Here is a 72,089-nt window from a genome sequence, read left to right as displayed (position 1 = left end):
ATATTTGATTATTACTAAATTCTATTTTTTTTCCAGTTAAGTTATTTAACACTGTGAAGAAGCAGTGGGAATAAATGTAATACATAATTTCAAGGAATTTAAGATGAGAAAAGGAAACACCATGTTCACATAATGGACCAGCAGTCAGACAGTTATTTACACGTGTGCCAAGGCACATGATCATCTCTAATCTGGTAGATATTCCATTACAAGTTATCTAGTAAGCATAATTAGTGTTCATGGAATTCCCAGAGATAACTGCATTCATTAGCAGCTGAGGTGAGGTGAAACATGAATGTTTTCTTAAAGTTTTCTTTGGGAAAGTTCGAATTACACAAAGCAATCTCAAACAAAGTAAAATGACTTAGATATCTCATTCATAGCAGGATGGGTCAGATCACAAAATGGTTGTCTTTACTCATTTCCTTTTCTTGTTCACATTTCATATATTAGAAACTTTTTGTTGCTACTTGCCTATTTGACTGGGACAGAAAACCAGACATAACTGAGGGGATTTATAAGGAAACCTGTAAGTGTCAAGTGCAAAAACAAGAGTAAACAGTAGCAAAAATTCCAAAAGTATATAAACCTGATATTAAAAATAAACTGAAATAAGGATGCTAGATCCTCAAAATATTAAGTGTAAATAAATTATAATCTCAGCTTCAGGTTAACTGGTATTTCAAGAAAGAACTTGAAGTGCTTGCCCGTAAATAGCAGTTGATAAATTAATTAAATTCATAGAACCCAGATTACATATGACTTGAAACTATTTCTCTATTTTTTGTCAAAATAAACTACCTCACTTTGTTATGATTTTATTTTCATTGCAAGATTACTGAGAACCTATTATAGAATGGAAAATTGTAATTTTATTACTGAAATTAAATTGCAGTTAATCTCAGTTATTGTTCCTCATTTGAATTTTATCTTATGGTGGTTGAGAAAATTAGATGGAATGATTTATGTAAGGCACAGTGCACAGTACCTGACATACAGTTGATCCATAGAAAAATGTCTGATTATTAATTCCTCTAGGATTTGTCCATGCAACTATTATTACAGTTATTACATGTATATGCTTCATTTAGTTAAGGTGGAAAGAGATTTTTTTAAGTACACCTGAAACCTATATAATTTTATTACCCCAATAAATCCAATTAAAAAGTGATGAAGCTTAACATCACCTATGATACATATTAATATTACCTCTTTGGTATGATGCACTAAAAAGGACATATCAACTCCAGTCTGTGGTATCCTTCCCAATAATGTATAACCAATCTAGTCACGAGAAAACATCATAAAAAACCCTACAAAATAGTTGAAGAGTAGTCTTCAAAAGTGTGAAGGTGGTGAAAGACAAGGCAAAGCCTGGCTTATCACAGATTAGAAAAGATAAAGAGGACATGATGACTAAATTCAATGTGGGGTTCTAGGCCATGAAAAGGAAAAATGACACGATTTGACTGTGGTCTATGTGGTAGTTAATAGTATTGTCTTGGTGTTACTTTCTTGATTTCAGGAATTTACTTTGGTTATAGAAGGTGGTAACATTACAGAAAGCTACCTGAAAAGCAAATGATAATTATTTGTATTATTTTTGCAACTTTTCTGGAAGTCTAATTTGTGAAATTATTCCAAAATAAAAAGATTAAAAAGAAAACATATTCTGAAAGTTTAAGGCAATGAGCAAGGAAGTTATAGGAGATGATCTAGCAACAGATAGGGCTAGAAAATATGTCAAAGAGAAGCCCATAGTTATTGTACAGTTGTGTCAGCTTTCTTATGATTGTCAAGGATTGGTGAAAAGTTAGATGACAGGGGGTCACAGAACATCCAAAGTCTCAGATGAGAGATGGCAACAGAGAATTTAAAAAATAAAATGAAAAGAACAGAATAGGGAGTATGAAACCAAACTTTGGTGATCTGTCAGTTACACTTGACAGTTGACCACTTCCCTCTTACTGCTCATACATCAAGAGATTCTGGAAATATTTTTGTCATATCATGCTATCCTTGAACAATTTTCCATAGAGGCATCATAATGGAGCCTGTGATAGGACAACCTTTTTTTTTAGCTTGACATACAAAGTTTTCCCTTAATGGGTTTTTCCTTAATATGGCTGATTTCCTTAAGAAAAAGAATTTTGCTTCCTAATAAGTTATCTAACATTCAACTTTTAAAAGATTTTATTAGCAGATAGTTGGCCACTAATTTTCTCCTAAAAGCACTAAATAATGAAAGTCCATAAAACTTATGTCCCACACAGCAATATTTTCACTGATATATCTCCTAGAGCAAGAGATATAAAGGAAAGGATAAACAAAGAGGACTACATCAAATTAAAAAGCTTCTGCACAGCTAAATAAAACATTATCAAGATGAAAAGAAAACCATTTGCCAATGATACATTGGACAAGGGTTTGATCTCCAAAATATATAAAGAACTCATATGACTCAACACCAGGAAGACAAACAATCCAATTTAAAAAGGGGCAAAGGACCTGAACAGACACTTCTCCAAGGAGGACACACAGAGGACCCATAGTCATATTAAAGGATGCTTAACATCACTGCCATCAGGGAGATGCAAATTAAAATCACAATGAGATATCACCTCACATGGGTCAGAGTGGCCACCATCAACAAATCATCAAACAACAAGTGCTGGCAAGATTGTGAAGAAAAAGGAACCCTAGTGCACTGTTGGTGGGAATGCAGACTGGTGCAGTCACTGTGGAAAACAGTATGGAATTTCCTCAGAAAATTAAAAATGGAACTGCCTTTTGACCCAGTGATTCCACCACTGGGTTTATACCCAAAGAATCCTGAAACACCAATTAAGAAGAATCTATGCACCCCTATGTTCATGGCAGTGTTATTTACAATAGCCAAGGGCTGGAAACAGCCTAAGTGACCATCTGTAGATGAGTGGATCAAAGAACTGTGGTACATTTACACAGTGGAATACTATGAAGCAGAAAGAAAGAAGGAACTCCTGCCTTTTGCAACAACATGGATGGAACTGGAGAGTATTATGCTTAGTGAAATAAGTGAGGTGGTGAAAGACAAATACCATATGATATCACCCAATATGGGAAACTAATGAACAAAACAAACAAATGAGCAAAATAGAACCAGAGGCATGGAAACAAGGAACAGACTGGAAGTGACCAGAGGGGAGAGGGAGAAGGGGAGAAAGAAGGGGAGGGGCCTAATCAAGGAACAAATATAAAGGGCCCATGGATATGAACAACAGGGTGGGGACTGACTGTGGGAGCAGGGTGATGGGTGAGGCACAGGAGAGTAATGGGTGAAGAATTGGGACAACTGTATTTGGACAACGGTAAAATAAAATACATGAGAGAAAAAATATTTATCAGATTTTTTTTCTAATTACTAAACTTACCTTACTCCTGAGCAGCAGTATTTTTTGTTTGAGAATATTCATTGTATTTTCCTACTCAGCTTTCTTTTTTTTCTATCCAGGATTTCATTAAATTTGAATCAAAACTAAGAGTGGATTTTATAGTGGCATGTAGTGGTATTGACATAGTGAAAAGTTTATAGATTTAGTGACCAGAAGAACATCAAGTTTCTAATCAAAATCTCAAACTGGGAAGAAGTGTTTTGTGACGATAACATAGCATTGTAAAGCTAATTTCCAAAAACTGTCATTACAAAAAAATTCATGTGGCTGATTAGTCTAAATTCTGCAATAAAATTACTAACGTCATTCAGCATTTTCAACATTTTTTCCCTAAAAGTTTCGTATTGACCTACTGGCTCAAAATGCATGCGTTGACCTAATAACTTAAAGCTAGTGGAAAGAATGATCATATAAAAGCGTTAATTTCTACTAAGCATAAGTTAATAGATAATAAGAAGTGCCAAGAGAGGCACCAGGTGGTTCATAAGACCGTCAGGTAAAACAAATGAGATTTTATAAGGCTTACAGATACAATTTGTGTGTATGTATCAAGGGATAACAGAAGTGTTGATTTGAGTGGCTTATTAAATAGGCATGTTTAGCTCAGCAACATTTCTCATCACTTGGCTTTTTAATCTGCCAAGAAACAGGTACCATTTGCACTTGTGAACTGTATGTAATTATAGTGATTCAGGTTTCAGCTTGTAATGAATCTTCCATCACAGGCTGCTCACTTGGTCTTTAATTTCTGTTCCTCTAAGTGAAGAGAAATTGAAGAGAATTCTACTTTGACCCTGGCTGAAGAGTAGAACACATATGTCTATAAAAATATTTAGTATGTGCATTTATAAAAATTCTTACTTTTATTTGCCCTAGGTTTTATATTTTTGGTGATTGAGAGAGTAAGCTGTGCATGCCATCCAAAATAAATGGACAAAGATAGTTTACTTCTTCCAAATTATTTTTGTACTGATTGTGAAAATACAAAATGGAAACAAATCTGTATTTAACTTTAAACAGCTAGGACTCACTAAGGAAATGTAAAATAGGAAATGTATGCCTGATTATGCTGCATATTCCTTTTAGGTTTTTTCCTCCTCTCTTACTCCCAGCAAATTAGACTATAGTCTCAACTCTGTATTTTGCTTCCAGTTACCTGAATATTGGTAGTTAATATTTGACAAAACTCTAGATCTCAAAGTTTTCCATCCTCTATATTTTACAGCTGATATCATTGAGTTTCAGAAATGTTAAGGAAACTATGCCATCCCAGTGATTTAGTTATTACAACTCTTTATCTTGTCTTGACTAGTAATCTACTCAGTCTGATCCTGCTCTTTCTTAAGGCTGCTCTAATATCTGCTAATACAGAAAAGATTTAAGTGTTAATGATATTTTGCCTTACTAGGGTCATTTAAATAAAAAAAAAAATACAAGAACAAACCTCTATTTAAGGCATCTTAATTCAAAGGAATGAATCTCTTCAGAAAGATGACAGACTAAGTGGTAACACTTTTGTGTATGAGAATTGTGTGTGTGTGTGTGTGTGTGTGTGTGTGTGTGTGTGTGTGTGTGTATTCCTGACCCAATTCCTGGTATTTCTTCCTAAGAGATGTAGCTTTCCAAGTGTTATACTCCTTGACTCTCTGCTTTTTCATTACCCACCTGGGGAGGTGGGAGTGATTTACTCTGATAGATAAATTTGGAGAGAATGAATTAGACTTGCTCAGATTGGTCCCAACCTTTTTGTCTTGGGAAACAGCCACCTGAATGGAGCAAGATTATACTTGACAAATGTATATACATGTCTTGATCCAGTATAACGTGGTTCTCACACTAAACTTGCCACTGAATTCAATTTTTTAAATAATAAAATTGATGTCTTCAGTTTCAACTGCTACTGTTTGTCAGTTTGATAGGTGAAGGATGATACTTCATTATGCTTTCTAGGTTCCTTTTTTATTACTCAAAAATATAATATTTATTAAAATATATTGCCTGTTTGTGTTCTTATGTGAATTGCTTTGTTATGCTCTTTTCCAATTTTTATCTCCAGTCGGTCTTTTAAAAGTACTTTGAAAAAGTGTTTGATGATGGGGCGGGGAACAAAAACAAATGGACACTAAGAAAGAGATAGCTACTTACCAAGGTATGAGTAAAGTGGACAGACGCAACAGAATTAGATGTGAGGTGGTTCAAATACTAGAGATTTACATGAAGGGTTTAATCCATCAGTGCTGTAGAGCAAAAATTTTTAACATTGATCCATCCAATATACTGAGCCTCACCCTTCTATTTATGTGTGTGTGTGTGTGTGTGTGTGAGAGAGAGAGAGAGAGAGAGAGAGAGAGAGAGAGAGAGAGAGAGAGAGAGAGAGGCACTCATGCTTTTGGAGTATGAGGTGATCCTTGTTCCCCTAACTTCCTCATTTCTTCCCCTTTATGTAGTCAATATGCAACCAAAAAGAACTTTAGGAGTGCAGAGAACTCAGAAATAGTCCATTGCGGTAGAAGGACCTGTTGCTTGTAAATTAGCTCCTGAACAGTCAGTTTTATAATCACTTCACCCTCAGACAATGGCTCTTGTGGACATCCTTTCCTTGGGCCTGATCATTATTCATATAACATTAGGTATACTCATTTTGGAATACCAAAGATGAGTGATTAGTGATCACCATTTCATTATATTTTGAGAATTGTCAATATAGAAAGTTTTCTCATAGATACTATAAAGTCCTTAGGATCTGGTCTTTATAAAAGTATTATTGGTATTTTATACAATATTTATTAAAAGTTTAGATGAGTAACTTTCTAGCTAAAACCCATTCAGCTAACAGTGATTCAAGCTTACATCTTTTTTTCTTAGTTATAATTATTCCATCCTATCCTTGAAAGCCTAAAGGAAAAAGATTGAAGGAGCTATAACTTTATTGAAATATGAAACATTCATATGGACTTCTAGCCTTTCTTAAAGACACAGAAAAAAAATCATGGGTTCTGATTGCTGGCTTCAGCATCTTTGACATTTTAAAATAAAAAATTCTATTTATAAAGATTCCAGAAATGTGGAGACTTACATTTTAAAGGAAATTCTACTCTTTAGGCACTGTAGCTATTTTTAGCCAAGAGAAGGAAAAAAAATGTTTAACTGAAAGCACTTAGTGATAATGCTGTGATAGGAGCCAAAACATTTCCAAAACATTTCCAGTTGACATTATGCAAAGAAAAAGAACTTTATTGCAAAACACTTGGAGCTCTGTTTTCCAAAAATGGATGGCTAATGGGTATTTTTGTTCTCTCTCTGTTGGACTAATGAATAAAGGCATCCTGATAAGTCACTGTAAGTCAGTGGGGTTCATGCCAGAATGTAATGCCAGAGCTAAACTCTTTCTTAAGGAACAGTAGATTCTTATGGACACCATTACAGCATATTTTACAGGAAAACTACCTTTCCTCTGGAATATATACTGTATGTCCTATTCTCTGCATTTTGGCTCACTACAACAATTTCTTTTAGAAATTATCAATTTCAGTAAAGCTGACCATGGAAATTTCTTTGGCATCATTCTCTTTCTTCTTAAAAATATTTTTGTTGGTTTGTTTAAGTGTAGTTGGTACGCAATCTTATATTTGTTAGATTAGTTTCAAGTGTACAACACAGTGATTCCAACATCCCTATAATATCGCCCCACAAATTCCAGCAATCATCTATTATCATATAAACTTATCACAATATTACTGACTATATTCTCCTCCCCCCTTCCATCCATCTCCCAGCCCTTCTCTTCTGGTAATCATCCTTTTAGTCTCTGTTTCTATGAGTCTAATTTTGTTTTGTTTTATTTCTAGGTTCCACATAAGTAAAACCATATGATATTTGTCATTCTCTACCTGACTTATTTCACTTAGCATAACACCCTCTAGATTTATCCATGTTGTTGCAAATGGTGGTTTCATTTTTTGTTGCTGCATAATATTCATTGACTGTACAGAGTGGGGCAAAATTAGATTTACAGTTGTTTGTATGTATGGAAAATAATACAATAATTAATAAATAATAATACAAGAATAAATTCTGTTTCATGTACTCAAACTGTAAACCTACTTTTGTCCAACCCTGTTAATAGCTCACATCTTCTTTATCCATCCTTCTATCACTGAACACCTAGGTTGTTTCTGTATTTTGGAAATTGCAAATAATAGTGCAATGAGCATAGGGAATGTGTAGATCTCTTCAAATTAGTGTTCATATTTTCTTTGGGTGAATAAGGGGTCTTTCTCTCTTTCTTATATCTACTCCTCTTCTTCTTTCCTTCTCTTTCTGGTTACCTCCTTTCTTCATTCTTTTTGTCTGCAGAAAGTACATGCTAGAGCCAATCAGTCAGATCTGATGTCAAATTTTGTTTTGGTCACATATAAAGAATGTAGTCAGAAAAAAGTTATTTATTTCTAAAACTCTCTATGTTTTTGTCCTCATATGGAAAATGGAGATAGTATACACACTATATGAACTGAATTAATTGAGATTATGTAGAACACCTAACACATGGATTAATATATAGAAGTGCCTGACACAGTTTCTTCACTTTTTTTCTTCCCAGTCATCTCAGTTCCCTATAGTATCTGAGGTAGCTATCAATAGGGAAAAGTTAGGAGTTTCCAGACTAGTGATTTAATATTTACAAAAACTATATGTTTCATACAATTATAGGTACCTAAGCAGCATACAGAGCAAGAATTATGGACAGGTTGATCCACTACCACTTTGCAAGCACCAACAGAAATGCTTTTATTGATATAAGTGCTACCCTCAACTTCCAAGTAGGCAGCTAAGCTTTGGACCTATCACTACACCCAAGAACTGTGATAAATGCAAATCCTGAATAACAACGAACTTTGAAATGGAGCCGAGTCTCATTTTAGAAAATATTACAAAGGAATAAGATCGTTCCTCCAGAGTTCAGAGTAAAAGAGAAGATACTGGATGTGTCTGTAATGTAGATAAATGGGCTTAGAAGTCTGTCCAAGCTTTTTTCTTGGATTAAAAAGTTCAGAATTCTAACTGCATAAATTCCAGGTTCATCTCTTTCAAATAGCAAATCCTTAGAACTTAAAGGAACATGGTTATAAGTCATCGTTTCACACTGATTAACCCAGAAAAAAAATTTAAAGTCAAGTTTTCCCTGTTTCAGTCATTTCTGTTAAGTTGATAATTCTCTTATTTATCCATAAAAAAAAAAAAACATACAGAACTTTTTAAATGCAGATACCTGAGTCCCACCCTTAAAATCTGTAGCTCTGGAATGTAGTTTAGGACTGCATTTTTACACTGCATTTTAGACAGTCCTAATATATGTAGTCTGTGGACTTGACTGAAAAACTCTGTCCTACACTCTGCCTTACATATGTTACATGACTGCTATTTGAGGGCTACAAAGCAGTAGAGTCTAGTGAGATAGCTGCAATTTCTTGTGCTAAGAGAAAGAAATCCAAATAAGAAACATAAATTGTTCTTCTTCCTGAGAGAACAGGAGGCAATAAAAATACGAATGTCTTTGTTGCATGGAAGCTTCTGAGAGCCCATAAAGGGTGAGCAATCCTTGCTGAGCAGCTGGATCATCGTCATCTTCTCTGGCTTTTATGGAAGAAGATGAGTCACTTTCCTGAAAACAGTGTCTTCAAGAGAGTTTCTGTACAGGATGCAAAGTTCTTTCTTTGCATGCTTTAAAATACATAATTAACTATTTAGAATGAGGAGGAGTGTTAAAATATGTAATGAGAATGAGTGCAATTCTTTCTTGGGATGGTTATCTGATTTCTAATTGCACCCTCCTCCCTTACAGTACCTTTATTCAGAAAGCGGTTGGTTGGGGATGAGAAAAAAGTTGCTCAGTAACATTGGAGGGAACTACTTAGTGCTTGAAAAAAAGAGAGAGAGAACAGTTCCAACACTACTCATGCTCTAAAACATTTGTATGATCCTGAAGCAGGCCATAGTACAGAGCTGAAACCCATGATACACTGCTGAAAGGAAAAAAGAAAGATGAAAAGTTAAGTGGGACTTTGGTGTGAGAGCTTTCATTGCCTGGATATGCCCGTGGAAGCAAAGTTGAATGAAGGGAGCTGTTTTTATTTGGAGGATACCTTTCATTTGGTTTTCTGAGAAGATTCTATGTGATCCTGGCTGAATCCTACAAGCCACTTCAAATAACATCTTCTTTTCCATTTTGCTGTTACATGTAATAAACTTGTTCAAATAACCTTTTCAAGTAGATGCCTGGCTATGTTTTCTTTCTCATGCCCCAGCTTCTATAAATTTATTTTCTAACTCAAAAATTTTAAATCCACATTAGTTACATGCTACAAAAGTAAATATATATATTTCAAGACAGGTCGTTAAGCAGTATCTTTTATACCAGTTTTCTCTATTTTTCATTATCTTCCTGGTTCTTGATTTATACAGTGCTATTTTGGGAAAATTAATGTGCTCTAGGATTAACAGCAATTTCCTTTGTAAACCAAGCCTGTTAAAAAACATATTTCCAGGAGCTCAGTATAACCGCAGCCAGCAAGTCTGAGCTTTTGCTTCCTGCATGAAGAGAATTCTAGGCTGTTATATTCAAGGACTGTTTTATTAGCCACAGAAGAAACAGCCAAAAGTAGAGATTCCTGGAACAATTGTAAATTAGTCATTGAATATAGAATACCATTTTCAAATGACTTTCAATTATTAAACAGACTTGATAAGCACAAAGACAACTCAATTCTAGTGTGTTCTTAGCCATGTAAAGATATTCATAGGTTTAAAATTTAATGTTTTCTTTTCATTTATAGTGAATTTGTTGTTGGCAAAAAATGCATGAGTCTAGAGATAGAGAATTAAGTCTTTTGTTCCCTACATAATGCATCTAGTAGAAATGGCTAGCTATTTAGGATTTACTGGTGCTGCTCTGTCAGTCCACATTAGACATGATTTGGAAGTGCTACCAGAAGCAAGTATGTATTAAACTTCACAAAACATATTGAACCACATTGTGTCAGGATCTTGTTTAAGGAAAGAGAGCTAGAAATTTGGTTAAAAATTCTTGCAACAATGTAAGGATTTAATACCTCAGCACCTTTTCTCAACTATAATATCTCACTTTTTTGTGCTTTAGGTTAAGGCTCATTTTCCTGCTTAATGACTCTATTTACCCCTTCTATATGGGTCTAGTCCTTGACATGTGCTGATTCCTTTAAGAAACCATAGACAGGTTTTTCCTGCTGTGTCTTTCCTGGAGGAGGAATCTTACAGTGTAAATGTAGGAAAATTCCATACTATCTGAGACCCAGAATGGTGTTATTGTTTGCCTAATGTGTCATCCTTTGTTTATGAGAAGGCAGAGACTTAAATTCAGATCTTAGGGAAAAGAAGTGAGGGAAAACTCAGCCAAAGTTTGTAATATGTGACATACACTAACTTGTTGAATTCATATTTAATATTTGACCTTTCCATTAGTTTCTTCTGTAAAGGAAGCAGGAAATATTTATGCATTCAGAGTTAGGCAAACTTGGGTTCAAATTCTGTTTCACCACTTAATAGCTAACTGATTTGGGAGAACCAATAAACCTCACAAAGCCTTATTATCATCATTTATAAAATGGGAATAATAATATTAAAGTTCATAAGGATCTGCCATGGCATTTATAAAAAGGTTGGCAGAGTGCTTGCCCAATGGTAAACTTAGTGAGGATCCATCTGTAAAACCTCTCTCCACCAGATATTATTGATCTTTCCTTTTGGCAACATCACTTTGTTTGTCACTATATTTCCCTGACCACCCAAATGATATTCACAGGACAATTTCTATCATTAGACATCAGAATTCTCAACTGAGGATTACTTTGGCCAATACTGTTAGAAAGGGAGAGAGAAATAGCATTATGTATTTATAAAGTAGAATTTTAAATGATATAATAAAAAATCTACTTGCTTATATTTAGGAGACAATTGGTGATTCTTTTTTGTTCTTAAGTAATGAATTGTTTTATGTTTAATTGCTATTTTGAGAAAGGTATTCCTCCAAATGGGCATTAGGGAAATAGGACAGATTTTAATTAAACCATTTAGCACACACTAAATAACCCCACCAGGAAGCATGATGAAGGGATGCTTAATTGGTTTAGAAAGACAGCAATGGGAGAACTTCAAACTCAAAGTTATATGCAGAAATAATTCTACATCTATCTCCTAAGCAACAGTAAGGGAAACTATTGGAAATTTAAAAAGGCAAGGCAAGTAAATTAAAAAATAGGTTGACTTTCATCCAATTTCCCCCCACCCCCAACCAAACAAAAATAAAATCTCCAGGATGTGCATGTATGTCCTATTTTGTGGATAAGTTTACATAAGAGCTGCTTTATTCCTAAAACTGACAGCATGCTTCTTCCTAATACTTTGCATTGTGTATTTTATATGTTTATCATTCTCTCATTCTTTTCATTCTCTCCTCTATCTAATCTCATAATTAACACTTCTCTAAATGTCATGGCCAGTATGTGGGCCCATAAATACAGAGTGACAAACCTGGTGTGTATATCTACTAAGCATCTATTTGTCATCATCAGGCAATGTGAAGGGTCAGAAGATTAGGTGGACTGGTCAGAGAATGGGGCAGCCTTAGGAACAATGGCAAGGCAAAGAATGAGACAAATAGGAAAATGGCTATGTGAAGTCAGCGTGGCCTCAAGAGATCAAGTAAAAGAGCAATAGAATTGAGAGAGGTGGGCAAAATCTAATTCAGTTCCATTTAACCAGCAGATAGAAAGTGCCCATTACATGCCAGGATTTGTGATAGATTGTACCTTTGAGTAATCCTTGGAAGACAAAGGTAAAATATGCCTATAGTTGTTCTTTTAAGAGATATTATAGACTACCAGAGGAGACATGTGTGCAATGAAAAGTCCTTCGATAGAATTGTAAGGGAGGCACATAAGATGACCACTTATTGTACTGCTCTTCGATTTTTACTTTTATGATTGTTGTTATTTGGGGGATAACAAAAACTTTACCACATTATTCTCTTATTTTATTTCAGCTGTTCTAGCAAGACTGTTCTCAATGTAGGCCTTTCTGAGAACAATTTCTGAGGTCTGAGTACTGTCATTTTGATTTCTATTTTTCATATATTTTAATTGATTTTATAGCTTCCCTATTTTTTTTTCCATTCACCTGGAACTTATTAGTATGCATATGATAATTCAACTAAATTCCAACAATCATATGAGCACAATCAGAATGCCAGTCACTGTACAGTGAGCATCTTAATACGCTTTTCCAGGTTACACAGACTGTAATGGTGGAAAAATATTGCATTCCAATGGTTTGAATACCTAAACCCTAATTGAGACTTTTAACATGAATAGTACATGCTAGAAGCTGTTAACCAATAGGTTATCTTAATCAATTTTCCTGGAGTCATTTAAACAGATGTCTATGTGCTTTGCCTCATAAATGAGTTTGATACTCAGCAAAAGACAGAAGCAAATTAATGTACAGTGGAATCTTGCCTGTCTAGTCTGTATATCTGGAAACATTAATACACTTTATAATTAAAGGTGAAAAAGCATTGAAATTTTAAATGGGTAATTCATGAATTTTATATATTGGAGATATATAGCTTCAGTATGTTTGGTTAAGGTAAAACATTGTTTTGTTGAATTTATTGGGGTGACATTGGTTAATAAAATTATATGACTATCAAGTGTACAATTCTATAACACAATCATTTGTGTATTGTATTGCATGTTCCCCACCCAAGGTCAGGTCTCTAATGCCACTTCTCCTTTCTTTATCTTCTACCTCCCCCAACCCCCTTTGCCCTCTGGTAATTACCATACTGTTGTCCGTGTCAACAAAGTTTCTGTTTTATTTTGTTTTTACTTAATCTCTTCACCTCTTTCACCCAGCACCCCAACATTCCTCCCAACTGGCAATTGTCAAAATGTTCTCTGTATCTATGAGTCTGTTTCCATTCTTATCATTTATTAATTTTTTGTTTTTTAGATTAAATTATTGAAAGATATGTACATATTGCTATTTTATTGTTCTTCTTTTTTTTTTTTTAGCCTTTATTTTCCTATTTATTTTCTTAAATAAGACCCTTAAACATTTCAACATTCATGTAATAGTAGTTTGGTGGTGATGAACTCCTTTAGCTTTCTTTTCTTTTTTTTTGCCTGGGAAGCTCTTTATCTGTCCTTCAATTCTAAATGACAGCTTTGATAGCTTTGATGGCTAGAGTAATCTTTGTTGTAGGTCCTTGCTTTTTATCACTTGGACTATTTCTTGCAATCCTTTCTGGCTTGCAAAGTACATGTTGAGAAATCAGCTGACAGTCTAATGGGAGTTTCCTTGACAGTAAATAACTGCTTTTCTCTTGCTGTTTTTAAAATTCTTTGCCTTTAACCTTTTGCATTTTAATTAGGATGTGTCTTTTTTATTTAACATATTCCTTTATTCCTTTTTTAAATTATTTTTTATTCTTATTTCATTACAGTTGTCTCAATTTTCCCGTTTGCCCTCCTTCACCTATCCCTCCCCCTGCTTCCACCATCAATTCTTATGTTTGTGCGTCATTCATATATGTTCTTTGTCTAGTTCCTTCCCCTTCTTTCTTCTTTCCACCATTATCCCCCTCACTTCTCCCCTCTGGTCACTTTCAGTCTGATCCATGTTTCCTTGCCTGTGGTACTATTTTGTTCATTAGCTTATTTTGTTTATTAGACCCCTGTTATAGGTGAGATCATATGGTATTTTTCTTTCACCACTATATTATATCTGGTCATGCTTTATCTTCATAGTTTCACCTTTACTTCTTGCCTCCCTCCCTTCTTTCCTATCTTCCTTCCTTCCTTCCTACCAAATATATTTTAAGTTTCTTTTATATGCCAGACACTAGGTGAATGAAATGTGGATTTGATCGCCTCAGAACTCACGATAGTGGGAGTTGATATGTAAACACTGAAGTAAAGTACCAAAATTTTAAGAGTTTGACTCAGAAACTAAAGTATTAGCCACAGACTAAAAAGGAAGAGTCTATGTCAAGTTATACTCCTTTTTATCAAATACTGTGTTAAATATTCTAGCTTTAATGATACCAAAATGAGTAAGGTGATCCTACCCACAAGGAATACACACATGCAGTGGAAAGAAGAAAGTATTAATACAAGATGCTATAATAGAGGGTATGGATAAAATATATCTCAAGTCCATCATATAAATTTTCTGTTAATGCTGTAACAAATGACCATAAGTGTATTATCTCCAAACAATGTATATTTATTATTTCATGGTCTATAGTTCAGAACTTTGACATTGATCTCACTGAGTTAAGATCAAGGCATGGTCAGGGCTGTGTTCCCTTATGAAGGCTATAGAGGAAAATGTTTTCTTACCTCATTTGGCTTCTAGAACTACGCACACTTCTTGGCTTATTGCCACCTTTTACCGTGTTCAAATCCATAAACATTTTATTTTTCTGTGCTCTTCTATTGGAGTCATAGTTCCTTCTGACTTTCTTGTTCTGCCTTCCTCTTCCACTTTTAAGAGCCCCTGGAATTACATTAGGCCCATCTGGAAAATCAAAGTAATCATTCTTAATTCCATCTGCAATAAAAATTGCCTTTTGCTGTATAACCCAAAATAGCCACAGTTCTAGAAGTTAGAATTTTGACAACTCTGAATTCACAGTGCTATCAAAATGTTCATAGTAGCACTATTTACAATAGCCAAGTGCTGGAAACAGCCTAAGTGCCCATCTGTAGATGAGTGGATCAAAAAATTGTAGTATATTTACATAATGGAGTACTATGTAGCAGAAAGAAAGAAGGAACTCCTGCCATTTGTGACAACATGGATGGAACTAGAGAGTATTATGCTTAGTGAAATAAGCCAGGTGGAGAAAGAAAAATACCATATGATCTCACCTAATACAAGAAACTAATGAACAAAACAAACAAGCAAAATAGAACCAGAGGCATGTAAACAAGAAACAGACTGACAGTGACCGGGGGCGGGGCGGGGGAGGAAAAGGGGGAAAGATGGGGGAGGATCTAGTCAAGGAACTAGTATAAATGACCCATGGACATGGACAACAGGGTGGGATTGACTGTGGGAGATAGGAAAGGTGGGTGGAGCAGGAAAGAGCAATGGGGGAAGATATGGGACAATGATAATAGAAAAACAATAAAAAATGCAATAGAAAATCAGATTAAGTGCACTCATGTATATAAAATACTGTGCAAAATATAAAAGCTAATGCTAATGTGTGGTGTTATGGCAGCAGTTTGCTGTGGTATGACTATATAGGAATATAAAGTTAGGTCACATTTCCTTTCTCCACTACTTCTGGGTCTCTAGTTACTATGTTTGACTTGCCTATTTCCATGACTTTGTTATTTTGGTACAAAAAGATGACACTTTGGTAGTTCAAAGTCATGTTTTTACTGCTGTGTAAGGAAAATGGAACAATCAAATATTTTATTCTGCTCTGGGGAGTGGGGGGAGGGAGAGAAGGGGGACAAGTAAGGGAAGGATTTATTCAAAGAACTTGTATAAATGACTCATTGACATGGACAACGGGGAGGGATATGATTGTGGGAGAAGGGGTGGGCTGGGTGGGGGAGAGAAATGGGGGGAAAACGGGACAACTGTAATTGAAAAACCAAAAAAAAAAATAGTAATAATACAACAATAAAAAATATTTTCTTCTGCTCTGGGCATATTAATTCTGACATGTTGATCTATTTGCATTCTCTGATTTTTATAGGTCTTAGAATTACTATGGGTAGAAACTTTACTCTCTCCACAGTTTTAATTCAGAAAAATTAAGACATGTCTGATAGGCTAAGAGTAAGGAGGTATGACTGATATTAAGATTCAGGTTTAAGTGAGGGCAATGCCTGTTCCATTTTCTTCCCAACTGCACAACTCCCATAAATAAAATCACCATAATTATATATTTTTTCACCTGTTGATCCATCTAGAGAAATATATCTCAGAAGGTATACTAAAAAGAAGATCCTGATCATAACATAAGCTATATTTTAACCCACTCAGATAGGTCCTAAGTTTACTGGATAGTACAAACCTGGATCATAGGGGAGGGACCATGCTAAACATTGCTGGACTATTATCATCCTCCTCTTAATTTATGGTTGAAATATATGCATATATATACATATATACATTTCTGAAGGTTCAATCAACTACCCATTATATGGTAAATGAGAAGTTATATATGTATTTAACAAAGGCCAAAAATTTAAGAAAGAAAGAAAATAAAGGATGGCAGTTTTTGACCATAGGGTGACTAGAGTTAGGCTTTCAGAAATTGAAACTGCAACAACTTCTAGGATAAATTGAAATGACCAGTGGCACATGGAAAATTATTAAAGGGCTTCTAATTCTATACTTCTACAATGTCATGGTTGACATTCTGTATATGTGACTTGTGCATGAGTATAAGATTGATGATTCTGTTCCTAAAGATGTGTCTTCCTCCCCACTGAGACTGAATGAAAACTTGCATATAATAACCATGCCTTTCAAATTTGCTCATTAACTAAACATAGGATTGATTTTTTGAGTTATTGAAAACTAGGGCAAACTAACAGGAGAGCTGTAATAAAACCTTCCAACCACAACAGAATTATGATAGAATGGACCTTAAGAGATAGAGGAAGATGATCCCTTTTGTCTACTGGTTATAAAGTTAGATTAGCCTTAGATAAAGTCCAATTTTGTGTATCATTCAGGGTGGAAACTTAGTGTAAGGAGAAATAACAATGGTTGATGAAAATGTGAATTAAATTCTCAGCTTCATTTATTACTAGACCTATGACTTTGAACAAGTTTATTTATCTCTCTGAACTTTGGTTTCCTAAATAAACCAGTAGAATATTTGGGTGACACCAGTAGAAGAGCTCTGTAAGTGCTTTGAGAAATAATATTTAAGAAACTCTGGATATTCTTGAACCAGAAAAAAACATTTGTGAAGTTTGAGTTATTCTAATTATATTTGTAAGGGTTATATGCCAAAGACCACTTACTGTGGCGATACGTCTTTTCTGTTCATGGTATTGGAGAGCCTGGTACACAGGATCCAAAGAGGAGTTTAACAATAAGGCACCTTATTGCTATCCTAATATTTGTTCAGCTCTCCCCACCTCCAAGAGATTATGATGTGATTTTTACCCTGAGCTTTTGCCAGAATATCTGGTAGTTGTTTCTGTTGAAAAGAACTTCTGGTCTAAGAATCCAACCAGGTTATTCAAGTACAAGTGTGCTGTTGCAGTACTGGTATATTTGAATAAGTTCTGCATTCATGATGGATGTTTGTATCCAACTCCTAGAATCTATTAGAAATCAATTATGCTTAAATCCAGCTTTAAAACGATACTCTAAAACTGTTCATCTGTTTCTCCTCTTTTGTTGAAAATGATCTTGGTAGAATGCAAAGCCCCTTTAACTTGTAAAATATATTATTATACTTTGCTTTGAGTAATGTGCAAGTTAATGTCCCTCCCATTCCAATCATAACTATCCCTCAGCCAGCTCTAAAAGATCCTTTAATGATTATTTTCTTTGCTTAATGCCTTTTTTTCATCTGTAGTTATATAGGTGGAGCTGAAATGCCTTGCCTATGCAGTATCATATGTTTTAGAGATTCTTGGGGAATTAAAAATAAAAAGCATTTGCAAAAATGTTGAAAGCAAAATGGATATATTAACAGAGTACTAACAAATAAATTAAAAGTGCAATGAAATAAAATTGAATTTCAAATTCAAAGGGCTTATCTCAGGAAAAACATAAGCTGTTCTAAACTTTCACTATATGTAATACTCCACAATTAACAAAAAACTCAATGTGCTAGTGGTTTAAAAATATTCCTTTTAGGCTTATAGTTTCCACTATAAACATCTTTTGGAGTGCTTCAATATATAAACACCACAACAATTCATTTAAAATAGTATTTTTTAAGTTCCCTAAGTGACTTGGACAGCCAAACCCTTTTTTAAAGGAATTTCTTAGTATGATAATTAGGCAATGGTTCAATTCATTCCAAATGTCTAGTAAAAGTCCTCCTAACTATTAATTCTATCTTTTTTAAAGTATATTTTATTGATTATATTGTTACAATAGTTCCAATTTTTTTCTCCTTTGCTTCCCTCTGCCCAGCACCTCCCCCAGCAATCCCCTAATTATATCTTAATAAAAGCTTCCAGGTGAATCAAAAATTTCAAAGTAATATACTTTTTCTGGTCTTATAAAGAGAAGCTAACTTAAAGAGAGCAAACCTACCAGGAAAATGAAGTTCTGTTCTCAGTCTCCTTTGTGCTTAGGTTTGTGCTGGAGAAAGGGTGAAAATGACAAGCCCAGTGGGTACCTGCTGTGCGCCTCATGGTCTTCGTTGCTTGCTTTTTCATCCCAGAACCTTACATTACTAAATATCATGGTATCATGTTGCTCTCACTCAGCTCAGTAATCACACTCTAAGTTCAAGTTCAGGGACTCTTTTTATTCTCTCAGAATCAACAAAGGTATTTATATAACATATCAAGTACTTATCTGTTTGACACAAATAAATATGTCTATAAGCACATATGTGTATACACACGTATGTATATGGGTATTGTATCATAAAGAATTTGTCTACTCTTAGTCGCAGATTCCTAGGATAGAGATTCTAAATCCTTAAAATTTCCTGAGTGATAGGAGTATCTTTGTTGTTCAGGATGAGCCCCTGGGATGACTACAGAGTTTATACATATGAGATGATTTATGGGAGACTCATATAGCTTGTGCTACCAAGTTGACTCAGGATGGGGTCATGCCAGAAAGACAAATCTTGCAACTATAGGATTGGGGCTTTGAACCACTTGTTGTCAGTCCAACCACTGGGACAAAGAGGGGGTCTAGAGATTGAGTTCAATCATGTGGTCAAAGACTCAGCTAATGGTGCCTAAATAATAAACATCCAATATAATCTCTGGAAACTGGGACTCAGAGGAGTTCTTTGCTTGGTGAACATATTGATACGCAATGTGAGTGACGTGTTCTGATTCCATGGGAGAGGACCCTAAGAAATCCCCCAAACCTCTCTTTATGTGTGTCTCCTTTGGCTGGTGCTGATTTATATCATTCATAATAAAATGGTGGTCATAAGTATAGCACTTTCCTGAGTTCTGTGAGTCATTCTAGTGACTTATCAAACCAAAGAGAATTGTGGGAACCCCTACATATGTAGCAAGTTTGTCAGAAATAGGAGGTGAGGACTCCTGAACTTGCAGATGACATTTGAACTGAGAGCACTCTTGTTGGAGACTGTACCCTTAAGTTGTGGAATCTACACTAATTTTAGACTGTTAGTCCTAGAATTGAATTGTGGTATTATGGAATTTGTGAGAGAGAGAGAGAGAGAGAGAGAGAGAGAGAGAGAGAGAGAGAGAGAGAGAGAGAGAGTTACAACAAAGATTCTGAAGTCTTAACTTTTGGAACAAAGAGTTACACCTTTACTAGAAAGTGCTTATATTGTATTGCCCAATTCTAGGAAAGAGTCAACCCAGAGCTGGCTCTTTAATCCCCTAGGAGGGCTGTCCTTTTGGGGTGTGGGGGAAGCCTTTTAAAAGTCTAATGAAGGTACAAAATAGCAAGTGACTACATTCACTGGCAGAGGACTAGACTTTTGGGGAAAACAAGAAGAGTTAAATTTGATTTTTTGTTCTTTTTCCTATGTCCTCTTCCATTTTGTTACTTAGAATTCTTATTTTTCCTTATCTTTTCTCTATATAATTTCCTTTTCAATAGCATGGACATTATATACTCATTTCCACCAATAAATAATAACTAACAGATCTTTCTGTGTTTTCCTTCATTTCCTTACCAATATGTTAAAAAGGCCCCGCTTTGTATTCTGACCCAATGAACCTCATTCTAATGACATGGGTGGACCAAACAGGCCTGCCTCCTCTCAACCTTGTGTCTTTTGTTCTCTTTATAAAAGTGGCAAGCACTTGAGTGTCAGACACTCCTTTAATGTTTCTCAAATACTAACCTTTTATACCATAAAAAAAATGAGGTAGGTACTATTTTTTCCCATTTTGTAAATAATTACATGAGATACAATGAGTTAAAAAGATTTGCTCAAGACCACTCAGCTAGTAAGTGGTAGGAGCAAGAGTTCAACCAAAGCAGTTCAATTTTGGAGCCCACACTTAATAATTAGAGTTATGCTCCCTCACATAAAATGCCTCTTACTGTGTGGAGGAGTGTGTTCTTATTCTTTCCTGGAATGAGTAGCTCATTAAATATGCAAGCACATTCCTCCTATTTCCATGGTCTTATTTCTCACAGTTTCCACATGCACTCTCTTTCCACCAAGATTGAATTATTTGCTATTTCCCAAATACTTAATACATTCTGCAACTTCCCACTCGCTTTTTCCTTTGCTTGAAGAGCCCTTCTCATTTTCTCCACATCACTTACTCCTACTCATTCTTCAACTCAGCTTTCCCTGATGCCCAGTCTGGGGAAGAAGCTATTTCCCTTCGGCCCCCCCAGCCAGCCTCTATTCAGTATCTTCGTGCTTGTTTTGTGGCACTTACATCAACCTACTTTATTATTATTTTCCTCAGAAGACTAAAATTATTGATGGAGGTCTTTTGTTTTATATATCTCTATCTCTAGATCTGGCCTAGCACAAATTCTAGAACATATAACCATTCACTGAAGTTTGTAAACTAAATGAACAAATTAATTTTACTAGATAATGATATTTGCAACATTTCTGAAACCTAAGTTGGTAAACAATGCGTTATCAGTTTGTCATAACCTGAGTTTTGAGGAATATCTCTGGGAAAGCTGAGAACATAACTGTACTAATAGTGGATTTACTTGGTATGTGCTTACATCATTGCATCTAAAAGTTTATCCTAATCTCAGACAATGGGTTGAAGTTAGAGTTTTTAAAAAATAGGCAATAATCTCACTTGTTTACCCCTTCTCAACTTCATCTAACCTTCATGGACTTTAAGTTCCCTGAGTGAAACAGTTAAAATTCTCACATTATTGATACTTCGAATACACATAATTCAACCCCCATACACATATGCATACACACTATGAGTATATATCATAGTGTACGTGTGTGTGTGTGTGTGTTTAAAATTTCCCCACACCTTTACATGGGCTCTAATAGAATGTTCTATCACTTTAAATTATTTTATTAATATCATAACAAAATTATCATAAACTGTTATTTTTAAGGCTTTTATTTTTTACCCCATCAATTTTAATGCATATTATTCAGAAGGTTTTTTATGAATTCATCTTGGATTTAGAAATTTAGTGAAAAAAGCAAAAGGAATGGTTGTATATATGATTGTGAAGGAATAATTTCATTTATGAAGATGATTTATCTTTCTGCATATCTTAAGATCTCTGAGGGCATAGGACCCTATTACAGAATGAAAGGCTCTACTATCTGGTATGAGTGAAATATTCCAATAATGAAAGAAAATTCATGATAATATTAAATCTATATAACTAAAGGACACTGTCCAGGAAAAGTCAACTTGATGGATTCTTTGGAAGCATATCAGCCCCTATTTTGTGGTGGATCCAGTCACTTTTCTCCTAAGAGATGACTGTAGCAGTTGTTAAGTATCTTTTTTCTCCATGAATTTTTAAAGAGTGCCTAAAATCAGTAACTCAGTTTATGGAGATCCTATGGCTGACCTCTGTAAGTTACAGCACTCAAGATATTCTTGTCCTGGCATACTGTCATCCTGAAGAGAGGCCCAGGTTTTCTCCAGGACATTTATCATAGAGCTAGTGATTAACATTGCTTTAGGTATCTCTGGTTTATCGTTGGTATTCTCTTGTTCTACCTAGTTTGTTAAGGTTGAATTCAGATTTTATGTAAATGTATGTCAGTAGGTATCTCAATTTCCCTCATTTATATTTGGTTATAGACCAGAGGTTATAAGATGTTACTTCACTAATTTTGTAAGTAATTAATAATTTTCTATGTTAATACATAGTTCTTACAAAATGAATCAGAGAAGGAAAACTCTGACTCCAAAAAACCTCCGCTGCCTTGCGGCATACCTCTTCAGGGGAAAGGCTAGGGGAGTAAACCCCGACAGAAAATCCGGAGCCGGAGTCCCTAAGGCGGTTTGACGTTGTAGTCAACACCGGCAACTCCTGCGGCGCACCTGAAACCAAGCTGTATTGACTCCGTCTTTCCCTTGGACCCTTCAGCTGCGAAGAGAGGGGGGGTCTGCTGCATGGGCAACAGCAGACCCTCCATATCACCCTGCCCAGGCTCTGTAGCTTCAGCTTCACTGGAGAGGACACTCCAGCGTCATCGCAAGATGTCGATTCAACACGGGAGGAGACAGATACCGTGTCACTCCCGAGTCGGACTGCACAGCCATTCTCGGCGGTGCAGATAGACTCTTAAGAAGCTACACCATTGTCTCTCGAGACGGACGGCTGCTGCCGCCGCCGACAACAAAATGAATGGAAGTATTCTAACACAACAAAAAATCCCACTATTTCTTGAGGACTTAAATTAAATCCAGTGCTAAGAACTTTACATGTAGTTTTTCATAAAATTTCTTCCACAAATTATTTGCAATTGGTATTATTATCCCATTTTTAGAGATGAGTTTAATGAGGCATCATAATTTAATAATCTACCTAGAGTCAAACAGCTAGGAAGTATCAAAGTCATAATTCAAATAGAAGGCTTGCCAATTCCAGTGATCCATATTCATAATTGTTATGTAAAGCTCTCTACTACAAGCATGAGAAGGTGTTATAGTGCAAAAGAGCAAGTAATAGAGAATTAATGATGACTGCACAGTACAAAAGAATTTTCCCTTTTTTATTTTTGTGAATAAAAAATCAAATAGTTGTTCTTTATTTACTAAACAGTGTGATCAGCAGGCTCATCCTTATTGTTTTAACAAAACACAGGGAAATTTTCAAATGTAACTGGGCAATTATTTCTTAGCAGTACATAACTGGTATTTGCAGAGTATTTGAGGAATATATACTTTATTGAATACTAGTGTTGGCTATATCTGTGTAGTAGAATAACAGCTATTGTTACAGATATTTAATTGATCATGAACAAAATGATAGCAGACACACTAAAAATTATACATAATAGCTGAGAAAACAAAAAAGTAATGATTGAAATACAAATTGGAACCATATAGATTATTGAAGCAGGTTCATGAACAGTGCAAAACCAAGGGGATGAAAAAGTGATTTAAACAGGGAGATAGAAGAGATAATGTTGTTTTCCTATTTTTGGCTAGGGATTAAAATTAATAGCCAAATACAACTGTACATATTTTCAGCTTGTGATTATACAGGAGTGAGCAAAAGTATATTTACAGTTATTCATATGGAAAATAATATAATACATAATAAATAATAGTACAAGAATAAACTCTGTGTTTCATGTACTCACACCTTTAAACCTACTTTTTCCCACCATTCCTTATGTATCTACACATATAGGTTATGTATGTGAGTCTCACAAAATTTGCTACACTCCTGAAATTTGTCCTTTAAGTTATACTGCCTCTACTCCTAATGTGCTCCAAATTGACCTGTAGCTTCCTCAGGAATAACTACCAAAATTTATCTAGGGTGTTTATTATATTGCCAGTGATGAATTGTTACTCCATTGAATTCTAGCTTATTGGATATTAACTGCCTGGTAAACCATTCATAATTCCTTCCAAAATATTGTTTTAACCATTCTCAGTGAAGTTTCCATTAGACTGTAAAATCTGAAGGAAAAGGTCCCTTTCAGGTATTGTTAACCTAAAATGAGAGAATCCAGGTGACACATACAGTTGAATATCTGATGTTCAAATAGAGCAGACCAGAAAAAATGAGCCCTTTACTTTAAAAGCATGAGATATCAAGGTCCATTGCTGTCTGAGAATTGGGTTAAGTAATTTATACTACATCATGAATTTGGCTCCGTATAGCAACTGTTGGCAACCACCTGAATCCCCAATTTATTTTTTCCTCATATAATCATAGAATCATTGATTAATGAGATTTTCTAGTGACTTAGCTTTTTTGACCTTTCTAGTCTCTCTCTCTTTCCTGTCTCCATTTCCTTTCCTCCCTCCCTCTTCTTTCTTTTTCCTTTAATCTCTCTTTCTCCCCCTCTCTCTTTATATTTCTCTCAGATGATCTTCAATCTTAGTGCACATCTCAATCTGACTTTCATTGTCTAGTGACTCATCTGGCTGGAGAACATTTTATGTGATTCACTCTACTGCTTTTCACATAGTCCTCCTCAATTTGATCTATTGGCTCATTTGTTCCTTTTGCTGGGTTTCTTACCTATCCTCCCCTTCTCTTCATCACTGGTAATTTAACTCTGGGCCCTGTCCTCATCTATTCTAATACTAAATTTCAACAAAAACCTAGTTCTTTTTACATTTAATCACATTAAACTTTTGTTTTAAAGGAAAAAGGAAAAAATATGTAGGTAAATAGTAGTATTATAGAGCACTAATTGATAATACAAAAGTAACATAAAAGAAAAAAGTTTTCTTATAGTAATTTTGCTTTATTTTTAACAAGTTTTTTAAAAAGTAGTGTCTACTAATCTAATAATCTCATATACCTTATTCAACAACACATAAAAATACATACTAAAATAAAATGTTTTACTGACGAGTTATATAGGCAGATAACTAACTTTCTTTTGTTCCACTTTGGTTATCATTAGGGTGAGATGTTGCTCTATATTATTTCTAAAATCTCTTCCAGGTCTATTTTTTTATTAATAAGAAAGGTTATCATTTTCCTGTTTTCCTAAACATCAGATAGTCTCCATTTCATAACATAAAGCAGGCATATGCTGTGAACTAAATTCTCAACTCGGTTGCCCAGATACTGGCATGAGGATGACTAAAGTCCTATTTTTCAGTATTGTGAGCTTTCATCTTTTCTGCTTCTTTATGGTTAATTTAGTGAGAGGTTTGTTGGTCTCATTTCTTGTAAACAAAAGAGATTAGGATCTGAGTAACTCCTTCAGTTACTTTTTAATTATCTCAGATTTCATGTTTTAAAAGAAATGGTTGTAACATATTTAAGAGGAAAAATATTCTGTGATGTACATTATAGTGATAGTAGATCAAAGTCCTCACTTTGTTTTGCACTGTGATGGTTTAGAATTTCTGCAACACAGGAGGATCCACCATGATCATAAAAATGGGAAAACAAAATTACACTAGTTTCACACATTTGCTTTGCAACACCTGTTTAAGTAGAAGGCATTTGCCTTCCCATTTGTTGATGAGTTTAATTGTGACAAGCCATGTCTCTGTATTTCCTTGGTTATTCTGAAAGCATTGAGTCTAAAGGGATTGGAGCAGCCTAAATAGATTGCTCTTATTCCAGTAAATGTAACTTTGTATCAGGAGCAGATTGAGCATCTGCTTCTCCTAAAATTCTAGAGCCAAGTGTGATATCTGGGGACAGAGGGTAGAATTGGAATGACAGCTTAGTTTTTCTGCTGCCCATGTTTACTAAAGTTAGCTGTGAAATAGCCCAATTTAATCAATGTAGGCCAGTTTTTCATATCATTGTTTTCTGTGACACTGACTTTCCATCAACACCTGAGCCCCGAGTCAATGCTTCTTCCCCTGGCCTCACACACACCTAGCTAGGTTACCATCTTTATACAGAAATTTCTTAAATAAAAATGTAACCTCCCCTTAAAGTCCTGTGTTGACAAAGAGACCTTTTACTAACCAGGACTTTTCTTCCTGGTTAATGAAAAGCCAAATCACCATTTTCACAGCAAAAGCCACCATAGATTATGAACATAAAAAAGAAGAAAGTATACAGTTTCTGCACTCCTGATATCTAACACATTTGTTAAATTGTTTTGAGATTGAGGTGGGTGAACTATTGTTGTAAATGAACCTGATCCATGGTTTGTACATTCTAAATAATACACCAATATCTAAAAACCACAAATACTAGGATAGATGTGTACATCTGCAGATGTAAGAACAACAAAGAAAAATTTAGGGTAACATTGCCATTTTTTTTCATATGTTGAGATCGAGACAATGGAGGTGGAGGGAAGTTGTGCTAATTTTAGTTTAATTATGGGCATAAATTCTCTAGCAAACCAGCAAATAATCATCTTAAAGATGCATATTTTGGACTTGCCCTTCTCTACATTCTATCTTCAAACATAATTGGAAGTTTCATTTATCCCTAGTGGATCTTGAGAAAGAAGCCTGAAAATCATCTGATTTTTGTGTAGAAAAGGATTCTGATCTCATTGCTTTACACTGATAACCATTATCTTTAACCCAATTGAAAATCTGATTGCTTTTCTTCATTAGGTCAGAGGGGACACTTGATTTGGATGCCTTTATTTTCATAGTAAGTCTAGTTTTCCAGATACCTTACTGAGGAAGAGGCAAAGGAACTCAGTGTATTTACTGGAGTTTGCATGCTTTCCATGGAGTAGTTAGCTAAGTAATCACCAGGCCAACTAGGATGTCACATCCTAGTTCTTGGAAATTTATTTTCTGAGATACTGTAAGTCAAGAATTGTTAGTTTGGCTCAATTGTTACCAAATGCAGAATATTGTATTTGGTAAAATATAAACAGTAAGCACGTAAGACAAAAGAAAAAAAGAGTAACTGAGAATCCCTTGTCTCTAGAACATGCAGTCTCAAAACGTGCCTTTCCTTCTTTACGTAAAGCTTTGTGTTCCTTGGAATTTGCATGTTTCTACACCTCAGCTTTGCCACTGAGAAGCTCATATTTTGTAAAGAACTTTATTATGGATTTTAACCTTTTGATGTACTTATACTTACTGATTGCATTTACTCTTAAATGACTTTTTTGTTGTTGTCATTGACCTGGAACGAGCTATATTTTAAACAGGATCTGTGAAGAATAAGGAAAAGCAAATAGGTTATTACATGCTTAGCATTTATAGAAAGCCATGTCAAGTAGATGGAAAGTATTGTAATAAAATGTGCTCTTTCCTTCAATGATGGGAAAACCTACATGGTGAAGAGGTTGTGAGACAGAGGGATTAAAATTAACTGATTATTTAGAAACAATATCTGTTTATCTTTTTGCTCAGAAGTCTCTTTTTATAGTTGTTTGGATGTTCAGTGCATTAACTCTAATTTTCTTCCTTTCTCTTTACCATACCATCTGTGTGAGTAACATATTGCTAAAATTTCTGAATGGCAGTTGTAGGGCTGAAGCTTCAGAACAATGGGAAAAAGGACATCAGGGGGCAGATATTTTGGTAAGTGCCTTATGTAAAGCACAGAAAATGATGGAGGCAAAGAAAATTTCATTTCCTGGGGATGTGAATTTACTGCATATTTCATGATGCAGAATAGATAGCATTAGAAGACAGGAGGAAATTTGGTTGTTTCCACAGTGCCCCTTGAAAATAATTTCATTGACTTGGACTCTTGAAAACATGCACATATTCCGTATGTTTTTTCCAAACAAATTTAGCATCTTAATGGGATTTAGTATCTTGTGGGAAGTATACACATTGCTCCTACCAGAGTGCATAGAGGTGTTGGTAGGTACTGAGGGAGGAACAGAAAGATGTGCCCTGAGGAAGTCTCTTCCTTGTCTCCATACACATTCAGGTTTGCACCTATGAGCAAGTACTGGGAGAGGAGCCTGGGGGAGGGGAGAACTGGATGTCGTTGGCATCTTAAAAGATTTATGAACTGCTAAATTTAGAAATGTCATTTTGTTATTGCCAGTATACTGCTGGCATCTTTGTATGAGTCACTAAGAAAAAATAGCAGTCACCTCCTTTGCAAGAGCTAGTATGAGTAACCCAAAATGGGTTCAATTAATCATTTTAACCACTGAATTCACTCTGGATAAACAAAGTGTGTATCAGATGATATGCCCTAGAAAGGTAGTCATCCTTACAAAATGCTACTCTCTGCAGCCATGCTCTTCTCATTATCGTATTGCAAATAGTTTTCTGAAAGAAAAAACTGTTCAAGCAAAATATTAAACAGCATTCATTTGTCACTTTCCTGCAGGGACCAGGCAGCAACCTGCTGTGGCTGAAAATATGTGGTCATTATGAAGCTGGTACTGAATTGTTTGTTTATCTTTAGAAGAGAAGAGATATTTCAATGGTACTACTTTTTGACTGGTAATTTCAGGCACTTCTGCTTTCTAGAGGCATATCTTTTGTCTGGAATTGATATTAGATGAGTGTGTAAACATGCTGTTTGTGTGTGTGTTTTTTTTAAATATTCATATAATTTTCTATGTCACGAGCTCTTTTAAACCTGAGGAATGGCAATGAATTTCACTTTCATATTAGTGTTGATGTTTTATATCACACTGATTTGGGCTGCTTGCTTTTTTGAAGACCTGAAGCATTTGCTAGGAATGGTCTGAGACAGGATGCATAAGACACCTTGATCATCTGAAGACAGTATGACTTTGGCTGGTGGATCAGAGAATTTGATGTCTACATGTGGTTTGCTATGTCTTCTATCTGGCACAAGAAGAAGCAGGCATTTTTTTTAAATCTAAAGAAATCTTGGTTTGGTTTTTCTCTTTCTTCTGTCTTTTTACTCCTCCTTCTTTTCCTGCTTTTCTTTCCCTTCCTGCTTTTTCCCCATATTTTTATTTTTTTATTCTTCTCCACACCGATACTATATCCACAGGATTAAAAAGCAACCTGAGAAGGAAACAGGCTACACAGATCTACTCTAATTCCTGGGGCAGATAAGAACCTAGTTCACTTACCAGTAACTTTAAATACCATTTTTACTGAACGTACTTCGTCATGAACAACCTTTACCAAGTCCTTTATTCTTCCATTTAAACACGTTTCCTTTACTCTGTGCTCAGAGAACACAAGGAACATGTCGCTGATTTCTGAAACATTTCTTACTCAGAGACTGCACAATCATTTTTTCAGCCTGTTTAATTGGAAGCAGAAGCCTGGCTTCATTAACTTTATCTCTATTCTTTTAGCCAATTTATGGCAGTCCTCCAAGTTTCCTCTGCAGTTTTCCAGACATCCTTTAGTCAGAGAGGGTAGAACTGTGCACATTACTGCAAAAGGTACTTGCCCAGTGCAAGTACATTGTAAATCATAAAGTTCAAAATAAAAAACAGGCCAATTTATATTCTTCAGTCTCCTATCATCACATATTCCAGGCTGAGTATGTTTAGTAGAGGCAAGGATTTGCTAGTCCAATGGTCTGGTAAAGGAGGTGAAGAGCAGAAAGTGAGAGAAGTCTGTTTCATTGGATGGTTGCAAATAACACTTATGCTTGGAGAATGTACTAAATCTGCCAGTGTCCTGGTAATATTGATTTGTGATCCATTCTATTAAAATTTTTTTCTTTCCAAAGAGTTAGGTGAGGACAGCAAAGTGCAGAGACATTTGAGGAGAAGAGTTAGAGCTGAAGCAAAATCTTACTTGTTCAATAAACTACAAAGTTGTTCTTTTAGGCAGAAAGGAGACAATTGCAGGTTTTATTAGAGTCTGAATGGAGGGGCTTTAATTGCTCAGATATACTGCAATGCTTTTTTGCCTCATTAAGTGTATTAACAGTCTGATTCTGCAGTGAAAAAGAAAATTAAACAGGGTAAGAGCATGAATTAAATAATTACCCTACAGCAATATACATACAAAGCAATTGATTCTGATCTGATCTTTTCCTTGTTTTTTTTTTAAATTTGTGTATGTGATTTGACTTCTTGAAAAAGCTTTAATTCTTCCCTCACAGAAACGTTGCTGATCTACCACCAGTATACTGTAGTAATTGATACATAAAAAAGATTAACAGCCACATTTCTTTAGTTCTTAGTATATGCTGGATACTTGATGAACCTTATACAATTACTTAATACAATTACTCCATCATTTGAATGTATTAGACACGTACTGTATGTCATGCTCTGCAGTAAAGATACAAACCCTACGATGTAGTCGTTCTTATCTCTAATTTAGAGATAAGGAAACAGAAGTCTAGAAAGGTTAAGATTTACTGAAATCCCATAGCACATCAGTGGCAAAACTTAGTTTTGAACTCAAGTCTCAAAAGCTGATGTTCTTCCCAATAATCCTCAATTTCTCTCCTTGACTTGTCAGATTTATCTTGCTTCTTAAAAAAATGCATGCAAGAGAACCACAGTTCTTCAGCCATAACACTACCTCCAAGACAGATAAGAACAGTAACTTGCAAGGACACATTAAATATCTTTGGAATTTTTTAATATCAGAGAAGCTACGAGAGGTGTTTGCTGGTTTGTTGGTTCCCAAAGATTGACTAGAGCTGAGCCTTCTGGAATTTTAATGAAGTCTATTATAAGCACAATGTAGGAGCACAATGTCATCACAGAATGTAAAAACACCATAATCACTACGGTATTATTGCAGCCATTGGTTTTAAAATAAAGTGCAAAATCCCAGCTCTATAAAATAGGAGTAACACATTTAACGTTTTTACTTTATTAGGTCTAATACTATGTTCTTTTTTTTTTTCTCTCTCACTCTTGCTCTCATTATTTTATCTAAGCCACAAAATTACAGGTCTGTGTATTATCGTACTTTATGGCTGGTTAAGTTACGTCAGAGTGATAATGTGAGGGAATATTAATTAACCTTGTTTTATCAAGTCTACATTTATACTATAGTCAGAAGTAAATTGCTTCTGATGCTAAGGATTACCTAGTACTAGGGAACAGAGGTTTTACATTCTTGCAAAAACCATCTCTTTAAGAGTTGTGCTACTGGCAAGGAAGAGATAATTAGTCTGGAATGAATAGTTGGCCATCTCTTAAACAAACAAACAAAAAATGAAGGTTTTTTATATAGGTACTAGAGTATGCTTCTGAGGTCCAAAGTTATATGGAGCACAGACAGAAAATGTTAATAAACTTATAGTTCCTGGAGCTCTATGCCTACATCACCTGGAAAACATTATTTTATCCTAAAACTGCACATCAGTGGTCCTTTGTGAGAATGATTGTAACCAGTTGACAAAGTTTATCTCTGGAAAACTTTCTTTCATGAGGGGAAAAAAGCAGAAAATACTTTCATTTTGATTCCTTCTATGCTTTCCTGAAAACTAAAGGGTACTTGCATGAGCTTGAATTTACTTATCTGGGGCCAAGAGTATGAATTAGGACCAGGAAGAGAGACAGCCACAAAAGCAGACAAAGATAGCAAGATAATCACCATTAGATAGTGTAATTCTCTGAAACCTCTAGGAAACCTCTAGGACAGTCACTCAGTCATCTGTTCTCATAAGTGTAATTAAATTTTCCAGTGACTTGTTATCATATTCTCATTCAATCATTAATTTGTAAGGAACAACCATGTCTTCAAAGACTTTCTGTAATTTCATCATCTAAAAAACTGGGGATAATTAAGTATACTCTCTCAGAATCCTTATGCAATTTTTTTGAAGTACTGTCTGTGAAAGTGTATAGTATATTGTCCTTAATAAGAATATGGTAACTCCAAGAAATATATATTAATGTAATTCCCTGGATCTTGCTTTCTTATATTATATCAATAACTGTTTCTTCCCTAAGCTTTGGTGGGACTTCAAAATCCTGAACTTAGAACTTCAGAGAGTAATTGCCAAATGATTTCAGCTTTAAAACCTCTCCACCATTCCTGACCTAAATCATGGTAGGTGCATTATACAGGATTGTTTTCTTCCCTTCCCTTCTGTTTCTTCTTTCCTTCCTTGTTATTATCTTTCTAGAGTCTCTTCCACCATGTTATCTATATACATTTTTTTAATTACTGACTAATTCAATAAAACTTCTCTCTTATGCATTGCGATGTGTAATAAATGTTACTGGTAATCCATGGCTCAAGGGGAGTGGTAGATAAGCAAGTGTTCAAACGCTGTAGTCAAACTGATTTGACTCATATCCTAGCTTTATCATTCTCTGGCCACATGGGAAAATTACTTGAACCTTCCAAGTGTGGAAGGCAGGGCCTGAAGCCATGTTTAGAACATGCACAGTAGAACAATGACACAGGGGGATGATGCAGCCTCTCAGCATGCACAGTACAGCATGGCAGATGTGTGCTTATCTGAAAGGTAACACCACCCTATCAGACCTGACATAAAACAACAGGTGCCTCTCTGAGCTGATGTATACAATGTGTGCTTATCAGGATTGAGAAAAACAACATGTGTTTATTTAAATTAAGAAAAACATGTAAAGGGAAATTGTGTAAAATCAGCATGACTTTGCCAACAAAGAAGCATAAAAGCTGAGGACTTCTGACCATGGACGGTGCAACCGGAGAGTGAGTCCTTTGAGATGTTCCATACATTCCGCCACAGGAGAGACTTCCATCCCTCTGACTCTGCCTTGCAAGATGTCCACCTCCCCCTGAGGCCTCCTGAACCCAGACCTGATTTGGACTCTTGGGAGTTGGGTTTGTTATCCCCCAATTATTTTGTGTGATGTTGCTAATTGTTTCTAAGTGATTATTATTGTTATTAGTTAAGTATGGATTTAGATTGAATCTGCATTAATAAAATTTGAGTGAATGGCATAGTCACCTATGTTGACTCACTGTTACTCTTCCATGCCAGTGTCATCTGTAGGGCCACATAAGTGGCCTCATGCTTTTGGTACTTAAAGGCTGGTTCAGACAACTAGAGTGGGGACTGAGGGATGACTTATAGGAAAGATAATATTGTGAAACATACACTTGTGACACTAGCCTTAATTGAGAATGTATAATGTAATGAAGGATATATGACGTAGAATATACATTAATGTACAATATGCACTAAAGATAAGAGCTCAATCTCTACATCTAGACTTCTGGCTTCAAATCTTGACTCTGCTATTTATTTGCTGTGTAAGCTTTGGTAAGTTAAGTTATGCAACCTCTCTGTGCCTCTATTTTGTCACCTATAAAATAGGTTACTATAAAAATTAAATGATTAAACATGGATTGTGTTTAGAAAAATGGCACATAGTAATGCTCAATAAATGGAAATATATGCAAATAATAAATACTTAATCTATGTTATTTTATTGTTATGTGTTTTCCTGCCTTTAAATAATTGACATGATTGCAGAAAGCAATGTGAAGGACAGGGTGAGGGTGGAGGCTTAGTGGAGAGGGGACAGGAGGAGGATGGGGACGTGTATAATTATGTGAACAATAAAAACACTTTTTATTAATTAAATAAAAACTTTTAAATAAAAGAAATTTAGAAATAAAATAGGTGGATAGTGGCTGGTAGATACATAGTGAGCCATTAATAAATATTATTTAATATTTTTATTTAATTGATACCTAGCTGAATATAAATATGAAAGGTTAAAATGAGTTGAGTATGGCGCTTTTTTAGATTTAGTCATATTTTTTTCAAAGCAAGATCAAATGATGATTTTCATCTTCATTTATAGTAAGAAAGACAAAGAAAAAAAAAGAAAGAAGGAAAAGGAAGAAAAGAAGAGATAAAGGAACTGAGTCTCGAAGAGATAAAACAATTTTCTCAGGTCATGCAGATAGTAGACCTGAGATGAAGAATCTGAATAAAATAGCCATGGAGCCCATTTTTGTTCACTATAATGACCTATTATTACTAGGAACAGCTGTCAGTTATGAAACATTATTTCAAGTTATTTGCTGTGAAGAGAAAGTAGTAATTGTTTTAGAATACACAATATTGCTAAAGGATGTGAGAGTGACATGGGAGGGGGTTAAAGCAGTGTAGATACATTGAGCTGTTGAGGGAAAAGGAAAGAGAGTTGTGAAAGAAGGTATTAGGTAGTTAAAAACTAGAAGATAATTTTTTTAATTAATTAATTTGTTTGTTTATTTTATTTTTAGAGAGAGGGGAAAGGAGAAAGAGAGGAAGAGAAACATCACTGTGTGGTTGCCTCTCACTGGCGCCCCCAACTGGGGACCTGATGTGCAACCTAGTCAGTGCCCTGACTGGGAATCGAACTAGCAACACTTGGTTCTCAGGCCGACACTCAATCCACTGAGCCACAGCAGCCAGGGCCTTAAAAATTTTTTTAATCCATACATTTTTTTTGTAGAGCTAACCATGCTTTTAATTTAAAAAGTATATACATATATTTTTACCTTCAAGGCAGTCATGTAACTAGATTTCTCCTGACCTAAATACAGTTGCTTGGTTTCAATGACTGGTTAGGTCATTACATTTTGATGATAGCTCAACCACTAGGCACTTAAATAGATCAGTAAACCAGGCTGATTCAAAAGTTCAAGGGCTTAGGAAGAAAGCTCACCTCCCTTGGTTGTCTTTCAAAGTCATCCCAGTTTATTGATGATTCCAAAATATTATTTTCTTTCACATATTTAGAGACTGAAAGGAATTAGACTGACAATTTTAATGACGTACCCAGACCACAAATACTCGTACTATAAAGAAAGTCTAGAAAAAAAGGTTTTATATCCATCCATAATCACTGATTCAGGGTAGTTCTGGCACATCCTATTAAATACTGATTTATTTATCTCTATATGCTTTAAAATACTTAGGATCGTACAATAAATTACTGATATGTAAATTTCTCATTATTTCTTAGAGGAAATGAATGCTTAAAATTGCTCTTCTGGGAACTTTTGGGCTTCTCATGATGAGATATTAATTGTTCAACATTACAGCACTTAAATTTTTAGGGTTTCCAAGGGCTTTTGCAAGAGAAAACACACACACAAGAAAAAGGCTTTTGTAAAAGGAAAAAAAACAATCTTTAGAAGTAGAAATGAAACAATAGTATACAATATCCCTCAAGATGCTACAGTTGTAAGATAGACTGGAAAAAGGGGTCAGAAATAGGGGAGGACCCAAAAAGATACAAATGGAGATAAAGGTTGATCCAGTGGTCAGCACTTCAAAGAGGAAATAAAACAATTGACTTCAAAAATATGTATCTTGAGACATATGTACTTGCAAACCCTAAACTTAAACTTATTTCTGAAGTTTTATACATTTAAAAGAAATAGACAAATGGGCCCTGACTGTTGTGACTCAGTTATTTGGGCATCGTCCCTTCAAAGTGAAAGATCAACAGTTTAATTCCCAGTCAGGGCATATGCAGGTTTGGTCTCAGGTCGCGGTGTGTTCATGAGGCAACTGATCTATGTTTCTCTCTCACATCAATATTTTTCTCCCTCTCTTTCTCCCTCCCTTCCTCTCTCTCCAAATACAAATAAAATCTTTTTAAAAAGAAATAGGTTAATGGTATTGAAGCCAATCAGACCTTAGATTTAAGACAACTCAGTGATTATGTAGAATCCTTTAATGACTATATAATATTCAACATATTATAGATATAACTCTAGCTACTAGTTTGTTTCTTGATCTACCAAAATATAAGTACATTACTAAGGAAACTTCATTCTAGCAAGAGAAATTCCATTCTGATCTAGTGATTCATAAATTATCACAATGATAATTAGCACATGGGCTCACATGTCTTTCACAGAACATTTTAATAAATTTAAACTATTTTACCCTGTGTAAGAGATTTTGGGGTTAACCCAAAAGGTAATACATTTGCTGGAAATTCATGTCCATTAAAGACCCAATGCAACCCATCTATGTATTCTTTTTCCCTTTCCCCCAATCCCAAAGTTTTAAAATCATATAGTCTGTGATATTTTCTTCAGTACAAAACCATGTAGGCAATTCAATGGTGTACATTAGCCACTTCCTCCCTAACTCTGTACTTCTTCTGCTTAGTAAAGCATTTAAATATCAGATATGGCTATCAACCACTAATTTCTTTTCTTAGTATTGGGTTTACTAAGAGAAACCAATATTAAGTAAAGAAATGGCTTAGCATTTAATTACCAGAAATTGCTATCAACTACTAAACATTACTACAAATTACCTCCCTAATGGACAAGTGCTATTTCTGGTAATAAGAATATCAATGAGTAATTTTACTTAATTTATTTCTTAGACTCTTAGACTACTTTTTGGGCACAACTGGATCCTTTTTGGGAAATCTCAACAGAAAGATAAATGGCCAGATGATGTTAGAGTCTCAAATTCTGCCTCCTCTTTGGAGGAACATAACTGTGAAAAAGGGGTGCATCTTGGAGAAGTAGTTTTTTTATTCTTCTCTTCAAAAAAATTCTTATATTAATTTAAATATAAAATCATAGATATCCACTTAATCCTCCATGCCTTTAATAAACATGATACTTATTAAATAAAGTGTTTTAGAAATATTTAATAAAGGCAGTCTGGCATAGTGGAAAAATCTGAAAGCTAGGAGCCATGGTTATAGTCACAATTCCTTCATGACAAAGTATTGAACCTAAGAAAGCATAAGGCACTTCCTTTCTCTCAATTCTAATTTCTCCATCTACAAGAAAGAGTGTATTGTTAACTGTTTAAGCTGTAAGTGAAATTAACCCAATTCAAAGTGAGTTGAGAATAAAAGTATTCATCTGTTCATGGAATCAAGGTTCAAGAATGGTTAAAACAAACAAATGTTATCAAATACTCTCTGTATCTTTTTCTTTCCTTTCCTCCTCTCACTCCCCATGTGTGTGTGTTTGTGTACCCACTAACTCTTTATCTGTAGCAGCTCTTAATTCATCTATATTTACTCTCAGGAAGAAGCTTACTTTTTGGTAGTTTTCAAAATGTATAGACTTTTCTACAATCAAGAATCCTAGATTAAAAGTTTGTCCAAATCCCTTGAATTTAGTTTTATTGATCTCTTTTGGGTCAGGGGATACAGTAGAGAGATGGAATTTGCTGATGGATTTACATTGGATCATAAAACACACCTTTAATCAAGTGTAAAGGATTGGGATTGTTAGCCTCACCTGAAACAGGTAGGCTAAGAGTAAAAAAACCTTTATGTTCCTTGAGATAAATGTAAAGTGAATGCTGGGCCGATAATAATAGGTGTATATTGCAAGAGAGCTGGTAGATGTTTATTCTTTCATCCCCCAATTTATTCTCTTAAAGAGTTCTAATATACAAATAGTCAAAACTGACATGGTCTCTTTCTTTATCCAACTTATGGTAAATGGTTAGGAGATACTTGAAAATGAAAAATTATAAACCATATAATTACACCTAAGACACTTTTTGTATCTCTCATCCTATGACATCAAGCTAAGTGTTCTTTTCACCATTAAAAATATTACATCTCACTGGTTTGTAGTTTTATTTCTGATTTCTCTTGGATCATTGGCCTGTGGGCCATGCTAATTTGTATTACACTTTTTGGACTCTATAAGTGGAGTCATTTGCCCTGAAGCTACATATAAAGCTATAACTATCAAAAAAATGTGGTACCAATATAAAAACAGACACTTAGAATAATGGAACAGAATTAAAAGCCTAGAAGTAAACATAAGCATATATGGTCAACTAATATTTGACAAGGTCACCAAGAATAATATAATCCATGGAGAAAAGGCATTCTTTTCAATAAATGGTGCTGGGATAATTAGTGACAGGTAAAAGAATGAAAATGAATCCATATATGTATCATCACTCACAATGAACTCCCACTGGATTAAGGACTTAAATGGAAGATCTAAGACCAAGAAAGTCCTGGCAGAAAGCTAGGGTCTTGGCAATAATTTTTTTTTTTTTTTTTGGATATGATACATAAAGCACAAGCAACAAAATTAAAAAAAATAAACAAGTGGAATTACATTAAACTAAGAAACTTCTGTATAGCAAAAAAAATTATAAAGTGAAAAAACAAGCTATGGAACGGGAAAAATATTTACAAACTGTATCTGATAAGGGTTAATATCCAAAGTATATAAAGAACTCATTTGCCCTGGCTGGTTTAGCTCAGTGGATTGAGCGTCGGCCTGCGAGCTAAGTGTCGCTGGTTCGATCTTCCAGTCAGGGCACATCAGAGAAGGAAAACTCTGACTCCAAAAAACCTCCGCTGCCTTGCGGCATACCTCTTCAGGGGAAAGGCTAAGGGAGTAAACCCCGACAGAAAATCCGGAGCCGGAGTCCCTAAGGCGGTCTGACATTGTAGTCAACACCGGCAACTCCTGCGGCGCACCTGAAGCCAAGCTGTATTGACTCCGTCTTTCCCTTGGACCCTTCAGCTGCGAAGAGAGGGGGGGTCTGCTGCATGGGCAACAGCAGACCCTCCATATCACCCTGCCCAGGCTCTGTAGCTTCAGCGTCATCGCAAGATGTCGATTCAACACGGGAGGAGACAGATACGATGTCACTCCCGAGTCGGACTGCACAGCCATTCTCGGCGGTGCAGATAGACTCTTGAGAAGCTACACCATCGTCTCTCGAGACGGACGGCTGCCGACGATAAAGAACTCATACAACTCAATGGCCAAAACCCAAATAATCCAATTAAAAAATGGGCAAAGGACCTTAATAGACATTTCTTCAAAGAAGATATACAGAAGGTCAACAGGTACATGAAAAGATGCTCAGCATCACTAGTCATTATAGAAATGCAAACTAAAACCATGATGAGATACCACCTGATGACAGTTAGAATGGCCATCCTGAAGGAGACAAGAGCTAAAAAATCCTGGAATGAATGTGGAGAAAAGGGACCCCTCATGCACTATTGGTGGGCTTGTATATTGGTGAAGCCACTATGGAAAATAGTATGAGGTATCCTCAAAAAATTAAAAATAGAACTACCATGTGATTCAGCAATTCCACTTCTGGAAACATATCCAAAGGAAATGAAAACACTAACTTGAAAATATCTGCACCCCCTTGTCACAGCAGCATTTTTAACAGTAGCCAAGACATAGAAACAATCTAAGTGCACTTCAATGGATGAATAGATAAAAAGTTGTGGTATATAAATGCAATGGAATGTTATTCAGCCATTAAAGAATGAGGAAATCCTACCATTAGTCAACAACATGGCTGAACTGTGAAGGCATTATGCCAAGGAAAATAAGTCAGATAGAGAAAGACACATATGTATGACCTCACTTATATGTGGAATATGAGAAACAAATAAACTCATAGAAAAAGATACCAGACTTGTGGCTACCAGAGGTGGAGGGTGGAGTGAGGGGAAAGTGGAGGAAGGTGGTCAAAAGGTACGAACTTTCAGTGTTAAGATAAATAAGTACTAAGGATGTAATGTATATAATAAATATATTAGCTAGCAATGCTGTATGACATATAGGAAAGTTGTTAGGAGAGTAAATCCTCCAGGTCCTCGTCACAAGCAGAAAACATTTTTTCTTTTTTTTTGGATGCTAGCTAAATGTATTGTGGTAATCATTTCACAATATATGTAACTAGAACCCATCATGTGGTGCACCTTAAACATATACAGTGATATAAGTCAGTTATTGCTCAATAGAACTGTAAAAAATATTCTCTATTATAAATGATCCAGGAATTGAAAATAATTTCCAATCCCAAAGCTTTCAGCCTCATACTATTTGGAATAAAATTGGAGTCAAGTAATTCTTAGTAACTTGGTATCTAAACAAGTAAGTTCTTTATTTTTTTCAGAAATTGACATTGTTTGCATTAGTTATTTTCTGAAATTATTGAGTTTATTGACTTTTTGGGGAAAGGATAAACACGCAGATTGCCTTTATTGTTTCCTGCGATGGAATTGGAGTCCATTCTTAACATTAATTTTGGAGTTTCATCTAGTGTCTTTGATACATTTAAGTGTCATTAGTTATTTTTGTAATTTTGTAATATATTTATAATTTTGTGAATTTTCATGATGGAAAGTGTGTGTTTGGTGAGTAAGTTTGTGTCTAACCTTTTATAACAAGCATGAACTAGATTATAACCTTTGTTTTTCAGTCAATATAAATCATCAAGCAGAATATTTGAATTTCCAAAAGTGTGCCAGAAAAGGTTTTACAAGACAGCATCATCTTCCTGGTCAGTATAAGATCATGAAGACAAATTATAGCCATAATTATACAATAGCACATGAGGACTAATACTTTCAACTTTTGAGGAGGTAATGGGAGCTGAGTGAAAAATAGAACAAAATGACAATTTGGCTGATAGGGAAAAACCTTTTAGTTGGTACTTGGCATATAAGAATTGACAGATGTATTTGGAACTGAGAGTTAATAGAAATAATAAAAACTAACCAAACTTCATGGAAATTATTCAAAAAAGGTATTTGTAAGCCAACTCTGGAAGTCTGGCATACATTCTTCAAATATTAAGAGGATTCATAGTTGGCACACATGCACCTTTTGAGCACTTGTGACAAGTATATCCTCTGGCCAAATTTTAAAAAGGCATCCATCCTTCTTTTGATTAGACACAATCACTTCAAAAATATCAGCCCTACTCACTGACTTAAGCTGAGTGACTTGGCATATAAATTTTAGATCCTGGTTCCAATACTTAATTATTAGGCTGATCTGATGCTAATTACATTCAGAAGCCTTACTTTTTCCTACTCTGCAAAATGAGTAAAACTAGACTTATATCACAAATTATAAAGAGATAATGTATGCAACTTTTTTTAGCACAAAGCCTGGCCACAATCCAAACCAAGCACTTAATGAATAGCTCTATAGCTAATAGCTAATAGTTCTAATTATATTGTATTATTAGTAGTAATAATAGCAGTAATAATAGTAGTGTTACTACTACTATTATTGCTTTTACTTAGCCTTTGGATCCTATATCAAATGTTTTCTTTTTGCATTGCCATTATCCTATTGTCAACATTATTACTGGGTATCTTAGTAATTTTTATGGAGAAAGTAGGAGAAATAGAGTGAGACTAAAGCTGCAGTTGAAAAGAAGAAAAAAATAGCAGGGACTCTTATTAGAATAAAGAATACTTGCTCATTTCTATAAAATGTATATAAGGTAGTCTTATTTTTGGCTTAATCTATCAAGGTCATAGTGGTCTTGTCTTATGTTGATGTTCTGTGAAATTGTTTATATTTAAAAGAAGAACATCATGGCCTCGGTATGAGTTCGAGGCCAGTTCCTGGCAACATTGAGGCCTGTCTGATGGTGCCAGGTGTGCTTTGGCTGAAAGAGGTTGCTCTTATGATTCTTACTTTGCAGAACACTACATTATTATGAGCCATTAAACATTAAAATTATGTCCAAAGGGTGACCACAGTTGTGAGGAATTTAAAAACTCTATTTTATGACAATATTTTAAAAATTAGGTTATTTAACATTGAGAATGGAGGATTTTAGGCACAGAAAAGTGGGATACCTGAGTTTGACTGACAGCTGTCTCAAAATTTGTGAAGGTCAGTCACATACATGAATATGTCCAGGGTCACTGATAACAGAAGTTTCTCAAAAAAAAAAAAAAAAAAAAAAAAAAAAAGCCCTTATTTATTTTTTGAAGTATTTCTTGAATTTCTAAAGTAGTTGAATAAGTAGCTCTTCTCCTTGATGGACTTTGCATACAGAGATAAGTTCCTGGGTGGCTGAGGCCTATACTCATATTTTTGTTTTATTTATTTAAAACAAGAAAAACTATTTACTTCTCTGAACTTTCAATCTCCTCATTTTTCCATCTACCTTTCTCTGAGTAGACATAGATGATTAATTATATTCAGCAATTTTTCATTCTTCTGGAATAACACTTGCACTGACATTCCCTCTGCTAATGACAATACTGCAAATTCATGCTTGTCCAAGTTCCATCTACGTACAGAAAGGCCAGCCGGAAGGAGTCCAAGGAATTAAAACTGCTAGAACCAGTTATTAAGCTGTTAAGCTTTCCAGGAACTTTGTGGTTGGCTTAATTGAGGAGAGTAGCATTTTTCCTGTCCTGTTCTGTATTTTGAGTTGTCTAGGAATAGGTGACCCTGTGAATCATTTCTCCATCAGCCATTATAAGACCCCCAGGATGACAACAAATAGGAATGAGGATATTAAGGGGAAAATTTGAAAGTTATTTTCTTCATAGCTAATTCTAAATAAGTTTGGGATTTAATTATCCCTTTCTTATACTCTTAGTCTTAAAATAAACATTAGTTCAAGTATTTGGAGGATGCTGATAAGACTTCTTGTCAAAAAATCTAGCCCTGGTGATGAACAGGGAGTTGACAGTGGGGAAGTGGGAACAACTCTGGTGGAGTTGGTTAATGGAGGGCTTAATGAATCTGACCTTTATATTGTGCATTTGCTTTGGTCCCCCCATGGCAATTTTCATTTGCATTTAACTGCTTTCATTCCTATTCTATCCATATTTGTGTTTCTTTTACTTCTGTTTACAGGACCACTGAGACAAGAGTAGATATTCAAGAGGGCACAGTGATCTATTATTAAATGATGTTCTGTAATGATTATTTGAATTCTTTGTCATCAGCATTCCTCTGAGAGGAGATTGAGCATGACCAATTACATATGAAAGTGATGCTCATAAAACCCTTCATGTGAAAGGAGTTCCTTTACAATTGAGGGTAGTCTCCTCACTATACCTGCACAATGAAGGTGACAAAGAGTAGGTGCTTTATAAATGGTAAATATATTCCGGGGTTCTCTGCATAAAGAATGTTTTCCCTCTTCTGTTTTTATTTACAGTTTTATTTGTAACTTTGTAAGACTATTTGAAAAGCTACATATACTCTTTAGATTTCTCTAATTTTTGCTTTTCCCTAATCTAAAATTTAAAAATATGGCACTAATAATGATACCATGGTTGTTATTCTATTAATAAAGTCCAAGTGCCTCATGTTATATGGATAAGTAAAGTGTTTGTTAGTGTGTAAAGCAGCAGACTGGGGATCATTACTGGGGAACATCAAGAAACCTAAAATCAAACTGCTTAATTTTTACTGGCCATAAGATTAAATGACAATATTTTCTGTATTTCTTAGGGCTGATAAGAAAGGCAACTAACCAAATAATTAAGCACTTGGCACCTGCTATTTAAATAGAAAATTTCAAAAGTCAAGTTCATCATGATTATCCAAGTAGACAGCTGTGGAATAATGATTAAGATTGAGGATTTGGGATTAGACCACCAGGGTTCCAACAGCATGTGCTCCCAGATTTCTCCCAGTTCGTCTCCTTCTACAGGTTTTACATGTGGACAGTTTGTATCAATTTCACAGAGTCTCTGTAGTGATTAAATGATATACTGTTGTAAAATGTTTAGAACAATGCCTGGTACATGGTAGATGCTCCATTAATGTTAGATAATGATAATAACTAAGAAAATATGTACCATTAAAACAACATTTTTAACCATATAAATAAAACAAACCCTCTTCAGAACAGCAGCAGAAATGTGGCACCCTAACAATAACAACAGCAGGACAGAACTGATATTTCAATTCTCTGAAGATTCCAAAAGCATCACACATTGTGCTCAAAACTAACATATCAATTAGAAAAATTGTTACTAACTTAATTAGATCCCTAGTGTCTGTTTTTTCAGGAGGAAAAGGTAGATTTAGCCCATGTAGAAAATATTACTCAACATGGCAACTCTGAAAGGAAAAGAAGAGAGATCAGCTGTGGTAAATGGAAGCAAGTACACTGTGACTGATAAGACAGAGTATAAACAGTGACTAAAGACAGCATCAAGTAGAGAGAAATCATTCTGGCTTCTAGGAAGAATCAAACTCTGACCGATGTGGAAACATATCAATTAGAAGTGAAATGAATGTGCTTTAGGACAAAACTAGAAGGAATGTAATTCAAGCTCCTAAGGAAATTACACCTTTTAACAACTGATGCTGAGATTTATCCAGCTTTTCTTCTTTAGCCTGACAACAGGTAGCAAGATTTTAGAAGCATTATCTTACTTGTATATCCTCTCACCAAGTCAATTAAATTGAACCATGATAAGGGAAAGAGGAGAGAAATTCAATACTAACAACAAATAACTGTAGAGGACATCAGAGAACAAAATGGAAAAAGAAAAACATATAATAGTAACATGAAAAAAGAATTTAAGCCTAAATGTGCCACCTGTGCAATTAAACCAAATTGATCTGTCATATTTTAAAAGCTAAGAAAAGTTTGTTGTGAGAGATTCACTAAAGGATATGTATCTCAGTCAGTGGTGATTTCCACAGCTTCAGAGGGGTATTAGTGAATTGAACTGGTAGGCTGTTTCATCTCTTAGATTAGACATAGAGAATCATGGTCATTAAAAGTCCCATGGTATATAGGTTAACATGAAGGAGTTCAATTTGTACTTCTGTTCAGATTCCAACAAAGAAATTACATCTGTCTTATACATAATGTGTGTGTATTTTAAACAAGCTTTGTGTTGAAGCTATAAAAAAGTATCGCTTTTTGTTTTCTTGACTGGTAAGGGTATCTTTTTTCCCTTTGATGTTTTATTATTGAAAAAGACAGACGTTTACAATAAAGCTACACTTGTAAAGAATAATCTTCAGAAACTTTTTATAATATTTAGGACTAGTCTCTTTGGAAAGCTATTACAACTAGGGTAACTATAGTTCTTTTCAGGGCATTTAAAAAATAAATCAGACAGGCTTGCTTTTTTACTAAGAAATACTTCTAATAAAATATGATTCTAGAATTTTCATTTAAAATTATATTAAAGAATTTAAATTATATGTTTATATTTTAAAATAAGTTAGCTTTAGTTGATAATAATATGTAGATTTTCTTCATTTGGTATCTACTTACTTGACATACTCTTCCAAACAAACATTCATTCATTTATTCACAATTCAAAATATAGTACACTGTGCCAAGCCCTCAAAATGAAGAAAATGATAATTTAGAAACAACCTCTACTCTTTAAAAGTGCAAAGAATCACAGATATTTAAAGGATTAACTGCTTAACTTCTATTTTTGTATTACAGTGGGTGAGATGCCCAGAGAAATTTCTGAGAAAGCATTTATAAAATTTGTTACATAATATAATATTTTCAAAAAAGTGACAAAATACAAAGAAACGTTTCAAAGGACACAAATGACAAGAAATAATATAAAGGACTAAGAGAATGTGGGAGTTAGCTTTACCTCTGTAGGTACCAATAATTCATGGGGACAGATAAGTTGGATTTTAATGGTCCACATGCTTATAACAGGGGGAAAACAGTCTGTTACCTGAGCAGACATAATAAGAACTCATAATGGAAAACTGATGATAGATAAAGGAAAGAATAAACCAATGGAATGACATCAAATTTAAAAACTTGTACACAGCTAAAGAAAACATCAGCAAGATGAAAAAGAAATCAACTCTATGAGAAAACATATTTGCCAATGATACCTCTGACAAGGGTTTGATCTCCAAAATATATAAAGAACTTATATGTCTCAACACCAAGAAGACAGACAATCCAATTAAAAAATGGGCAGAGGACCTGAACAGACACTTCACCAAGGAGGACACACAGAGAACCCATAGACATATGAAAGGATGTGCAACATCACTAGTTATCAGAGAGATGCAAATAAAAACCACAATGAGATATGACCTCACACCTGCCAGGATAGCTATCATTAACAAATTAATAATAAGTGCTGGCAAGGGTGTGAAGAAAAGGGAACCCTGGTGCACTGCTGGTGGGAATGCAGACTGGTGCATCCACTGTGGAAAACAGTGTGGAATGTCCTCAAGAAACTAAAAATAAAACTGCCTTTTGATCCAGTGATTCCACTACTGGGTATTACCTTAAGAATCCTGAAACACCAATTCAAAAAAAAACTATGCACCCTTATGTTCATAGTAGCATTATACACAATAGCCGAGGGCTTGAAAGTGCTTATGTGCCCATCAGTAATGAGTGGATAAAAAAACGAGTACATTTACACAGTGGAATACTATGCAGCAGAAAGAAAAAGGGAATTTCCACCCTTTGTGACAGCATGGATGGAACTGGAGAGTATTATGCTAAGTGAAATAAGCCAGTCAGAGAAACACAAATACCATATGACCTCACTTATAAGCAGACCCTAATGAATGAAACAAACAAATAGGCAAAATAAAACCAGTGACATGGAAATAAGGAACAAACTGACAGTGGCCAGAGGAGAGTGGGGAGGTGGAAAATGGGGAACAAAAGGGGAAAGATCTAGTCAAGGATCAAGTATAAAGGACCCATGGACATGAGCAATAGAGTGGGGGTTGACTGTGGGAATAGGGCGTGGGCAGTGTAGGGGAGAGCAATGTGGAAAAAATTGAGACATCTGTAATTTAACAACAAAAAAATTATAATACCTGCCAATACTTTGAGAAGGAGATCAAATAATTATTTGAGGGAAAGTGTTAATCTAAAATACTTATTGGACTAAAGGAAAAGCTAACAATTACCTGTATTTTTCACACTATAAGACGCAACTGACCATAAGATGCACCTAGGTTTAGAGGAGGAAAACAAGAAAAAAATAAAACTGAACCAAATTGTGTACTAAAATATTTAATAAAATAGAATAATATTTCAATCATGTAAAGTGAACAGCAGTCAACAGCAGTATTAAGAACCATCGTCACTGTCATTAACAAATGAGGAGAGACTTTAAGGTTCAAGTGCTCTTCTAGTTTTCTGGGAACCCCAAGAAATCATCACCGATAGTGTCAGAATTTATGGGGGCCTTTAATAACAGGCATTGAGGGAGTTAAGAGGTATCACTAGTTGTAACAGTCACTGAGAGTATCACTATCCTAGTTACAGGTTCTGATGGACAATCCCCAGAGCCTGTTCTGGCTACTGATACCCCTTAATCCCCTCAGTGCCTGTGTTACTATTAGAATAGCGACCCCACCACGACTCCCTTTATATACTACAAATTTCAGAATTTTTGGCTGCTCACCCAGTTACTGCTGACCTCCTCACACAGAAATCTGGTGTATACTGGAAACAGTATGGAGGTAGACGACACAGCTGTAGCATCTAACGGAGCCAGTAGCTTGCCAAGAACATGTTAGTTCAGCTTCACCCATCTGACTCTCATGATTGGCAGAGCTTAAGACACGGTGATTGGAGATGGGAGGCAGTCCTACTGACAGACCCCACCCAGTGTCAAAGACAATTGGCAATTGGCCCTGCGCTTCATACCCATTATTAGCCTCAGCTGATTCGACAGGTCAGCGGTTGTAGCTGGGAGTGTCAGTCGGCTCTCTGCACTCTCCCAGGTCCTGGGTGATGGGCAGAGGTGTACAGCAACTGACCAGACGCCCTGAGATTCAGCAGTAAAGTGGGACATTTAAGCATCCTTAGGGGTTTCGCGTGGGCCCACCGCTTCCTCTTCTAAGAGCTGTCACCACCGCTGACAGGTCAGGTGATACACATCATGGTCTGTGACTCAATATTTGCTCCATAAGACACAAAGACTTCCCCTCACTTTTGAGGGAAAAAAAGTGTGTCTTATGGAGCAAAAAAATATGGTAATGAGTTAATTAATTAAGTTGTCCATCAATTTTGAAAATTAAAAAAAGTGACTAAGAACAAAATAAGAAAATAAAAGAAAGAAAACAAAAAAGGTAAGATCTCAAATTACTGGGGGCAATACAATAGGGTGTCATCAAAGGTACCAGTTATTTTTTCACTAAGATTAATAAAAACAATAAACCTTGGGCAAGACTGATAAAAAGATAGAAAATAGAGAAAGCAAAACTGAATGAATAATATTAGGAATAAAAGGGAGCTGAATCTAAATTCTCAGCAAATATTAAAATATATGAGATTAGTACTACTAACTTTATGTCAATAAATTTGAAAAGGGCAAGTTTCTGTAAAAGTATAAACTTCTCAAATAGACTCAACTTTTATAGCTATGCTATATAAACATTGTTAGAACATATAGGTTAGATTCTTTTCACTCTCACTTAATTTTAGTTGTATTGTATACAATATTGTGCATATATATTATATGTATTATATGATATATGTATACATATGAGGTCTGTCCAGAAAGTACCTAGCTATGTAGTAGGAAAAATAGAGACATTTATTGAAGAAGATACAAGATATAAGAAACATTGCACATAGGGCTATGATGCCTCAGTGTCCTTCAAAGTAGGCACCTTGGAACCTCACACAGTTCTTCCAATCTCCATCAGCTGCCCCATTGTATTTTCCTCAATCTTGTTGATGGTCTGAAATCTTTTCCCTTTCAAAGGTGATTTTAGTTTTGGGAAAAGCCAGAAGTTGCAATGCTCCCAATCTGGGCTGTAGGGAGGCTGGGTCACCTGGGTGATTTGATGTTGTGCCAAAAACCTCTGCATGAGACGTGATGTGTAAGTGGGCATGTTGTTGTGATGACGCTGCCAGTCACCAGTTGCCCATAGCTGTGACCTTCTGAATCATGTGAATAGTTTCTGCAGAGGAATGTTTAAGCTTAATGCAAAATTTGATGCAGATTTCTTACTCTACTCACTCAGTCATTTTGAATGTGACAACCACACAGTACACACACTCAACAGTGTCTCCCGCCCCCACTGACTAGTATAGTGAAGTCATCGCTGTTCATGCATATGTATTCCATTCCACTCTCACTGGCTGGCAGGTTACATTGATGTCACACAAACTCTTTCATTATAATAATAATTGTTGGACTTATTCTGGATATACCTCACATACATATAATACATATACATGCACATGTACATATATAATAAATATATAAGTAATGTTCATTAACATATCTAATGTTGATATCCAAATGGATGTGGAGTGATATCTTATTGTGCTTTTAAATTGCTTTCCAGTAATGACTAATGATATTGAGATTCTTTTTATGGTATTATTGCCAATTTTTACACCTTCTTTGGAAAAATGTCTAAGTTATTCATTTTTAAATCTGGTGGTTTTCATTTATTTACTTTTGCTGTTGAATCATAAGTTTTATAAAAATTATAGTTTTTTTTTCTAATATTTTTCCCCTTCCAAGGGTTCTCTTTTAGCTTCTTGATAGTGTTCTTAGTTGCACAAAAGTTTTTAATTCTTTTAAAGTCCATATAACCTATTTTATTTTAGACATTTGTGTTCTTAGTGTCATATCTAAGAAAACATTACTAAATACAAGCCACGAATATTTACCCTATACTTTTTATAAGAGTGTTACTATTTTAGCTCTTTTATTGAATTAATTTTTGCCTATGGTGTGAGACAAACACCTAATTTTATTCTTTTGCTTGTGGATATCCAGGGTTTACAGCACCACTTGTTAAAAATGTTATTCTTTCCAAATGGAATGGTCTTGGCAGCTGTCTAGTTCATGGACCATAGATGTTAATTTTCTGTATTCTTAATTATCTTACCCTGATCTATATATTTATTCTTATACTAACACCACACTGTTTTGTTATTGATTTATAAATTTTGAAATTGAGGGGTGCAAGTCATTTAGCTTTGATGTTGTTTTCAGAGAGTGTTTTGTTATTCTGTGTCACTTGCAATTCTGTATGAATTTCAGGATCAGCTTGTCCCTTTTCACAAAAAAGGCATTTGCAATTTTGATATAGAATGCATTGAACTAGTATGTCAATTTGAAGAAAATAGCTATCTTAACAATATTAAGTATTTTAATTCACAAGCATGTGTAATGTCTTTCCATGCATTTAGGTATTTTAAAATTTATTTTAGACTTCCAGCCAAGATGGAGGCGTAGACAGACATGCTGCATCTCCCTGCACAACTAAGAAGGAATACAACTACCTCAAAACTAGAAGCAACCAGAAATTCCAGAAAATCAAACTGCATGGAAGTCCAGCAAAAGAAGATATAAAGAAGAAATATTCATCCAGACAGCTAGGAGGGGCGGAGTCCAGGTAGAGAGGACCTGGTGGTGACAGCAGCAGCGGCAGGCCAGTGGAAAGCACAGTCACACATTTTAAAATGTCAGGAGGGACACATGGGGAGCATTCCCAGCTCCTCACTGGACCTTGCAGCTCAGGGTCCCAACACTGAGGAAAATCAAGCCTCATTGCTTCTGACTGTGAAGACCAGTGTGGGTTGTGGTGGAGGCAGAAATTGCTGGTCTCTCAGTAGAGTCCACTTGTTTAAAGGGCCCCCACAGTTCTACAATGTCTACAGACCCACCCACTATGGGGACGATGGGCAGAGTAGCAGCTAGAGGGGTGCCAGTCTGGTGCAGAAGTGGGAGAGGTGCCTGGAAAAGGAGTGAATGCTGGGCAGCTGGCAATGTTCCCTCTCAGACCCCTCCCCTACATATAGCACCACAACGTGGTGAAAAAGGTTGCCCTGTACTTATGAATCCCTAAGGCTCTGCCCCTTAAAACGTAACAGGAGTGACAGCTCTACCTGGGATGCGGAGGCAAACAAACATAAGCCTGTCAGAATGAGGAGACAGAGAAGTATGTCCCAAAAGGAGGAAGAGATCAAGGTTCCAGTGGGAGAACTAAGAGACAAGGAGATAGCCAACCTAACAGTTTAGGAGACAGACAACCTAACAGATGAAGAATTCAAAACACTGGTGATAAAGATGCTCACAGGCTTGACAGTTATGCTTGAGTACGGAAAACATAAGAGAATTGAAGACTATGCTAAGTAAAAGGAACAAAAATCAACACAAAACCAATGGTGAAGGGAAGAAAACCGGGGTTCAAATCAATGATTTAGAACATAAAGAAGGGAAAAACAGTCAACCAGTGCAGAATGAGGAAGAAAGAATTGAAAATAAATGAGGAAACTTTCCAAATTTTGTGAAGGAGATGGACATACAAGTCCAGGAAGCACGGAGGGTCCCGGGCAAGCTGGACCCAGAGGGGATGCACCAGGATGCATCATGACTGAGATGCCAAAGGCGAAAGATAAAGAGAGTCCTGGGGGCAGCAAGAGAGAGGCAGAGAGTTGCCTACAGGGGGGTGCCTATAGGACTATCAGCTGATTTCTCAGAGGACACTTTACAGGCAGGAAGGGACTGGCAAGCAGTATTCAATGTGATGAAAGGCAACCTGCAACCAGGATTACTGTATCCAGCAAGGCTATCATTTGGAATGGAAGGGCAGATAAAGTGCTTCCCAGACAAGGTAAAGCTAAGTGAGTTCCTCATCACCATGCCATTATTATATGACATGTCAAAGGGACTTAACTTAAGAAAAAGAAGATCAAAACTATGAACATTAAAATGACAACAAACTCACAACTATCAACTGAATCTAAAACATAAAAACAAAATCCAACTAAGCAAACCAGAACAGGAACAGAATCATAGGTATGGAGATCATTTTGGGGGTTATCACCTGGGTGAGGGAGGGAGAGAAAGGGGGAAATGGTGCAGGGGTTAAGAAGCATGATCAGTTGGTACAAAATAGACAGGGGGAAGTTAAGAATTATATAGGAAAGGGTGAAGCCAAAAAACTTATATGCATGACCCATGAACATAAACTAAGGGGGGTGGGATTGCTGGAGGGAAAGGGGTTGCTGAGAAGAGGGGAGCAAAGGGGAAAATAATTGGAACTACTGTAACAACATAATCAATAAAACATACTTAAAAATTTATTTTAACAATGTTTTGTTGTTCTCAGTCTACAAATCTTGCAACTTCTTGGTAAAACTTACTCTTAAGTATTTTAGCGTTTTGGTCGTATTGTATGTAATTCAATACTTTTATTATTAAAAATTTTGGATATTGTCGGATGCTTTCACTACATCAGTTGAGACAATTGTGTGAGGATTTCTTTTATTCTGTTCATGTGGTGTATTACATTAATTTTAAATGTTGAACACCTTCCCACCTTGCATTCCTCAGGTGACTCCTATTGGACCAAGTGTATAATCATTTAAAAATGCTACTAAATTCAGCTTTCTAGCATTTTATTGAGGATTTTTCATTTCTATTCATAAGCAATATTGGTCTGTATATAAAAATATAAAACATAAACTTTCAGTTATTGTTTATGTAGGAACCTCTTATTTTCTCTTTATTTTTTGAATGATAGTTTTACCTGCTATATAACAGTTATATGACAGTTTTTTTTTTCTTTTAGCACTTTGAACATGTCTTCTCACAGCATTCTAGCCTCCATGGTTTCTGACAAGAAATTCATTGTTAATGTTATGGAGAATTCCTGCTATTTTCAGGAGTCTCCCTTTCTATTTGCTTTTAATACTTTATTATAATGTGTCTCAATGTTTATCTCTTTGAGTTTATCATAGTTGAAATTCATTGAGCTTATTGGTTGTACAGATATATACCTTTCATTAAATTTAGGAAGTTCAATCATTATTTCTTCAAATATTCTTACTGTTCCTTTCTTTCTCTCTCCTGTCTTTGAGAAAATTCCCAGTATGAGTATGGCATATTTAATGGTCTTCCACAGGTCTCTCAGGCACTGCTTATTCATGTTGTATTTCCTTTCTGATTGTCTGATTTCCTACTCTTATTTGGATTATCTTCAAGTTACCTGAATTTTCTTATGTTTTATCAAATCTGCTACTGAAGCCCACTAATAAATTTTTCATTTTAGCTATTATATTCTTCAATTCCAAAACTTCTCTCTTTTTGTAATTGCTATTTCTTTATTGATATTCTGTTTAGTGAAACATTGCTTTTATTATTTTCTTTAGTTTTTTGTCCATGCTTTTCTTTAGCAATGTAGATATAATTAAAATAGTTGACTTAACATCTTTCTCTAGTATGTTTAATGTCTATGCTTCTTCCTGGAAAAAGCTATTTTCTCTTTTATATGGGTCATAAATTCATACATTCTTGTTTCTTTGCATGTCTCATAATTTTTTTTTTTTTGGTTTTTCAATTACAGTTGTCCCATTTTTCCCCCATTGCTCCACCCCCCACCCAACCTACCCCTTCTCCCACAATCTTATCCCTCCCCGTTGTCCATGTCCATGAGTCATTTATACATGTTCCTTAACTAAACCCTTCCCTTACTTATCCCCCTTCTCTCCTTCCCCCCTCCCCCTATTGACAGCTATTCTGCTCTTTGTTCTATTTAGTTCCTTTGTTTGTGTTGTTCTTTAGTTTTCTTTATTAGGCGATATCATATGGTATTTTGCTTTCTTTGCCTGGCTTATTTCACTAAGCATAATTCTCTCTAGTTCCATCCATGTTGTCACAAATGGCAGGAGTTCCTTCTTTCTTTCTGCTACATAGTATTCCATTGTGTAAATGTAGCACAGTTTTTTGATCCACTCATCTACAGATGGGCACTTAGAAAGTAGACATTTTAAATATTATAATGTGGCAACCCTTACTATCAGATTCTCCCACTTCTTAGCAACTATTGATTCTGCTTGTTGTAGTTTTTCATTTGTTTGTTCAGTGAGTTTTCTAAATTAATTTTTTAAAGTTTATTTTTGGTCTGTGTGGCTCTTAAATGTTCTTACTGCGGGGGTGTGGAACTCAAATCCAAATATTTGCACCTGTGTTCTGATTATATATTGGGGCACGTCGTCTACTCAGGAAGGTAGTTTTCAACTTTGCCACATGCTTCACTTCTGTTGGGGCCTTCACAGGCCTTTTCTGAGCATGTGTTCTGTCCTGGGCATATTGCAGTGTTCTAGATTCCCAGCAGTATGTGGAAGCTTTTCAAAGCCCTTTATTCTTAGAAGCATCTCATTTCCTAGTCTTTCATCCCAAGGTTTTAAATTTGTCTATTGTTTGCTTCAACTATTAGCTTCATTGTTCCAAGTGTTGATGGCTAATGCATGCGTCATTCTCTTAAATTGCTAATTGATTGTATTTACTTGTTCTTGCATTCCCTCTAGTTTGTTTTTTTATATGTGAACTTTTCCTTTCCCTCTAGTTTGTTTTTTATATGTGAACTTTTCCTTTATTTGTAATTATGTCCTGAGTTCTTTTGTCTCATTTGGAATTTTTATAATCCTGATTTAAGTTCTTTAATGTTCTGTAACATTTTCTTGATGCCTTTTTTGTATCCTGCAGTGATTCCCTGGATGTTCAATTTTGAGAGGCTTCTCCAGACCTTTTATCTATCACCTTCTGACATGCTCCTGCACTTACTCAATTTTCCAATAAACATTCCTTCTTCCAATTTTAGCTGCTGTTTACAAATTAATCTGTAGTGATTTTTAGTAAGTACATCTTGGCTATTTGGGTTTTTATTGTTCTCATACCTATAAGATTCTCTATTACTCTCTTTGCTTTCTCCTGCAAAGACACCAAAACTAGTTAGGGCTTTTGGTTATTGTTCTTTTTCCCATTTACTATATCTTGGGATTCATAAGGATACCTTATTACTTAATTGCACTATAAAGGTTGTCCATGGAATTATGGCTTTTCTTTTTAGGTCCTAGGCATGTTATTAATGTATATTCAAAAATTATATCATGGCTGCTATTAATTTCCCAGAATCCCTTATCATTCTTGAATCATATTATCATATTATTCTTACACTTCATAGAACTCATTTTAACTTTTGAGTATGTTGATGAATGAAAAAATAGGGAAGTTTTTGGCATATACATTAATGTGGATATCCTTCATCACTTTAGTGCCATTAACACCAAGTTTATTTGCAATAGTTATTTCTGTATCCATGACAACTAAATCTTGGTGTCACATGTTATTTTTTATTTTCTTATGTACTCAAAACAGTTTCCCCCAGAGAGACAAATCTTAAAAATATTTTGAGGACTAAGGTTTTATAAGTCATGTACTGATTCTGATTAATACATAAATGTTTTTAAGTTTTGAGAATAAAATTTCTTGCTTTAAGTAGTAGCTTTCTATACAAAGACTTGAATAGTGACATTTAAAAATAATGATATTTATGCACATCAACATTCATCTGCACATACATTTTTAGTGTTCAAAGGAATACTTTAAAAAATCTTAGCTCTTAAAGAAAATGTTTCCATTTGATTGTCTAGTTTTAATGCAACCTCCTTAAACTTCCATTTATAGTTCTGCAGTCCATTTTATGGAAGAACTACTCCAGAGTTGGGAAGGCTAGTGAGCATTGCCAGAAAAAATTGCATGGTTTCCACTTCACTAGACTTAGAGATGAAAGTTAAATATTGTTTTTGTGTTCTAGTCATGTATAATCTTATTATCACAGAACACACTCTGCCCAAATATTACTATGCTTTTCTGGTAGTGGAACTGGAAATGTTCTTTCTTGAATAGTAAAATATTTCAGAGTCTCTGTAAGATAGAGGTTCCAAACATTGAAGAACTATTTTAGAGGAAAAGTAATAACTATAAGCAGCGTTATTAATAGCAGGGAATAAATATGTTTTGAACTTTATGCTTTAACTGCCTGAGAAAGTCTGTCATATGTGATAATTAGTTATTTTATATATATATAATCTCCCTGCTTTGATCAGGTTGTTATACAACTTTGAAAGCATATAACTATGTTTTATAGTAGTATATTAACTATCAAGCAAATCACCTGATATATTTTTAGTGTTGTAGAGACCAGTATAGTCTATCTTGGGCATTAGTAATAAAAAAAATGTTTTTTTTCCAGAAATAGCCCTGGCTGGTGTGGTTCAGTGGATTGAGCCCCAGATTGCACCCAAAGGGTTGCCAGTTTGATTTCCATTTGGGGTACATACCTGGGTTGCAGGCTGGGTCCATGGTTGGGGGTGTGCGAGAAACAACCATACATTAATGTTTCTCTTCCTCTCTTTCCCTTCCCCTTGTTCCAAAAATAAATAAATAAAGTCTTTTAAAAATTTTGCAGAAACAGATATTTGTTTGGAACCCATATATTCTTCTTGCCTTAAACAGGTTTCACAGTGGTGTTCCAGGCACATCATTTTCTATACTCTGCAGGCTGTGATGACATTTGCTGCATTTTTGTTGTTGTTTTCATTGTAGAAAATGAGTGTGTATTTATTTATTGTTTTTATATTTTTATATTTGAAAAATGAGAGCCTTTAACATCAGACTGTCTAACTCTGTCACTACTTATGCTGGTTTATGCTCACTAAATCTCATTATTTTCTCCTGAAAAAAAGAGGATTAAAATATAGAGATGTAAAGAAAAAAAGATCATTAGTTTCCTGTATTAGGTGATATCATATGGTATTTGTCTTAATAGAGGAAACCAACGAATAACACAAAAGAATGAGCAAAATAGAATCAGAGGCAGGTAAACCAGGAACAGACTGACAGTGACTAGAGGGAAGGGAAAAGGGAGAAAAGTGGGGAAAGCAAGGGAAAGGTCTAGTCAAGGAACTAGTATGAATGACCCATGGACATGGACAACAGAAACGGGATTGAATGTGGGAAGGGGGTGAGTGGGGTAGGGGAAAGCAATGGGGGTAAATGGGACAACTGTAATAGGAAAACATTTTTTTTAAATAAAGGTCAACACAAGGTCAAGAATAAACTATATTTTAAGATATTCAATTATTCTATCTTTCCACTACATAATAAAGTATTTGTAAGCAACCAATATCTGCATCATAATGTTTCTGAAGTATGGACTACAAAATCTCTCCAAAGAGAAGTCAAGTCTTAGTTTTCTGAAGACAAGCATTTACAATTTTTAGACATTTGATCAGAACCATAAACCTCCTGTATCTCACTGTGTCATTTAGTGCTTTCATAGATATGTTGACTTCCTTTAAAGTTAATCAAAGAAAGAATAATTTTGTCAATCAAATAGTAGGGTACAATAATGCTTAATTATCATATTTCTAGGTCACAAATTATTTTAGAAAGAAAGAATAAGCAATTATTTTCACAGATGCTAAAAAGCAACCTTTCAGAATGTAGTGTTCTGTGCTAAGGAAGATGTAAATATTGTGAAACTGTAAGTATATCTTTAACAAAATTATTGGCATTTCAGTTACTATTTATTTAAATATATTCTTCCCCATTGCTTTTCTCCTCTTTTTCAGGATCTACAATTACATAGATTTTATAGCTTTTGTTATTTCAAATGACTCTGAGGCCTTGACGCTTTTCCCCCAATTTATCCTTTATTTGTTCTTCAGATTCGATTAGTTCTATTTATTCATTTTCAAGTTCTATACTGCTTTTATAATCTTCATTCTTTTACCTAGAGCATGTGAATTTTTAATTTAGGTTCTAAATTAAATTAACTTATTTTTTGGTTCCAAAACTTTAATTTGATTCTGTTTTATGGTTTTAATTTTGTATATATTTTATATCTTTTCATTTTCATGTGTGTATTTCCTTTTATTTTTATTGAGCATAATGTAATGTTGGCTATAAAATATTTACCTGTTAATTCCAACATCTGAATTATCTCAGTGTTTTGGTATAGGTTTTTGATTTTTCATATTTAGACTCAGTCACATTTTCCTGGGTCTTTGTGTTTTGACTAATTTTGGACTTTATCCTAGCCATTGCGAATATTATGTTATGGAGATTCTGAATTGTGTTATATTTTTCAGAGGACTGTTAATGTTTTTGTTCTTCCTCCCTCCACTGCAGTTGATGACAACTCAAATCTCAGTTCAGTTCTTTTATCCTTAATTTAGTTGCTTTGAGTCTGCTTTATGCTTCAAGAGTCAACCAAAATTTTGGGCCCATTTTTTATGAAGAATTTACCAATTTCCATAGCTCTCTGTATTTCTGGAATTCTTTAACTAATTTCCAAAGGTGTAGTTACCTCTAACTCTTCTGGTCTATCAGGCCAGAAATCTGTGGGCCTTCTGTCCGTATTATATATGGCTTTCTAGTGCTGAACTTGGCCTGCATTCTGGATAAAATTTGGAGGACATGATGTTAAGTGAAATAAACCAGTCACAGAAGGATGAAAACTGCGATTCAAGTTATATGAAGTGTTTACAATAGTCAAAGTCAACAAAGTAAGAAATATAACTGTGGTGGAGAGAGGCTAAAAGAAAGGGGAAGTGAGGAATTGCTAACAAATAAGTTTAAAATTTCAGTTATGCAAGATGAATAACTTCTAGAGATCTCCTGTACAGCATAGTGAGTATAGATAATGATACTGTATTGTATACTTAAAAATATGTCCAGAGTGTAAGTTTTATTTTAAATGACTCAACAAATAAAAACTAAAGTAAAGAAAAACTAGAAGCAAATTTATATAGAAACTACAAGGCCATGTGACCGTTATTGAGGGTATGGTCATAGTGGGGAGAAATCTCTGAACAAAGGCTTCCTACTGAACACTAAAAATTAAAAATTGTGATCCAGACATTTAACCAAGCCAGGTACTAAGATGTTGAAAAATTATAGATATTGTCATAAAGTTGGAAAACAAAAATTTCTATACTGGGGAAGCTCTGGAAGAATTTCTTAGATATTTCATCTTCAAGCACCATCCCAGTCCCTGGTATTCTTTACGTAGATGAATCTGAATCTGTTTTGCAGGGATTGACAACTCTAAGTTACATTTGGTGAATCAAGATGTGTGTGGTATTGAAAAGGTTAACTCACTCACTCTGCACCACTGATAAAGCTGCCATAAAAACTTTATAATATTGTTTAAAAGAGTGTCAAAATTCTACAGCTTTCTATTGTATTTTGCAATTGTACACATGAAAATCAGTAAATATTTTGAAAAAAAACACTTTCTTATGCTTTTAGAAATGAATCCAGCACTCCACAACCTGTTTGTGGAAGGCATATATATATATGCCATAGTGTGTATATATATATATATATATATATATATATATATACTAAGTATTTTTTTACAGTTGAAAAATCATTGTTTTGGTTGATAAATCAAAATAAGAATATTCAGTAATTCATAAAAATTGTAAGATATCCAAGTTTCAGCCCATAAATAAACTTTTATTGGAATACAGCCATAGTCATTAATTTACATAATGTCTCTGGCTGCACTTGTGTTGTCAGCATAGTTGAGTAATTGTGATAATCACTATATGACCTACAAAGCCTGAAATACTTACTATTTGGCTCTGTATAGAAATAGTTTGTCTTAGGGTAATAAAGCGATGTTACTGGGAAGTACTTGAATGTTCATCGTAAGAAAGCAGAACTAGTACCTGGAAATAAATAAAACAAATAGAAAAAAAAAACTTCTAGTATTTTTAGAGAAATAGCATTGATTTACAAATCACTTGGAAAGAATTGTCACCTTAGCAATATTGATTCTTCAATCCATAGAGTTATAGAAGCTTTCCATTTATTTATATCTTCTTCAATTTTCCATAGCAAAAGTTTAACATTTGGCATGTACAATTGCATTTTTTTTGTTAAATTTATTCCCAAATATTTTGTTCTTTTTGGTCCTCTCAGGAATGGGTTTGTTTTATTAATTTAATATTTAAATTATATAGCTATAATTTATTTTTAAAATATTGTCTTGCAATCTGCAGCTTTGCTGTACATGTTTATTCATTAATATTTTTCATGTATGGATTGCTTAGTATTTTCAACATACAGGATCATGATATCTGTGAATAAAAAGTTTCACTTTTTCCTTTCCAATTTTGATGCCTTTACCTTTTCTTGCATAATTGCCCAGCTAAACACTCCACTACTATATTCAATGAAAGAATTGAGAACAAATATCCTTACTTTATACCTGAAATTAAGGGAAATCATTCAGTGTTTAACCATTAAGTATGAATATTGCTATAGGTATTTTCATTGTTGTTGTTCTGTGGAAGCTTTTTATTAGGGTGGAGAAGTTGCCCTATAAATCTTTTGTTGTTGCTTTGTTGGTTTTTTTAAATCATGAAAGTGTTTTCTGTGTTTATTAAGATAATCATGCTGTTTTTTTCTTATGTATTATCTTAAATATTGGATTAATTGAAATTTGGATGTTAAAATAATCTGGCATTTCCTAAATAAAGTTCACTTGGTGATATTTTATACTATATTTTAAATTCAGTTTTGTAGTACCTTTTGAATGTTTTTAAATCTAAACTAATGAAAAATATTGGTACACAATTTTCTTTTCTTGTGATGTCTTTGCCCAGTGCTGGTAACAGGGTGATACAGGTTTCATCTAATGGGTTGGGATTGTATATCTGGATTTGTTGATGTTTGATTATGGAAGCTAAACCACCATAACAATGTGTAATAACGATATTATTGATTTGGTAGAACTCTCTCAGGATACAGGATTTCATTCCTTCCTCTTTTCCTCCCTTCTTTCCTCCCTCCCTTCTTTCCTCCCTCCCTTCTTCCCTCCCTCCCTTCCCTCCTTCCTTCCTTTCTTCCTTCCCTTCTCCCTCCCTCCTTTCATTATCCTTTATTCCATCTTCTATTCCTTCTTCTTTTCCTTCCTTTCTTCCTTTCTGTAGTGAGTTACATATTAGCAATCATATAATTGGATATTATATATAGATACAAATCACTTATATTTGAATATAAGACTACTTAAGCTCTTGTCATTATCCTCATATATTCTAGGCCAAAATTATCACCATTATTCCACATTACCTTTCACATATTTTCACTGCTTGCTAAAATGTTCATCTTCTACTCTCCATTTATTAACTCTTAGTCATCCTTTGTGACTGAGCCTTAGAAGCTTGCAAACAAACTATTTTATAACCTTTTTAAGGTGAGAGCAAACTTCTAACTGGCTGTTGTTAGAAAAGAGTGTAGATCTCACTCTGGACAGAAAAAAAAAAGCTGAAGAGAAATAGTTGTCAGATGTAACTAAGTGGATAATGGCATTAAGTTAAAATTGTTTTATAACCTAGTAATTCTACTTCTGGAAGTGTATGTGAAGAAAACTGAAACACAAATTGAAAAGAATATAAGCACCCCTATGTTCATTACAGTGTTATTTATAATAGTCAAGATTTGGAAGCAGCCCAAGTGTCCATCAGTAGAGAAGTGCATAGAAAAGCTGTGTGAAATAAGCCAGTCAGAGAAAGACAAATATGTACTATATAATTTTACTCATATGTGGAATCTAATGAACAAACTGAACTAACAAGCAAAATAGAGACACACTCATAGTTAGAGAGTAGGATGACAGCTATGTGGAGGGGGTGGTTAAGGGATGGAGGGATAAAAAAAAAAGGAAAAGGACTCATGGACATCGACAACAGCCTGGTGATGGTGGTGGGGAGATGGTACAAGGGAACTAAATAGTAATGGAAAAAACACAGTTAAAATAAAAAAGGAGAAAAACTGTGGTACATTTACACATGGAAAACTACTTGGCTATGAAAAGAAGGAAATCTTACCTTTTGCAACAGTGTAGATGGACCTGGAGACCATTATAGAAGTGAAATAAGCCAGTCAGAATAAAACAAATACCATATGTGTTCACTAATATGTAGAAGCTAATGAACAAAATAAACAAACAAAATAGAAACAGACATAGGTGCAGAGAACAGACTGACAGCTGCCAGAGGGGAAAAATTGGGGGGGGGGGGCTGGATGAAGAAGGTGAAGGCATTAAGTAAAGAATAAAAGCTCATAGCTCTAATCAATGTGGCTCAGTTGGTTCAGTGTCATCCCTCAAAGTGAAAAGTCGCCAGTTTGATTCCCGGACAGAGCACATGCCTGGGTTGTGAGCAGATCCCCATTTGGGGTGTGTGCAGAAGGCAACTGATCAATGTTTCTCTCACACATCGATGTTTCTCTTCTTCTTTTTCTCCCTCCTTTCCCATCTCTCTAAAAATAAAGAAAGAAAATATTTAAAAACTCAGTCACAGTCAACAGTATGGTGATTACCAGAGAGAAAGTGGGGTGTGAGCAGGTAGAAGAGGGTGAAGGGTGAGAGATAAATGGTGACAGCAGCAGACTTGACTTTGGGTGGCAAAGACATAATACAATATAGAGATGATGTGTTATAGAATTGTACACTTGAAACCTATATAATTTTATTAACCAATTTCACCCCAATAAACACAATAAAATTAAAAAAAAAAAACATGGGAATACAAAATTACCTTTGGCTGCTTCTGTATTTTTTAAGGGGGAGTTTAGTCTAAATTCATTATGAACCATGTGACAATCAACTAGTGATGTGATGGTGGATAATATAAAAGGTAAAAAACATTTATAAATCTGTTTAAAATAAATATTGAATCACTTGACATAAGGGTATTAATCAATTAATATTATCATCTTTTCATGCCTTTTAATTTATATTGAATTTAAACACAAATTATAAAATTAAGACATAAATATATAAGATATAAATGTTGCTATTTGAATTCAAACAGTTCATCCACATGTAAATATGTAAAACCTCAGGTCCTTGGCATTAATTACAATGGACAGAGAAGGGAAATAAATATTGCTTGGGAAAAAGTAGTTATGGAACCAGAAAGCTAAGTTTATTAAAGATTCAATTGCTTATGAAAATAACTTGACAATTACTAACATTAAATACATGAAGTTAATATTGAGGGCTAAATATTCATCACATATATGAGAAAGTTTTTCTTTGACAATTGTTAATCTATACAAAGCTACATAATTTATTAAAATTATGTCAAATTTCTATTTCACTAGAGAAGTGATTGGTCCATGCTCTACTGTCAAGGCACTGTCCACTAGTGCATATATATATATATATATATGCTATGTTCCCCTGGCTGGTTTGGCTCAGTGGATTGAGCATCGGCCTGCGAGCTAAGTGTCGCTGGTTCGATCTTCCAGTCAGGGCACATCAGAGAAGGAAAACTCTTACTCCAAAAAACCTCCGCTGCCTTGCGGCATACCTCTTCAGGGGAAAGGCTAAGGGAGTAAACCCCGACAGAAAATCCGGAGCCGGAGTCCCTAAGGCGGTTTGACGTTGTAGTCAACACCGGCAACTCCTGCGGCGCACCTGAAGCCAAGCTGTATTGACTCCGTCTTTCCCTTGGACCCTTCAGCTGCGAAGAGAGGGGGGTTCTGCTGCATGGGCAACAGCAGACCCTCCATATCACCCTGCCCAGGCTCTGTAGCTTCAGCTTCACTGGAGAGGACACTCCAGCGTCATCACAAGATGTCGATTCAACACGGGAGGAGACAGATACCGTGTCACTCCCGAGTCGGACTGCACAGCCATTCTCGGCGGTGCAGATAGACTCTTAAGAAGCTACACCATCGTCTCTCGAGACGGACGGCTGCCGATACGATACGATGTCAAATTTCTAAGCTGTATATTCATAAAACACATTTAACACACAATGTCATAAAATTAAATTGCATCATTTCTTAAGTAAAGATGGATGATTACTGTTGCTTCAGAAGGGCTATAAAGGCCAACAAAGATAATGTAATTGGGTTTTAATTAATTTGTTTTAAAGTTGCCATATACAAATTGCTATTAATATACTCTCAAATCAACTCAGAAGAACCTATGCACCCCTATGTTCATGGCAGTGCTATTTACAATAGCTAAGTGCTGAAAACAGTTTAAGTGCCCATCAGTAAATGAGTGGATAAAAAAACTGTGGTACATTTACACAATGGAATACTATGCAGCAGAGAGAAAGAAAAAACTTTTTGTGACAGCATGGATAGAACTGGAGAGTATTATGTTAAGTGAAAGACAAATACCATATGACCTCACCTATAAGAGGAATCTAATAAACAAAATAAACTAATGAACAAAACAGAACTACAGACATGGAAATATGAAACAGACTGACAGGAACCAGAGGGGTGGGGTGAAAAGATAATGGTGTAGAGAAGGGGAAGGGACTATTCAAAGAAGATGTATAAATGACCCATGGACATGGACAACAGTGTGGGAATTAACTGTGGGAGTAGGGGGTGAGATGGGCAGAGGATGGCAAAAGTGGAAAAATTGGGACAGCTGTAATAGAATAGCAATAAAAATAATTTAATATAAAAACACACTTCTTTTTGTTAAAGTTTTACAGCCATATAATTCATTCCTAAAGGTGAGATTGAAGTAATTAATTTTGATGAAATTCATTTCTGTCTATTCCTTGAGAGATACTGAAAAAGCAAGTGACATCTTGGCCACTCTTATACAAATCAGTCTGGATTTTGCAAAATTTTGGAGAACTTTCAACGAATTATAGATACAGAGTATAGAATAAGGTCCTGATTAGAATAGCAAATACTCCTGTCACATACGGCTTAAGAAAAAGTATTCTAATTCTCTTCCCAAGTCAGAAGATTGCTCTAATATTCATAATTATAGATATGAATTGAGGTAAATTGTTTAAGTAAGAAGTATTATAAGAGAACAACCTTAATAGGGATCTTAGAGATTACTGTGATCAGAAATCAGACCAGTAGAATCCCCATTCCCCAGCTAGTCAATTGACAGAGGAAAACATTGCTGTTAAGATGTTTGTTACATAATTCTTGACTGTTGAGTACTGTGGTTTTAATTCGGTAATTCCTTTTGAGTTTCATGAATTGTATACAGAATTACACAGTATTTAATTATGAGCTTATAGCTAAAATGGGACTTTGAAGAATATGTTTTTTATTTTCTATTTTAAGTAAAAAATTGTCAAATTCCTGGATATTCTTGCATTTAGCTAAAAACAGCAGATGGTAAATTTTTAGGTACAAGTTTTGGGTTCCAATCATAGAATAGCCAAAAGTGAGTTTTATAGTGTTACAACTGTTTTTTAAAAATCTTACACTAAGTCATACAGATTCTCTAGGTAAGGTCAGCCATGACATTCTCATTTTTGTCCACCACTTTAGTACCTTAAGGGTGTTAAAGGGTTTATGACAAATAAGACAGAATGAAACCTTGATTATCTCAACAACCTTGGATATGTTATTGTTTGGAAATATTACAGAGTTTAAAGCTTCTATAAGAACAATTTTATATCTATAAAAGAAAACTCTACACCTGTTTAAAATTCAGAATGCTGGTAAAATGTCTCTGAGTGCATAAACTATTTCATTTTTCAATCTACAAAACAGAGATAATATTTGCCACCCACATATCTCCGAGGAATGACATGAGTAAAGTGCTTTGTACTTTTGTCATATTTAGCCTTCATTCTAATCATTTTATTAAACTGCTTCTTAGTCATTACAAAGACATGCCTGACAAAGCGAAATGACATTGTTAAAATATATTCCTTTGAACTGTCATACTGCAACTCTTTGCTCTCGGGAAGAATTTTTGCTCAAGTATGATGCTTGGCATTTGATTTAAATGAACTTTTTTTATACCAAGCATTTTAGCCATTTCAATTATTTCATTCATATACACCCTAGATACTTATAATTACTATAATGCATTTATTCAGAACCTTTAATTTGAGCTAAAAACTTCATTCAGCAACCATGGCTATAATACATAAATTATATATACTAACTTTACTATTTATGTGCTACATAAGCAGAAATTTAAGTATAATGAAGAACACTTACTTTTTACCCTATTATATTTTCTTAATAATGTGTATTGTGCATTAGTTTTAACTTTGAACTATATAGAAAGATTGTTTAGTTCTATTTCAGATATTGGAATAAAACAGAATTTTGCTTTAACTCTAGATACTAATAGCTATTGGAAAATATAAGCTGTTCTAAAAGATACAACTTCTTTTCTTCTGAGACATACTGATAGTCTAAAATTTCCAGAATCCTTTGAAGTTTGGTTTGGCCATATCAGTGGGTTCTAACCAAAGAAATATGAATAGTTACCTGCACAACTTGGGCCTAAGAGCTTTGAATCACAATAAGAAATACATATTTGGTTTTGTTCCCAGTTCCTGACAGAGCTCCCTAATCCCTTGTCATTTCCTAAGTGATAGGATGATAAGAGGGCATTTTGTTCTAATGAGGCTACCCTTGGTAGGCCCCTAGATAGCTTGAGAATGGGGGCTCATTGCCAGAAAGACCAAGGAATGAATAGAACGTTGGAACTTTCAGCCCCACCCCTTATCTCTGAACTTGCAGTTTCACCCTCTGAGAATTAGAGATTGAGTAAATCAGTAATGGCCAATGATGTAATTAATCATGCCTACTTAACTTCCAGCAATACCTTTAAACAATGGGGTACAGTGAGCTTCCATGCTGGGAGAGGGTGTAGAGTCTCTGTGTTGCTGTCCCATACCTTTCTCTATGCATCTCTTCATATCTGGCTATTTCTGAGTTGTGTCTTTGTAATAAACTGGTAATGGTAAAGTGTTTTTCTGTGTTCTATGAGCCATTTTAGAAGATTATAGAAACTGAGGAAAGGAGCGTGGGAACCCCTGATTTATAGTTGTTGGGTCAGAAATGGCGTTGACAACCTAGGACTTGCAACTGGCATCTGAAGTCAGGAGAGTGTTGTAGGACTGAATTCTTAACTTGCGCTGGAGTAGTTAGTGTCAGAATTGAATTGAAGAGTAGGACACTCAGATGGTGTCTGGATAATTGGAAGTTTTTTGGTGCTTGGAAAAACACATTTGGTGTCAGAAGTGTTGTGAGTGAAAACCGTCCTGAGGCTTAAAAAAAAAGTGTGCATATTGACTACTATCTTTTGTCTTCTGACTTGAATATCATTAAGTCTCTATGAGATGCTAAAATTGCAAGACAGAAAGGGTCTGCCTCCATGAATCACGACATGGAGAAAAGTCACCTTACAGCTAGGAAAACTCACGTTGGATTGTAATGTGATTATGACATAAACTTCTGTTTTGTTTGCCTGACTATGCATAGTTGGTCCTAATTGTACTGCAACATAGTCTACTCTAATGCAGGTGTGTAACATGTATTACTTTTTTGTTGTACATTAAAAAATTGAATAATGAATGCAAACTTGGCAGTGACATTCATTTATTAAGATTACCATTATTTCAATGAACACAACAAGTCTTACTACAACAATTATTGCTGATAATGTAATAAGAACCCAAGTCACCATTATAGCCAAATAAAAGTATTCAAGTTTGAGTATAGAAACATTCTTTTATTTTGATCAGAAGAATATCCATGATTTAATTTTCCTAATTTTAAAACCAGAAATCAGGTATTAAGTGTATGATTGCATGGAAGTCTTTGAAAGAAGCACATACTTAATTTAACTCCCTTGAAATAAATAAATGATTACTCACTTTATTCTTCAAAGCTTCACAGATCATAAAATATAAATATTTCTTGTTCTGAAACTTGAACTTATTGGACTACACTACCTCCCTCAATTAATATGCAAAAATGTGGCAGCACCATGATACATGTTTTCACCTGCACTATCTCTTTTGATAGTCCATAAACAATGCCTATGGTATTCCAAATTACTCCCATTTTGAAGAAATAAATAATGTAAATCAAATAATTGTATAAATTGCCTTAAGCCATGGAGCTGGAAAGCATCAGGGAAAAGATTTGGTGGGAGAGTTTTATCTATGTTGACAATTCTTTAAAATATTGGTCCTTGCTTATAATTTTAAACCTTCTGGAAAAGAGGAATTGTATTTCTACCATATTTAGTGCATCTCTTGAGGAAAGCAAATAAAAATGCTAAAATTTTTATTTTAATCTTCTTTTTAACATTAGTCCCTGATCTTATACTTAGTAATACACCTCCAAAGAATAAGAACAAATGAACAAACAAAAATGAAAATCTTGGGATAGAAGCAAGTAGCAACATCAGAATGTCTGTTGAAGGAATCTGCCAAGAGTGATATCCTTGAGATTCAATTTTGATAGTTTGCAATTATGCAGATTTGGAGAGATAATAAACTTCTTGAGCAAGTCAGGAATGTAAATAGAATACTCCCAGGTAATCCAGAAACCTCCAAAGTCCTTTATTTTCTGAGCAAATGTTAACAAAAGAAAAGATGGATTTTCCAGTCTGATCCATAGTAGACAGAAAAAAAAATTCCTATTGAGAATCTGTAAACACACATAGTTGTTCACAAAGTTATGTGACCTGAATTTATCCAAACTGTTGGTTATAAAACCTCAAGCAGTTAGTTTTATTAAAAGCTGTCCTGGGATTGCATGGCTATTAGACAACTGGCAGAAGAAAATACAAACCATTTTCAAAGGAATATAACTTTTCCATGAAGGAATTCAACAGATGAAGTACAGTGAATATGAACTCACAGTGAAAGGTAAATATAAAATATTCTCATTACTCATGGTACTTCTGTAATATAAAATTGCCATGAACACTGAATTAACAAGTAGTGACCTATTGCTCCTAATGAAAATAATAATAATAATGTAATTATGACTAGAGGTTGCTATGAGACTCTAGTCATGTTTCAACATCTAACCAATACATAACTTTTTTATTATGTGTATTTCTGTTTAAACATACTGTATTTAATATATATTGTTGATTCACTGATATTAAACTTGTTTTCCACAGGACTATCACTCAAGGCTGAGTGAAGCTAATCTAACACATGTGTTTTCTCCATTGCCACACCAAAATCTTGTGTTTAAGAATAGTAGACAGCACTTCAGCAGTACACATGAGGACTATCTTGAAATTTAAAATCACACAAAACAGACTGCAAGTTGGATGCGTGTTTATAGGAGAGCTGAAATAAGAAGGCAGGACATCATCTTTCTCAGCTTCAATGAGAAATGTGTTTGCCAGGTGACTCAAAATTTTTGCTGCTTTGTACATGCTCATGTGTGACCACAGAAGTAGCATGAGTACTAATTTTAGGATTACAGATAAATTTTAGCAAGTGGACAAAATCAAAATTATGCGTTCATAAATGATGAAAATTAATTCTACCACATAAGGAAATGAAGTCCCATGAACCTGAGCCAACAGGGAAACAAACAAATAGCAGAATAATATGTACAAATACTTCTTACATTGGTATTATTTAGAGATTATAAAATCAATATAATGTAGTCCGGTCAAGATGGAAGCATAGATAGACATGCTGTGTCTCCCTCCACGACTAAGAAGAAATACAACTACCTCAAAACTAGAGACAACCAGAAGTTCCAGAAAATTGAGCTGCATGAAATTCCAACAAAGATATAAAGAAGAAATACTCACCCAGCCAGGTAGGAGGAGTGGAGTTGGGGCAGAGAAGACATGATGTGAAGGTGGTGGCAGTGGTGACAGTGGCTGTGGTTGGCTGGTGGAAAGTGCAGTCATACATTTAAAAAGTATGGAGAGACACTTGGGAAGTGCTCCCAGCACTAGACAATGGAGCTCAGAGTTCCATCTCCAGGGAAAATAAAGCCTCATTGCCTCTGACCATGAAAACCAATGGGGGTTGGGATGGAGAAAGAAACTGCCTGCCTCTCAGTAGAGTACGCTTGTTTAGAGGGCCCCCATAGTCCTAGAACATCTGCAGACACATCCACTCTGAGAACCATGGCCAGGACAACAGCTAGGGAGGCACCAGTCATATATGGGAAGTGGGAGAAGTGCCTGGAAAAGGGGCAAATACTGAGCAAGTGGCATTGCTCCCTTTCAGACCCCTCCCCCACATACAATGCCACAACATGGTGAAATGGGTTGCTCTATACTGATGAATACCTAAGGCTCCACCCCTTAAACATAACAGGTGTTATAGCTCTAAGACCCAGAACCAAACACAGGAGCCTGTCAAGTTGAGGAGACAGAGAAGTATGGCCCGAAAGGGGGAACATATCATAGTTCCAATGGGACAACTAAACAATGAGGAGATAACCAACCTAACAGACACAGAGTTTAAAATACTGGTGATAAAGATGCTCACAGACTTGACAGATATGCTTGAGTATGGCAGAATGGAAGAAGTGAAGGCTATGCTAAGTGAAACAAACAAACAAAAAAAATCCACATGAAACCACTGGTGAAGGGAAGAAAACCAAGGTTCAAATCAGTGATTTGGAACATAAGGAAGAAATAAAGAGTCAATCAGTACAGAATGAAGAAACAAGAACTTAAAAAAATGAGAAGAAGCTTATAAGCCTCTGGGACAACTTTAAATGTTCCAACATCTGAATCATAAGGGTTACAGAAGGAGAAGAGGAAGAGCAAGAAATTGAAAACTTATGTGAAAAAATAATGAAAGAAAACTTCCCAAATTTGGGGTAGGAAATAGACATACAAATCCAGGAAGCACAGAGAGCCTCAAAGAAGATAGACCCAAAGAAGATCACACCAAGACACATCATAATTAAAATGCCAAAGGTTCAAGACAAAGAGAGAATCTTAAAAAAGCAAGAGAAAAGAAGAGAGTTATCTAAAAAGGGGTTTCTATAGGACTATCAGCTGATTTCTCAGAAGAAATGTTGCAGGCAAGAAGGGATGGGCAGAAAGTATTCAAAGTGATGAAAAGCAAGGACCTACAACTTAGATTACTCTATCCAGCAAAGGTATCATTTAGAATGGAAGGGCAGATTAAGTGTTTCCCAGACAAGGTAAAGCAAAATTAATTCATCATCACCAAACCATTATTATATGAAACGTTAAAGGGACTTATTTAAGAAAAAGAAGAAGACCAAAATTATGAACAGTAAAATGACAATAAACACAACTATCAGCAACAGAACCTAAAAAACAAAACGAAACAAAAACAAACTAAGCAAACAACCAGAGTAAAAACAGAGTCATAGGTATGGAGATCATTTGGAGGGTTATCAGATGGAAGGGGGAAGGGGAGAAATGGGGAAATGGTGCATGGGTTAAGAAGCATAATTGGTAGTTACAAAATAGACAGAGGGAAGTTAAGCATAGCATAGGAAAGGGTGAAGCTAAAGAACATATGCATGGACCATGGACATGAACTAAGGGACATGGAGTTTTTGAGGGAAGGAGGGTACTGGGTGGAGGGTAGCAAAGGGAAAAGAAATTGGGGCAACTGTAACAGTATAATTAATAAAATATACTTTAAAAATCGACATAATGTATAATGTAAAAAAATAAAAATTCCCCTGAGAGAATGTGGACAAAGAAATTAATACAACCAAATATATTTGCTAAAAAAAGCAAATGGAAATTATAGAAATTAGAACATTTAAAGATTTAAAAAACAAAGGACATATTAAATAGCAGTGAAATAAAAGTTGAAAAGAACATTAGTAAACTAGGCTTGGGATCTGACGCAATTATCCAGAATATAGCCAGAGAAATAAGGAAAAATATGAAATAGAAGTTAAAACACCTGGACCATATAGAGTGAGAAAGATGAATTTTTAATCAGAAGCCAGGATAATGGAGTTGATGAAATAGAAATAAGATTTGAAGAGATAGTGACTAAAAATTTTCCAGGACTGTTGCAAGATACTCCCCTAAAGTCCAGAAAGCCCAATATAGTCCTGTCATAGAAAATGAAAAGAAATCCATATGTAGACAAATCACAATGAGACAACAGAAGTCAAAAGACAAAGACAAGGCCACAAAAACAACCAAAGAAAAAGAAATAGAACTTATATAGTAGACAATTTGTATTGATAGTTAATTTCTTTTCAACCCAATAAAATAATATTTTAAGTGTGTTGAAGAAAGGTTACTTTCACCTCTAGAATTATATATCCAGTAAAATATTTTTAAAAATAAGAGCAAAGTTAAAGCTTAAAAAAATTTTTTTTATAAAATCTTCTGGCTTCTAATAGATACTTTGTAACAAAAGTTATAAAACATAAGTTTAAGACAGTAGAAAAATGATTTGTTTGAACTTCTAAGATGCAAAGAGAAATATGTAAGAGTATTTCTAAATATTTTAGTAAATCCACATAAACATTGACTACATAAGATCACAACAATGTTATTATAATTTTTATTTAATTATGTATAAATAAGAAATTAAAATATCCAAAATACACATGGGTTTAAGGATGATCAGCTTTAAAGAATTCTAACAACTTTATAATTTTATGGGCACTTTATGAAAAATAAATACAAATCTTTATTTTTTATTTTA

Source organism: Furipterus horrens, unplaced genomic scaffold (genome assembly GCF_987537825.1).
Source record: "Furipterus horrens unplaced genomic scaffold, mFurHor1.1.pri manual_scaffold_4, whole genome shotgun sequence".
Lineage (NCBI taxonomy): Eukaryota > Metazoa > Chordata > Mammalia > Chiroptera > Furipteridae > Furipterus > Furipterus horrens.
This window is presented reverse-complemented; position numbering follows the sequence as displayed.